The sequence below is a fragment of the Astatotilapia calliptera genome, chromosome 13, assembly GCF_900246225.1.
Source record: "Astatotilapia calliptera chromosome 13, fAstCal1.2, whole genome shotgun sequence".
Taxonomy (NCBI): domain Eukaryota; kingdom Metazoa; phylum Chordata; class Actinopteri; order Cichliformes; family Cichlidae; genus Astatotilapia; species Astatotilapia calliptera.
The window spans coordinates 1,514,326-1,566,572 of NC_039314.1; the positions used below are offsets into that span (position 1 = coordinate 1,514,326).

Consider the following 52,247-nt stretch of genomic DNA (forward strand, 5'->3'; position numbering starts at 1 on the left):
GTTTAAACAATTATTGCACACTTTCTGTAAATCCAGTAAACTTCTTTTCACTTCTCAAATATCACTGTGTCTCTCCTGTATGATATTTAACTGACATTTTTATTGTAACAACCAACGATTTATACAGGAAAATAATGTCTATTAACAAGGTTGCCCAAACCTTTGCATCCCACTGTATTAGTATATTTTGTCATTAGTATAATATGAAATAAATTCTACATGTGTCAAGTCGTGTGTAGTAGGACATACGTGTAGTAGAACTGAGACATTAGTCATTATAAAAATTTATTTGAAATAATATTAAAATTCTCACACAGAAAAACATTAAACATAAAATATAAGAATTTACAGAGAGACAGGAATAAAAAGGACCAGCTGCTCTCAAGAGCAGGAACAAGGCTGAGGAGGAAATGCTCCATTGGAGACTGGTGTGGCCTCTTCAGGGACTCCAGGATGGCCAGCTCCACCGCCGATGGACCGTCCTGGGACCGTTGTTCCAGATCTACTGGCGTTTAGATCTACTGGCGTTTAGATCTACTGGCGTTTAGATCAACTGCCGTTTGCCACACATCTGTTCGACCAACGCCAGTTGATCTAAACGCCAGTAGATCTGGAACAACGTCCCTCATCTGCCTTGGAGCCGTCCTCCTTTGTGGGCCTGTAAAACAGCACAAAACACAAAGAAATGAGAAGACTGCTACTAGATTTTAATTTCAAGATCGAAAAAAACAAAAAAACAGGATATAATCAGATTGGTTGTAGATATTTAGTAAAGGTGATCACAAGGCAATCCCACCGACTAAAAAGCTATCAGTGCTTGCTGTACATCTGATGCTACAATTACATACCTGTGGTGCAGCAGCAGCAGCTCAGGGACTGGGGATGCTCTGCTGCAGAATCAGTTGGTTCTATCAATACAGTATTAAATGTTAACAGGTTGAATATAATAATCATAGAGTAGACAGTGGTCCCTCATTTATTGCAGCAGGGGTTCTCAGAATAACTAGCCCCTGGCCACGCACTTTATACACTTTTTTCCACACACACACATGAACATTGGTCACAGTTCTCACAATTGATTCTCAAAGTGCAAACCTTTGTAGATTGCAAAACGTAAAAGTATTATTATGCCGCGGTTTGTCTTCATCTGCCCGCCACTTTCGTGCGCCTTTTTCCCTCGCGGTGCAGGTGTCTATTTCCGAATGAGGCTCATAGTTATGGGTGTTTTTGTGCTGTTTTTTCTATCGGACGTGATGGTTATCAAAACCAAACGTGATAAATTTGGCAAGCGCAGGAGACACGACACGGAGGAGATTTGTCAATCAGGCTGCAGATTGCAATGCTGTACTGTGCAACAAAAAGAAAATGAAAAAGAAAATCAGCGAAAAAGCGAAGCAGTGACGGATGAACAGCGGGACCACTGTGTGCTGTTTATTAATAAACAAAATATATTCCTAAATGACAACATGCATAAAAGCAGAACGGTATTTGTACGTCAGTGGGAAAATAGCGGTGGCTTGCTAACTTTTGTGCGGCTTCCCCGGGTCAGTGAAAACTTTCAAAAGAGAAATGAATGAACTTACCAGGTTGCCCGTCTCTTCACATATCTTCCTCCAAGCTCGGTCCTTTATATTCCTGTCTCGGTACAGAAAGCAGCTGGTGTCGTACAGCTCCGGGTGGTTTGCTACTGCGTTGATTAGCCTTCCCTCCATTGAAGAATGAAGGGCTTTGGCTGGATCTGCCCCTTTGACCTAGGTCAGAGCACGTCACCAGGCTCCTGATTGGTTGTCGGGGTGCGATTTGACACTGGAGTTCAGATTTTTCCAACTGAGCGGTAGACGCGAAACGCGTGTATGCACAAAATGCAACACAAAAACTCACGCGCGTGGTTTTTTTTCGCGAATCAAACGCGCTACACTGACACGCGTTTCACGCGTTTTGGCGTTTTCGCGATATGGCAAGCCATTAGTATGGCAAGCCATTAGTGCCAAAAATCGCCACTTTTCTAACCCGTTTGGTTAAGAAATGGCGTAAAAAACGCCGTTTAATTATTCAAAACGCCGAATAAAAGGGCGTTCTGTTCCGACAAACGCAGTTTTTTCCGACTCTCACGTGGCACCCTGAACGCACCATCCGAGTGACATAAAAAGCGGCATTCAAAGACAGACGGAAATGCCGTTTTTTCCGCCACTCGGCAGAAAACGCCGTTCAAAGATGCATAAAAACGGCGTTTCTTACGGCGTTCTGTGCCAGCTGTAACGGCGTTTAAAGCTGCGTTTTATTGAAATTATGCAGGGCACTCCCCATGGTTCCCTCATCCAATAACTTTCAACTCATTTCACCCAATCAAAGAAGAGGAAGTGCAGACCACACTAATGCATCACCGATTCACCTTGCTGCTAAGTGATTGCCTATTCGGTACCAGTGCTTGTTACCCACTATGCATTTTGATATGTTTAAAGCATGATCAAACAAGCAAACAACGGCATTCTTTTTGTGAAACAAGACCTTAACTGTGTGGCACATGGGTCCCTTGTTTACTTGAGGGATCAGCTATTAGCGCTGCGCTACCGCAGTGTAGCATCATGATGCTAACGGAGTCCTGGCTAACACCGCAAACTCCGGACATGAGTGTGGAGCTGCCCGGTTTCCAGCTGCTGCGGGCTGACAGGACGAGATAGCGGTGAGAGGAAAGGCAGTGTTTGTGAACGATGAGCTGAGTGGACATAAAGTGATTTGGTGTGTGTTTGGTGTTGTGACAGTACACAGCTGAAAAAAAGTGTTAACATTAGAGAGCAGATCACTTTTCTCCAGACAGACTTTGTACAAACCCAGTTCTGAAAATACTAGTCTCCTGTGTAAAATGTAAAAAAAAAAAGAGAGAGAGAAGAAAGCAGTGATTTGCAAATCTCAAAGCCATTATTTATTCACACTGTAACATAGAAAATATGTCATGTGTTTAAACCTAGACTATGTCGTTAAAAATAACTCCTTTTGAATTTGATGGCAGTAATATGTTTCAAAACAGTTGGTATGGGGTGAGAAAAGGCTGGAAAAATAAGTGGTTCTAAAAAGAAACAGCTGGAGGGACATTTTAAAAGTAATTAGGTTACTTGGCAACAGGTCAGTAACATGATTCGATATTAAAATAACATTTCAGAGAAGCAGAGATGATCTGAAAGAAATGTGGGCAGAGGTTGGTCAATCTGCAAAAAACTCCATTAACAAATTGTGCCAAAATTTCAGAATAATGTTTCTCAGGGTTAAGTTGGGAAGACTTGAAATAGTGCATCCTCTGGAGGTATCAAAATATATTTTATCAAAAGATTCAGTGACTGGAGAAATCTCTTTGCAGAAACAATGAGGCTAAAAGCCATGATGTCAGTGATCTTCAAACGCTCATAGGAAAGTTATCATCATGGAGGATTAAACAGACATGATTCTATCATGGAAATCAGTGCATTTCCTGTATCCTTTTGGGCAACAGACCCGAGTCACACTTTTAGAGAAGTACCTGGTGAAGTGGATTGAGAGGAATATCCATGATGCATGGCAGTTTGTTTGTTTGATTCTTTTGTCCCCATGACAGAACAGAGAAAACCGACTCATAGTGTGTTAAAACATTTATATTTCTTTTTATTCAATCATCTTCCGGAAGAGAGAGACCCCTGCACAGTTCAAACGCCAGTTGCAAGAGCTCTAACATTAGAATCATAAGCTGTGCCTCATATAGGTGTTATTTTGGTACTTTCCATATAAGCAATGTTTCAGACTGTGTGACGTGCAAAGTTCCTCTTTTCTGTATCTTGTCTATTGGGGCGATCGTGGCTCAAGAGTTGGGAGTTCGCCTTGTAATCGGAAGGTTGCCGGTTCGAGCCCCGGCTTGGACAGTCTCGGTCGTTGTGTCCTTGGGCAAGACACTTCACCCGTTGCCTACTGGTGGTGGTCAGAGGGCCCGGTGGCGCCAGTGTCCGGCAGCCTCGCCTCTGTCAGTGCGCCCCAGGGTGGCTGTGGCTACAATGTAGCTTACCATCATCAGTGTGTGAATGGGTGGATGACTGGATATGTAAAGCGCTTTGGGGTCCTTAGGGACTAGTAAGGCGCTATATAAATACAGGCCATTTACCATTTTTACCATATGCCTGTGCACTACAACTTTCTGTTTTTTAGTCTGGCTGAGCACTTAGTTTGTGAGTCAAAAGTGGCCTTGCTCTACAAGCCTTCATTATTAAAGTACATAAAACAATCTAATGAGAAGATACACATTAAAAATATTTCTTTTGTCCTTAACAACAGGTAAACTAGTTATGTTATGTGCAGCGCTGTCATGTGCCACTGTCAAATTCGTGTAAGACATCCAGAGTACTCTGATGACATTGACAAGGACATCTCCAGTTTAAATGGGAAACAATTATTTCATGTTCTTGAGATTACTTATTTACATCACTTTTCAGAAAATGTACAGGGAGTGCAGAATTATTAGGCAAATGAGTATTTTGTCCACATCATCCTCTTCATGCATGTTGTCTTACTCCAAGCTGTATAGGCTCGAAAGCCTACTACCAATTAAGCATATTAGGTGATGTGCATCTCTGTAATGAGAAGGGGTGTGGTCTAATGACATCAACACCCTATATCAGGTGTGCATAATTATTAGGCAACGTCCTTTCCTTTGGCAAAATGGGTCAAAAGAAGGACTTGACAGGCTCAGAAAAGTCAAAAATAGTGAGATATCTTGCAGAGGGATGCAGCAGTCTCAAAATTGCAAAGCTTCTGAAGCGTGATCATCGAACAATCAAGCATTTCATTCAAAATAGTCAACAGGGTCGCAAGAAGCGTGTGGAAAAACCAAGGCGCAAAATAATTGCCCATGAACTGAGAAAAGTCAAGTGTGCAGCTGCCAAGATGCCACTTGCCACCAGTTTGGTCATATTTCAGAGCTGCAACATCACTGGAGTGCCCAAAAGCACAAGGTGTGCAATACTCAGAGACATGGCCAAGGTAAGAAAGGCTGAAAGACGACCACCACTGAACAAGACACACAAGCTGAAACGTCAAGACTGGGCCAAGAAATATCTCAAGACTGGTTTTTCTAAGGTTTTATGGACTGATGAAATGAGAGTGAGTCTTGATGGGCCAGATGGATGGGCCCGTGGCTGGATTGGTAAAGGGCAGAGAGCTCCAGTCCGACTCAGACGCCAGCAAGGTGGAGGTGGAGTACTGGTTTGGGCTGGTATCATCAAAGATGAGCTTGTGGGGCCTTTTCGGGTTGAGGATGGAGTCAAGCTCAACTCCCAGTCCTACTGCCAGTTTCTGGAAGACACCTTCTTCAAGCAGTGGTACAGGAAGAAGTCTGCATCCTTCAAGAAAAACATGATTTTCATGCAGGACAATGCTCCATCACACGCGTCCAAGTACTCCACAGCGTGGCTGGCAAGAAAGGGTATAAAAGAAGAAAAACTAATGACATGGCCTCCTTGTTCACCTGATCTGAACCCCATTGAGAACCTGTGGTCCATCATCAAATGTGAGATTTACAAGGAGGGAAAACAGTACACCTCTCTGAACAGTGTCTGGGAGGCTGTGGTTGCTGCTGCACGCAATGTTGATAGTGAACAGATCAAAACACTGACAGAATCCATGGATGGCAGGCTTTTGAGTGTCCTTGCAAAGAAAGGTGGCTATATTGGTCGCTGATTTGTTTTTGTTTTGTTTTTGAATGTCAGAAATGTATATTTGTGAATGTGGAGATGTTATATTGGTGTCACTGGTAAAAATAAATAATTGAAATGGGTATATATTTGTTTTTTGTTAAGTTGCCTAATAATTATGCACAGTAATAGTCACCTGCACACACAGATATCCCCCTAAAATAGCTAAAACTAAAAACAAACTAAAAACTACTTCCAAAAACATTCAGCTTTGATATTAATGAGTTTTTTGGGTTCATTGAGAACATGGTTGTTGTTCAATAATAAAATTATTCCTCAAAAATACAACTTGCCTAATAATTCTGCACTCCCTGTACATACAGGTCTAATTCAAAACTGCATACCTATTTTTTAATGCATGTTGAAAGGGCAAAAATATCCCTGAGATACTGTTAACATTATTAAATTTGAAGGCTATTATACAGTGGTATTAATTTAAACTGAACACAAAAGGATTTTGATCAAAGTTAATGTCTCCACTTGTTTCAAAAAAATAATTCTGTCATTTATTTGCTTTTATTATTTATTTATATGCCCTCCGCGGACCATCTCTGTAATGTGTGGGTGATTAGTGGCTCCGTGCACACTAAAGGCTGCACACAGGGACAAGGCGCACTAGGTTACGATCAGATCGGAGAGGTGATGAACTGTATGCCACTTTTTCATTGGCATACATTAAGTACAATGTTTTATTGCCTACAGTGGGACAGGTCACATACTGGGTGAAGGTGGGCAGTGTAGAGTCCAGTGAGACATGATTAAAGTCCCCTGATATTATAAGAAGAGCTGTCGGAGATTGCGTTTGGAATCTGCGGACCACAGAGATTCACAGGCTGCCTCCACGGATGCTAACGCTATCAGATGGGATTATTTTAACAAACCATTAACATTTTGGCTGATAACTATTTTTATTCTCCTGTAACTTTACTATATAAAGAGCTAAATCCTCCAAAGTTTCAGGAGTAATGCGTCATAATAAGAGGTGTTTGTGAACTAAAAATCAACAATGTGGGATACTGTTTCCCGTGATTTGGACAGTCCAGCGTGTGCTCCCGACGCAGGGGAAACAAATTCTGTCGGGGATACCTAGTTTGGCACGACACCTGTATACTGCCACTGTGACCGGGTTAGCGTCATTAGCTCCTCAATCATATCAGGGAGCAATCTCACATTTACAGTGATTACAGGAAGGAGAGATGGTGTGTAAGGTGTCCTTCTCGGGAGACATCACCCCCGTCTCTTTCCTCACTGGGGACGTAGGGTCTGTCTGCCGGTAGCGTAGCTGCAGGGCGCAGCGCTAACAGCTGATCCCTAACGTAAACAAAGAAGCCATGCACCGAGTGTCCAAATACGGGTGAAAAAAGTGGAGACAAAAGAAGAGAAAAGTCAACATAACTAGCACGAAGCGGTAATGCATGATGGCAGAATCTGATTGCTAAGACATAAGTTAAAGGTTAAGAAAAGTAAAGAGGAAAATAAGAAAGAAGCTAGCTCTGCTTATTACCTGTTAGCTGCCATAACATGTAACACAGTTAAGGTTTCAGAAAAAGTATTCTGTCGTTTGTTTGCTTGATCATGCCTTAAACACATCAAAATGCATAGTGGGATTATAATACAAGTCAATACTGTGACAAGCACTGGTACTGAATAGGCAATCACTTAGCAGCAAGGTGAATCGGTGATGCATTAGTGTGGTCTGCACTTCCTCTTCTTTGATTGGGTGAAATGAGTTGAAAGTAATTGGATGAGGGAACCATGGGGAGTGCCCTGCATAATTTCAATAAAACGCAGCTTTAAACGCCGTTACAGCTGGCACAGAACGCCGTAAGAAACGCCATTTTTATGCGGTAGCTCCAGCTCCAGAGAAATGAGTGAATATAGACTGCCAAATCATAACCAAAGAAGGAAGTCTCACCTCAGAAGCGATGACTAAAGTGCCAAAAAGTGCGAGCCAAGCAGTCTCCATCTGTGTAAATGCTCTTTTTTTAATATTCCCTGCACATATATGATTGTAACCAATAATAATTAGAAGAATTCGAAATATAGACCTATATAGACAGCAATGATCTGAGTCCGAGCTCAGCCATCCACATTCAGAAGATTTCAGTCTCTTCCTCTTCCTGATAATGTGTCTCTCACTCCCCGTGTATTTCTCACCCATACACACACACTGAAATTCAGACTTTAGCCACAGTTGTTTACTAAGAATCACTAAAAAAATCATATGAAACTGTTATGAAACAGCCTCAAAACCACCAGCATCTGGGCATCAGATACTGCATGCTCAGTGTTGAGCAGGCGACCACATGCCATGTAGCATGTGTAGGGGATTGGGTTTGAGTCTGACCTGCGGTCCGTTGCTGCATCATCTCCCTCTCTTTCTCACCAGCTTTCTGTCTATATTCACTGCTACACTATCCAATAAAGGTTTTAATCCTTTTTAAAATAATCTTAAAAAAGAGAGACCAGATGATGTGTGCTCATTTTGGACTCTTTCTTAGTCAGATCTGAGTTACTTTATTTGTGGGGTCTCAGCTTTGTGTGAGGTGTGTCATTGCTGATCCCAGGGCATCAACCTGCTGGATCCTTTGTCTTTTAGAGATTTAGAAAAGCTCAGAATTTATTAACATGGCTGTGCTTTTTGTTGATGTTTTTTAAGTTTAGTTTATAATCTTGGCCTCCTGTGGTGCACACTTCTAAAAGTTGTGTTTAGTTAAATTGATATCAGTAGAAAAACACAAGCATATTCTGCTTCGTGTGGCTCTTTCATACTTATACTTTATTGATCCCCGTGGGGAAATTCATCTTTGCATTTAACCCATTCACTCAGTGAAGCAGTGGGCAGCCATTGGGCGCCCAGGGAGCAGTGTGTAGGAACGGTACATCTTTGAACACTGTTTTCTGCCGAGTGGCGGAAAAAACAGCGTTTCCGTCTGTCTTTGAATGCCGCTTTTTATGTCACTCGGATGGTGTGTTCAGGGCGCCATGTGAGAGTCGGAAAAAACGGTGTTTGTCGGAACAGAGCGCCGTTTTATTCGGCGTTTTAAACAATTAAACTGCATTTTTTACGCCATTTCTTAACCAAACGGGTTAGAAAAGTGGCGATTTTTGGCACTAATGGCTTGCCATATAGCGACGCAAATCTGCTTCCGAATTTTCGCGGGAGCCGCAATCGCGGGTCATCTCGCTTTTCCATTGACTTTACATGTAAACCTGACGCTGTGTTCGCGTCTATCGCGGTCGGTGTGAACACACCGTTAGGAATATGGGACGTGGTTTGTAAACTGAAACATGCTGAAATTAACAACATTTTCCACATGTAGCTCCAATTTTGCAATATGATTGTTTTTTTTAATTAGTGTGTGCTCAGCAGCTAGTGTATACAGAATGGCTACCCATATGGAAAAGATATATATAAACCTTATAGAGTTTGTATCTGTCTTGCATGAAACTTGTATGAAAAGCATACAAGAGTGAAAACAGATATAAGATCCCTTGAAAAATTATATAAATGAAACTTGTATGTTTTGGATACTTACTAAAACAATATATGAAAGTCATGAGAAAGTGGCCACTTTCATGAGTAAATCATATAAGCCTTATATGATTCACTATATTGAAGTAAGCAAATCTTATGCAAGTCTTTTATAAGTTTTTTTCTATTTCTTTTCCGTATGGGTAAAGTTGGGTTTTGATTTTTTCATTTTTTATACATATTAACATTTATTTTATTCAAATTGGTATGTATTTAAATGGTTACACTAACACATTTCAGTCAATGTGCAAATCTACTGTTTATAAGGTTGGGGAAACCTGCAATCAACTGAGACTGAAGAAGTCTGAAGACTTGGATGAGTGACAAAATGTTTCTCCCACTAAAAACGTTACGTCCAGATGAACAGAATCAAATTTTGGGGAGTTATGAAAATTAAAAAAAAAACATTAAATGAAAAGGTGTGTCCAAACCTTTGACATGTAGTGTATTAGTTCAGAGGTCCTAAATAACATGCTGTTTGGAATCATCACATCATTCCCTAAATCTCAACATGTTGTCATTACAAAAAATGGCAGTAAAAAAACAGTTTAAAAAAATAGCTCTATAATGCATTATTATTACTTTGACATTCAGATTAATCTAATGACTTTAAAGGAGAGGTGAGAAGTCAGACATGATATTTGAAATCTTCTTGCGATACTTTCTTTATGGTGACAACAGACACCACACTTGTAAGAATCCTAGTGTCTACGTTATAAAGTTTTCAGTCAATTTTCAACCAATTTTTCAATAAGTTAACCTTCAAGGCCTTGGTAGATGTGAGCCAAATTTTAACAGATTGTTTACTCGGCTTTTAAAAAGAAATGGTGCTGTCAAATTCAGTGAAACAAGTAACAAAATTCATTTATTTTACGTAACTTTAAACAGAATGGGCAGTAAGAGAAATGAGTGAATATAGACTGCCAAATCATAACCAAAGAAGGAAGTCTCACCTCAGAAGCGATGACTAAAGTGCCAAAAAGTGCGAGCCAAGCAGTCTCCATCTGTGTAAATGCTCTTTTTTTAATATTCCCTGCACATATATGATTGTAACCAATAATAATTAGAAGAATTCGAAATATAGACCTATATAGACAGCAATGATCTGAGTCCGAGCTCAGCCATCCACATTCAGAAGATTTCAGTCTCTTCCTCTTCCTGATAATGTGTCTCTCACTCCCCGTGTATTTCTCACCCATACACACACACTGAAATTCAGACTTTAGCCACAGTTGTTTACTAAGAATCACTAAAAAAATCATATGAAACTGTTATGAAACAGCCTCAAAACCACCAGCATCTGGGCATCAGACACTGCATGCTCAGTGTTGAGCAGGCGACCACATGCCATATAGCATGTGTAGGGGATTGGGTTTGAGTCTGACCTGCGGTCCGTTGCTGCATCATCTCCCTCTCTTTCTCACCAGCTTTCTGTCTATATTCACTGCTACACTATCCAATAAAGGTTTTAATCCTTTTTAAAATAATCTTAAAAAAGAGAGACCAGATGATGTGTGCTCATTTTGGACTCTTTCTTAGTCAGATCTGAGTTACTTTATTTGTGGGGTCTCAGCTTTGTGTGAGGTGTGTCATTGCTGATCCCAGGGCATCAACCTGCTGGATCCTTTGTCTTTTAGAGATTTAGAAAAGCTCAGAATTTATTAACATGGCTGTGCTTTTTGTTGATGTTTTTTAAGTTTAGTTTATAATCTTGGCCTCCTGTGGTGCACACTTCTAAAAGTTGTGTTTAGTTAAATTGATATCAGTAGAAAAACACAAGCATATTCTGCTTCGTGTGGCTCTTTCATACTTATACTTTATTGATCCCCGTGGGGAAATTCATCTTTGCATTTAACCCATTCACTCAGTGAAGCAGTGGGCAGCCATTGGGCGCCCAGGGAGCAGTGTGTAGGAACGGTACCTTGCTCAGGGGTACCTCAGGGTAGCCATTCAGTGGATTTGAGCCCCAACCTTCTGGTCATGGGGCCACCACTCTACCTACTGAGCTATCCCTGCCCCCTCTCATTTCAAAATGTTTTAGTTTTCCACCACTTGAGGATGCTGCAGGGCAGATCAGAAACTTGTACCCCCCTCCTGGACTAATCTTGCCACAAATCATGTATATTGTCTCGATACTGAGTTTAACATATATGGACACCCCAGTTTAAAAAAAATTAAAATGCTCTGGAAATTATTTCATGGTTCTGCCCTTACAGTATGTGACCCACCTGCCGCTGAGACACAAATGTAAGTACAACAGCTGCAAATTTAGGTCCGGGTAATGAGTAATATTATTAAGAAAAAGAAATGTTTCTGCTGTGTGATCTTTTAACTGCAAATAAGGTAATAGTTCGTTGTCTTTGTTTCAGTGTAATCTATCAGAATAGGAAAAACAGCAATGTGACTTGCAGTGTAAATTATTTATTTCATTTTATGCAGGTTAAATGTCGCATCTGTTCTGCATTTCTTACACAAAAAAGCACCTCATCAGTGTTTAGGCATTATAGAGCCAAACATGAAAATGAGGACACAAACATACCGAGAATGAACACAGGTCGGCCTATATTGACACCGAACAGCTTTATCATCTTTTTTTTTTTAGTAATATGCTTTTTATTATTTTTGAAATCAAGCATCTAGGAAGACTGTTCTGGACCAGGCAGCCCTGAATTTTATTATAAAGGACTGCCAACCCCTTAGTATTGTGGAGAGTGTCGGAGAGAAACATTCCAAGATCAGAGGATCCTTTAACGTACTGGGGGAATAGGAAGGCATCTAATCTGAACCTTTTCCACCTGGCTTTACAGTTTTTGTGTACCCCAGCTTCATCTATGCCTGTGAGTTTTCCAAAGCTGGAAAAACATTGGATAAACTTATTTTTCTGAATAGAAATTTATAATAAACTCTGTGTCAGTTACATTTAAATGAGTAATATTACATTCACAATACTTTCATTTTAATTTTCACTTAATGTCATTCACAATATATTTTAAAGATTTCTACAATATTTGAAATGTAAAAGATACAAAATGATTCCATGGAAAATACAATACCTTACAGTGTACAAGTATGACCAGGGGCCCGTTCTTCGTACCTCGCTAAGTAGGTTAGCTGGATTTGATTGTTGACGATTTCGCGTGATCTTGGATCGTTCGGTTCCCCGAAGCTCATCCGGGACTTGCTGCCATAGCAACAGAGCCGTAAGCGTAAACCTGCTCGGGAGCAGGTTCACTTTATGTAAACAGGATCAGATCGCGGCCACGCAGGTATGTCTGCTTCATTTATACGAAAGCAACAGCGATATTTTACCACTGTTTCACCATAAATAAATAACATCAATGTAACTAAAGATAATGCAGCACCTGATCCATTTATTGATGTCACACAGATACATACAGGTCATTTCCTAAAAAAGGGAAATGAACTATTAACATTCTATTACATGTATGTGATTATTACAGATGTAATTCATATTTCAGAGTAGTAATTGGAAATTACTTTGTGTAATCAAGATGGGAGACCACGGCTATAAAAGCGAAGGTGGATTTGGGAAGTCTGTCGCAGTCATATCCTGTCCGTATACGCGAGCAGCCCATTGCGGAAGGTGCAAGATTGATAAGGAGAGTTTCCAGAATTCAGCGTATATTGCGGGATAGACAGGATCCTCTCTATGAGACAGTGTGCTCATAGAGAGATATCGATATTCCCGTGAGGGTATTATTTACTTAACCAACTTGTTGACGAGGGGGTGCAGGACCACCACCTGTCTTTTTTTTTGCTCTGCCCTTTTCTTGGTTGCTGTTATAAACAAACAGATTATTCCAGGGTCTCTTTCCAAGAGACGAAAAGCAATATAAGTGATAAATATTACCATTCTGTAGAATATTCTTATATTTCCCTTTTACTTGTTCCCATGTTCTAGTGGGTCCTGTTGTGGCTCTAATGTGTAAGGGGATATAATATAACATAATATAATATAATGTAATATAATATTGGATAATATAGTGTAATATAATAAATCTACCCTACCGCCTACTGGTGTTGGCCAGAGGGGCCGATGGCGCGATATGGCAGCCTGGCTTCTGTCAGTCTGCCCCAGGGCAGCTGTGGCTACAACTGTAGCTGCCTCCACCAGTGTGTGAATGTGAGAGTGACTGAATAGTGGCATTGTAAAGCGCTCTGGGTGCCTTGGAAAGCGCTATATCAATCCACTCCATTATTATTGTTATTATTAAATTACTTACGAGTTTAATTTGTCAGCAACTTTCTGCCAGCCCTCTCTCCTTCCTTTTGGAGCCTTTGCAGTGTTCCCTTGCGTTCTGATTAAACTCTGAAACTCCCGAAATCCCTCACTCAAGAGTTCTTGCTCTGCTGCCGAAAAATACCGAGCGCTCTCCTTCGACATTTTCGCCGACCAATCAGAGGGTTGCCGATCAATGTTTCTACTATCGATGCGTAGCCCCTTTTACGACACCCAGTGATCTCACATTACTTCATCCAGCTGTACTAATCGTCAACAGCAGGTGTGTTCGGGGAACCGGATTAGCGAGCTCACGGTTAGCGCGATGGTTTGGTCTTGGATGTGTCATTTGATCTTGGATGTAGTAAGCGACGTACGAAGAACGGGCCCCAGGTCATTGAATCAGTCTGTTGTGAGTCTCAAGTAAGTTGTCCACAATTATATTTAAGGTCCAGCAGGTGTCAGTATGGAGCAAAACAGCAACACTGTGTCGACACAGTATCGATACAGTTTGGGGAATGTGCTGAAATGTTTCACGAGGCCTCATCTACCCATCACTAGTAGTTAGTGAGCTGATACAAGACGGTGCTGGTGCGAATGGGGTGAATGTGGCATGTTGAATAGAGAGCTTTCAGTACCCTGGGAGGGTAGAAAAGCGCTATATAAGAATCACTCCACTTAACATTACTCAAAGCTTTGCAACACGGTCATATCTGGTGGCCAAAAATATGAACAGCTTGAATCTACATATCACAGTTTACTGCCTACTGTACAGAGTGGAGTTCACATTTCTGTCTGATATTGGCCCACCCTTGTGTGTGAAAAAAATGTTGTCTTTTTGTTTAATAAATAAATTAGATCAATAAACTTTCCGTATTTAAACATGTACCATGGTGTGGTCTTTCTTTTCTTGTGACTTCTTGATGTTGGTAAATACAATAGAAAAAAGATACATATGATATACCTATAATAATTTACAACAAAATATGGAGTGTGTTGCTCCATTTTTGGATGGCATATTCATCTCTGATAGATGAGCTTCGACTGCATTACATTAGACACAGTCAAAAGCCTTAGTATGTAAAAACAGTCAAACCAGTCAGACCTTTTTTTCTCCACAGACGTCAAGCAAAAATAACTTAGCTTACGAACTTAGTAAAGTAACTTTGAGTTACTTGTAGTTTCACTATTTCCAATTTGTACTAGAATTCTAAACTACTCTTTAGATGCAGGTTCTTTGCCATTTACCTGAATAAATTTGAACATTTCAGATATTAAAAACAAATTGTGGTAAATTTAAAATTAAATCAAACACGCATATGATCACTTCAAATGTATTGATACAATTCAAATTCCCTTTATTTATCCCCAAGGGGCAATTAAAAAGGCACAGAGACCACCACATAAGACATAGAACATAAAAGCATCAGTATAAAATGACCAATCATAGTTCAGATTCAATGATCAGTTCAATTACCAAGGAACTGAATGTGTGGGGAAGGAAGCAAGAAAAGGATGCAATACTGGGGTGGGAAAGGCTTACAGTTCAGATGTTGAAATGCTGTAGGGACATTAGTGACCCTTTTTTTTGTGTCCTACATCCTGGAAGCATAGTCTACATGTACTTCCTGATGGGAGCCACTCAAACATAATATCAAACATAAAATCAAGAAAGAAAACCCCAAAAACTAAGGAATAGTACACATTTGTTTATTTTACGTCTTTATTTGAGATCAAAATGAATACAAGATGTCAGATACATGTATACCTTTTCTAAAACTACAATGCTGTTGGTCCAATGAAATGAAAAAAATTTCTTACTGCTTATTTTCTTACTGCTTATTTTATTGAACATTTAATTAAAAAATAGAACCAAGATGTGATGCCATACCTGAAACGTGGCAGACTTTAATACAGTGCTGAAAACTGTGCAGAATGTGTAAAAGGAACAGACGTCTTGGAAAAGGTTTTTGTTTGCCTGTTTACTGAGGAACACATGAGAACATTTCATTCCACATGAGAATTAATTTGACCGAGCAAACACGCTGTCTGAAGTGGGGGAAAAATACCTGAATTAACTGAGAAAAATCAATCTTAGTTCTAAGTGAGGTAAAGACCACTGTACTAGATACACAAAGACAAAAGTAATACTAATCTTCTTTTAGAGAAAGACCACCAACAAACGTGCTTCCTAACATATCAGTCTATTCCTTCATACATGATGAATCACTCTGAGGTCTACCTTCCTCTTCTAATGACAGTAACAAAAAACAATTGGGTGGAGGAAAAGAAAGTGAGAAAACTATGTTAGAAAATCAGTCCAGAAATAAGCTGCTACCATCATCCCAGAGTTATATGACAAGGACAAAATAACACCTAAGACTTCTCCTTCTGTTTCTTATTCTTATTCTTTTTCTCCTTCTCCTTCTCCTTCTTCTTCTTTTTCTTTTTATTCTTTTTTGTTTTAGGTGATTTTCCGTCATCATCAGTGCTATCACTGTATTGATCATTTTCAATGCTGCCTTTCTTTTCCTTGGATGATTCTAGGTCTTTCGCTTTAACTTTACCATGGCTTCCAGTGGCCTTCTCCTTGTCCACCTCCTCCTTGACCCTGATGTTAGAAGTTGAAGGTGTCAGTCCATCGGAGACTGTTATAAACATTCGCTCCTTTTTCATTTCCTCTTTCAAGAAGATGTTTTTATCTCTATCCTTGTGACTTTTGTGGTCATCATCATGGTATCGGCTTCTGAAATCTTTGCCATCCTTCCAATTCCGTAGATGGTCTGTGCTATTCCGGTGGTTTCCTGAATCCCCGCGGTAACCATAACCCCTGTGATCTCTCCTGTCTGGGGGGTCAGGGTGTCGATTACTGGAGGGACTGTAATGATGTGGGTGTCCTTTGATGTCTTTAGAGTGCCTGTCCGTCTGTTCTTTTGCCTACAAATACACGAGGGGGGATTGAACATAAACAGTTTTGGGATAAGTGTAAAGTTTTTTTCATTGTGAAAACAAAATTTTTAGATTCAAGCTTGTATATGCGGTTAGTTATATAACTGTAGTCAGAGGTTTATATACATTCATCATAGTATATTTTAGGCTTTTAATAATTTCTTAGAACTGCTCCTTTTCCAACTTTGATTCATTTAAACAACAAGAACTGGGTCCACAACTGGATTTTTTTCTTTATTCCAAACAGGGTCAAAATTATACACACCCCTACTAAGTTTTGATTAAATGCCCCGTAGCAAGTTACAACTGACTTTTGGCAACCATCAACTAGTTTAGCGCATAATAACTGGATATCTGACCACTCTTCTTTGCAGATTGGGTTCGACCTACATTTTAAGCACAGTCCACAAATTTTCAGGATCCTTATCCTGTTGGAACACAGAGTTGTGTCCAGATTTTATCTGAGGGTGATGGTTTGGGTGTGCTTCTAGCCCCTTTCAAAGTAGTGACACATCTGGGTACTTGCAAAAAACAATTTGGATCAATGACCTTGGAATCTGTACTTGTTTAAAAATTACTCCAAGACATGTTCCAAGTTGGACATTTCTAATTATCTGTCTTAGATTTTCACTTGGCTGCTTGAACTTTAACCCTTGTTCTGAGCAATGTTCCCTCTAATTCTTTCTGTGTCTGAGCGAACACACAAACTCCCTGAGAGGCCCGTTGGACCACTGTGAGCAACAGCAGACGTGTGCACTGTGGTCACGCCAGCATCAAATCCATCCAAGTCACGTGGTTTATCAAAATAATCAAATTACAGCATTAAGCACAAAATCAATTGAACCTGCTTAGCTATACCATACCGTCACTGCCATTATATTATGCTGCTATTCATACTGTCATTATATTAATGCTGCTATCCTGTATATATCGTACTTACTATTGTTTGAGTACTTGCGATTATTTTATTGTACTTTTTATATTTTACATTTATATTTATTATTTATCTTGCACCAAGGGAGTGGCACTCCAATTTCGTTGTACTCTGTACAATGACAATAAAGGCTATTCTATTCTATTCTATTCTAAGTGCTTTAGCCCACTTACAGTGAAAATTAAAAAAAAATCTTGTTCATGACCTGTGTAGTATGTTAACACTATTGGAAACAATAAAACAAAACCAAAGTTTTACAACTTTGTTTTATTTTGTTTTTATAAAGCTCTGACTTGTATTATGAGTATGAGTCTGTGCTCTGGGAGAGAGTCCTGTCACTCTGTCTGCAAAATACAGTATATAATGGCCAATGTTGTGCAATTAATTATATAGTTACTTCTTCAAAAAAGTAACTGAGTTTTTCAAAAAACAAAGTTTTTTGCAGCGGTTTACCTAAAAATGCAGCCAAGGTGGTTTTTAAAATAAACATTTCAAACTATTTACAGAACAATCAGCTGTTCTGCATCAAATCTGATGCCACACAAATTATTTCTGCCACTCCAAAAAATAATTTCTGTCCACTATGAGATAAAGGAGAACAACAGCCTGATACCTGCAGGCCTAACAACAGGAGATGTATCACTGCTGTAACACCTGTAACATTCAGCAGTCGCTTCATTGTTCTGACACACACAACAAAACTATTGACTACACTACACACTGACTACACAAGATTTGCGCTAAACGTCGCAAATCTCTCACATCTCAAAACACCGCCGTCACTCCTAAAACTTCCTCCCTTCCTAAACAACTAAATGCCTTGTTGCCATATCATTTTTTGATTGGTCCACATCGTACATGTTTCCACCAATAGGAAAGGCGAGGGGCGCGGGGGTGGTTTTGTGTTTTGTTTTTGCTCACAGGGGGAGAGTGCTTTCGAGCGCTTTCCTTATAAAACACCGTTATTACTGTTTCTTTTTCCAGTAAATATAGACAACGATAGGATTCAAGAAAAAAACAAACATTGCATATTTTTATCATAACTCTGGTTTTACGTGTTTTCAGAACAGTTTAAAAACTGGTATAAAGTCCACACTTTTTCCGTCGATTGTTCCGTCTGTCCTGCTCACATCTCCAATGGTTGTTCACGTTGTCATTAACGTGGCTTCACTCCACATCAGCCACGCCGCTTTGCTAGCTAAAACACCGGTGTCGGCACATAAGGATGCTGTCATAGCCTGTCAACGACGTTGACTAGCTGCGTATACAGTGGGGCAAAAAAGTATTTAGTCAGCCACCGATTATGCAAGTTCCCCCACCTAAAATGATGACAGAGGTCAGTAATTTGCACCAGAGGTACACTTCAACTGTGAGAGACAGAATGTGAAAAAAAAATCCATGAATTCACATGGTAGGATTTGTAAAGAATTTATTCGTAAATCAGGGTGGAAAATAAGTATTTGGTCAATAACAAAAATACAACTCAATACTTTGTAACATAACCTTTGTTGGCAATAACAGAGGTCAAATGTTTACTATAGGTCTTTACCAGGTTTGCACACACAGTAGCTGGTATTTTGGCCCATTCCTCCATGCAGATCTTCTCGAGAGCAGTGATGTTTTGGGGCTGTCGCCGAGCAACACGGACTTTCAACTCTCGCCACAGATTTTCTATGGGGTTGAGGTCTGGAGACTGGCTAGGCCACTCCAGGACTTTCAAATGCTTCTTACGGAGCCACTCCTTTGTTGCCCGGGCGGTGTGTTTTAGATCATTGTCATGTTGGAAGACCCAGCCTCGTTTCATCTTCAAAGTTCTCACTGATGGAAGGAGGTTTTGGCTCAAAATCTCACGATACATGGCCCCATTCATTCTGTCCTTAACACGGATCAGTCGTCCTGTCCCCTTGGCAGAAAAACAGCCCCATAGCATGATGTTTCCACCCCCATGCTTCACAGTAGGTATGGTGTTCTTGGGATGCAACTCAGTATTCTTCTTCCTCCAAACACGACGAGTTGAGTTTATACCAAAAAGTTCTACTTTGGTTTCATCTGACCACATGACATTCTCCCAATCCTCTGCTGTATCATCCATGTGCTCTCTGGCAAACTTCAGACGGGCCTGGACATGCACTGGCTTCAGCAGCGGAACACGTCTGGCACTGCGGGATTTGATTCCCTGCCGTTGTAGTGTGTTACTGATGGTGACCTTTGTTACTTCGGTCCCAGCTCTCTGCAGGTCATTCACCAGGTCCCCCCGTGTGGTTCTGGGATCTTTGCTCACCGTTCTCATGATCATTTTGACCCCACGGGATGAGATCTTGCATGGAGCCCCAGATCGAGGGAGATTATCAGTGGTCTTGTATGTCTTCCATTTTCTGATGATTGCTCCCACAGTTCATTTTTTCACACCAAGCTGCTTGCCTATTGTAGATTCACTCTTCCCAGTCTGGTGCAGGTCTACAATACTTTTCCTGGTGTCCTTCGAAAGCTCTTTGGTCTTGGCCATGGCGGAGTTTGGAGTCTGACTGTTTGAGGCTGTGGACAGGTGTCTTTTATACAGATGATGAGTTCAAACAGGTGCCATTCATACAGGTAACGAGTGGGGGACAGAAAAGCTTCTTACAGAAGACGTTACAGGTCTGTGAGAGCCAGAGATTTTCCTTGTTTGAGGTGACCAAATACTTATTTTCCACCCTGATTTACGAATAAATTCTTTACAAATCCTACCATGTGCATTCATGGATTTTTTTTTTTACATTCTGTCTCTCACAGTTGAAGTGTACCTCTGGTGCAAATTACTGACCTCTGTCATCATTTTAAGTGGGGGAACTTGCACAATCAGTGGCTGACTAAATACTTTTTTGCCCCACTGTATATGAATGTGAATCGCATCATTGGCTCGACTATGGGATAAGGTGGCTGCCATACTGGAGCAGCCAGTCATTTACTAACACTAACACTGCAAAACAGAATTGTTAACGTATTTATTTTCATTTCAATTCAGGTTAGATTTCTTTTTGCGCAATGCAGATTTTCTGTGTGCAGAGACCGTGCCAGCAGTGCGCAACTGCGCACGCACGCAACTTAGGGGGAACATTGGTTCTGAGTATTGATCAGTATAATGACTGTTGTAAAACTAATTGTTTTTATGGTAGCAAAGAGAGGCTATCAGTCGTAGTCAATCATGAACAGTAATGAGAAGTCAATAGACTAGATTAGATCCGGCGATGGTATGCATTACAGTGCAGCCAGATCTGAGTTGAAAAGAGGCATCAGAGAGGCCAAGGCAGCGTACAAGAGAAGGATCGAAGACCACTTCAGCAACAACAACTCACGACAGGTATGGCAGGGAGTTCAGCACTACAAGCCCCTGCAATACCACGTTGACTGAGGGTAACGCGGTGCTTGCAGAGGAGCTGAACCACTTCTTCGCACGCTTTAAGTGAAGGGACCAGAGGCAGAAGCAGTAGAAACATTGGACAGCAGAAGCAGCCCAAGCCTCATAGTGCAGGAATATGAGGTGAGGCGCACACTGAGGGCAGTGAACCCCAGGAAGGCCGCCGGACCAGATGGGGTAACCACAAGGGTCCTAAAAGAGTGTGCAGACCAGCTGGCTGGGGTCTTCACTAAGATCTTCAACAGTTCACTGTCCCAGTCCTGCATCCCGCCGTGCCTAAAGTCAGCTACAATTGTCCCACTGCCAAAGCGTACTAACATTAGCAGCCTCAACGACAACTGACCAGTTGCTCTAACACCTGTTATAATGAAGTGCTTCGAGAAACTGGTCCGACGTCACATCATGTCCTGCCTGCCACCCACACTCGACCTGCTCCATTTCACATACAGAGCTAACAGATAAACTGAAGATGCCATTGCTACAACGCTCCACACCACCATCTCTCACCTGGAAGGAGGAAGTCTGAGCTGCAGCCTGTCAGCATCAACGGGGAGTGTGTGGAAAGGGTCTCCAGTTTCAAGTTTCTGGGTGTGCACATAGACACACCTAACACCTATGTGGTTTTAAAGAAGGCCCAACAGCGTCTCCACTTTCTAAGAATCCTTAGAAAAAATGGACCTGAAGGAGGAGCTGTCTCCAGAGGGCACACAGCATCCTACAGGACTGCACACACCCAGGACACCGGGTGTTTAAGCTGCTGCCGTCCGGCAGGAGGTTCAGGCTGCTGAGGTCCCAAACAAATAGACTCAAGGACAGCTTTTACAACAGGGCAATAGCCCTGATCAATGCAAATAGCTGACCTGATTGGCTACCTCCCTGGACTTTTTTGGGAGGGAGGTAACAATGGTAAAAAAAAACTAACAATAATAATATTTATATTTATAACAAGGTGCATTATAATTAATGTGCAATAATAACAGTGTGCAATACACATACACTTCTTTTTTTATTACTAAGTTAATATATACTTTTATTACTAACTAATATACTGTAGAACTTTTGACGCCACTCATTAAAATTTTTGAGTATATGCATATATTTGAGCCTATATGTATACTTTTGACCCTGTGTGGATGATAGAAAATCCTAAATAAATTCAAACTCGTGTATCCAATTCTTGTTTTTTAAAATCACTCAAGATATATGTTGCAGAATCAGTCTAACCTGGAAAAAGAACAGCTCAAAGAAATCACCAAAAAATCCAAAATTATCAAGACATGGTCATGATGAGTGTATGTAATGACGCAACTGTTCTGAGCTGTTTGATTTCTTTAGAAGGAAATTTGAAAGAAAGAAAATCGCAACTGGTGAATTGCACTGGCAAAAATGTTGGTGCAGGGCTACTCCATCTGGGGTTTTTTTCATAGAATTAATAGCTCCAGCAACATGCAAAGATACACACAGTGTGTTTTGGTGAGTAACATGAAACATAAGCACAAGTGGCATTAAAACCTTTAAATATGTAGTCATGAAGTTGAAGGGTTATGATCCTATTTAAATCAAATATAACTGAAAATCATTGAACATTTTTTTTCTGTATATGCAAGGAGCACGTTGACTATGTGAAAAAGATGTCAGCTAAGTTGAAATCGGTTACATACTTATCCTTTTATGTTTTTCAAAAGAATGTAGAGTATCATGTGCCTCATCCATAATGAGTTATGTACAATGGGTACTCACAATAGAGTTACTATGATGGCGGATAGCTGCATGGTTTTCAGCAGACTTCAAATCTCCAATGAACTCCTCACAGTTCTGGCAGTAAAAGCCAGTAACTGGAGTTATAAAACCCAGTCCTGCAAATGGAGAAGAAAAGTATTTAAGTGTAAGGAATATTTTAGACTGTGGGAGACAACAAAATGGAAATAAACAACGAACACTACATTACCATCTTGTTTTAACAGTTCATCCAGTTCTTTGGCCAAAGACTCCATTTTATTTACTTTCTCTTGTTTCTCTCTCTTCCTTTCCTCACTGTCACCCTCCTGTGAAACACATTCGAATTTCAAAATAAGCGGGTGCTTTAGCATTTTTTCCTGTATCTCACTTCATTACACAAATGATGTTTGAAAATTCACCTTATGTTTATCAGATGCTTGAGATGCGCAGTCACTTTTTGTTCGTTTCTCCTTTGTAGCTGAAGGATCAAAGATTAACGGTAATTAATGTATAACTATGCTTTCACTAATAAAAGTATAAAAGAATAATAACAGAGGTCTAAGACATCAGACCAGGTGACATCAGCTGGGTAAATAGCTGTCATACAAGTCTCTTCGTTTCACACAAGCAGACTTTTGTGCTTGTTGCCATCCCTCAGGCAACAATAATGCTGGGCGTTCTATAAGTTTCTTCATGGCTGACCTAATGAAATTTAAAATGTTTTATGACCTCTTTCATTAAAAAAGAAAAAGAAAAAAAAATCACAACCACACCAGCAACACAGTGAAAGAATTTTACCTCGGTAAAAATCTAATGCAAAACGTGTGATAATTAGCAAATCATTATAGTTTAGTTACCCAGAAACTGGATTAAAAGAGAGTGAAGTATATATTTAAGCATGCGTATATATGCTTAAATATATACAAAAAACAATGGTTTACTTAAACCATTATTTTTTTTGGTCTTTCCCAATTCCCTTTCAGGATTTTTTTTAAAAAGGAAGCAAATTTCAGGGAGCCAGAAAATGCAGTTTCATGGATGCCTCCAAAAGCAACTCAATCTCCACAGACTCCCATATCAAAATGCCCAACTTCACTGCTTAAATAAAACTCATTACAGACTGCTACAAGAAAAAGGTCTGATCTTTATAATTTTCTCCCATTTTCCCCTTTCATGTCCACTGCAAAAGTTACCCTTTATGAGTCTATTTTAAAAAACTGATAATTTGGTAAAAATATTCTTGTTTTTACTTGATTTAAAGGGGATAAATTTACATATATATTTCCTATTTCATTCCTATTCATTAAACAAAGTGAAATAGCTTATTTTGTTTTAATATCAATGACTATGGCTAACAGCATGTGAAAATCAGAAATCCAGTACCTCAGACTTATAGAATATTTCCTCATATCAATCAAAAAGCATTTACAATACAGAAATGTCTAACATCTGAAAAGTATGCACATTTACAGTTGTAGTCACAGTAGTCACTTGAGTCTTAACCCTAACCCTTTTCCAATGTGGACTGATTGTACAACACCTTATATTACTTAAAACAAGAATTTGGTTCCTAAGTTTAAATTGATGGATTGTCTCTAATCTACAAAGTGCAAAAACTATATGTATGCTTAAATCTATACATTCACTTCACTATGTTTTAATAAGTGGTGCTGAGGGTTCTACAGAATCTTAACTTGACAAGGCTTTTACCTATTGACTTGTCAAAACTACCAGTTGACTACAATTGGTAGTTTCTCTTTTCCAGCATAAAAAGTTGGTTGCCAGCAGTCATGGTATTGACCGATGTCTAGAACACTGGAAAAGTCTAAGGAACTCTGTGAAGATCTATGATGGATAATTGTAGATTTACACATGCAGGGGATGTTTCACGGAGACATTTCTAAACAACTACACATTCCAGAATCATCAATTCAAACAATTATAAATAAGTACAAGTTATTTGGATATGTCAGCACAGCCAAGAATAAAAAGAACACGCAAACTGTCCCACTCACATGAAACAGTTGTACTGGTACATTGCACAAAGTGGCTGGAATAATGAAGGAGGACTACAACCTCCAAAATCTTTCCTCTTTTACATTTCCTCAGATCAGCAGCTAGAAGAAGACTAGTCAAATATCTAGCTAGGATTATGCCAGAAGCTTGTTAATGGGTACTAAAAGCATCAGGTCAAGGTGCAATTTGCTAAGGGACGGTTAACCAAATATTAGTGGGGACGTATATATTTGAGCCTGTATGTACAATGTTAACACAGTGTGGTTTAAAGAAAATTCAAAATAAATTTAAACTTGTGCACCCAATTCTTGTTTTTTAAAGTAATTAAGGATGTATGCTGTACAGTCATTCCACCCTGGAAAAAGAAGAGTTCAAAGAAAACAGAAAAAAAGAAAACCAAGACTCTTTCACCAAAAGTTAAGCACGTGTTTAGGAGCCTGAGCACCCTTTACCTCGTCTGTATTTTATATAAATATAACAATGGCAGCGGTCCCCAACCCCTGGGCCTCGGACCGGTACAAGTCCATGAGTCGTTTGGTACCGGGCCGCAAGATTTGAGGTTTGGTTGTGAAATGTATGGTTTTCAGGGTTTTTATCGTTAACTCTGTTTCCCTGGGTCTTTTCCCATGTTGTAGTTGTGTGTCTTATTTTGAAAGAAATATTTACGCGAGAGCAAGTGGCACAGAGGACTATGTTACTCTCAAATTTGTTGGAGCATTTCAGGAGGACGCTGCTAATAAAGTTACACAATTACACAGTGAATTAGTGTTTATTACTATATTTACAAAATACCACAGTTTTGTCTTGGCCTTTTCATTTTATTTTGTTGTATTTATCCGCGACACCTTAAAGGCCGGTCCGTGAAAATATTGTCTGATATTAAAACAGTCCGTGGCGCAAAAAAGGTTGGGCACCGCTGCTCTATGGGGTTAGCGTCAGATGAGTTAGCTGACCAATAACATGCTGTTAAATAAAGTAACAGTATGTTATTACTGTTTACTTTATAAACAGATCAGAAAATCATTTTAGTAATTTTGGCACTGTCGTTAGATAGAGGTCCTGTTGGTAAAAGAAACCAGCATCTCCATAACACTTGTGAGATAGTGCTGTACAATCTTCTGTACTGAAAATGGAGTTGATAAAACACAGTGGATCAATCACTACAAACACTGGAAGATGAAGCAGCACCACAAATTATCAGTAACTGTGGATACTGGACTTCAAAAAAACATGGATTCTGGGCATCTCCACTCTTCCTCCAATATAAAATCCAAATCCCTTCTGGTTCAAAAACAAAAGACGAAGTTAGCTAAATGCCAAACTCAAGTCCTGAAAACAGTAGTCCATTAACTAGTGCATCTTTTGAAATTATCTATGTTTATTTTAAATACACTGCATATGGTTTGTATTCACAGACAAGTCAAATAACATACAATTTCAGGTTTAAAATTTAAAAGTATGTTATGTGTAACTCATAATCTGCCATAATGAAGTAAATCAAACAACTGTTATCGTTAATAACACAAAATACTGAAAAAAATAGAACTCAGTAGCATGAGTAAACTATGCTGAATCTTTCATTTAATAGAAATCTCTCACCTTTGATCAGAGATTGCAGAGACTCCAGAGCCTGACGTACATTTGGGTTATTGAGTGCTGGCAATGCTAAAGTTGCTGCTGCTTTGTCTGAATTGACAAGTGTAGGAGATGACTCCTGCTCATTCTGACCCTGCGTCTTCACCTTGATCTCACTTGATGAACCCAGGCTTTTTAATATGGTCTTGATTTTCTCATATTCCATGTTGTCCAGATTGGAGTGGACTAAAGTTGAAGAAGCCAACTGCAGGGACTGATTTGGATCAAGAAGATGTCCACAACGAGTGGAAAGGGAACTACTCTCTTTCTGTAGTTTGGCCTTTTCATTAATCTGGGAAGCTGGTTCATTCCCATACAAGAAAGACTCTTCATCTTCAAGTTCATTAGCTTTCTGGTATGCAGCATCTTCTTGACTTTGTCCTTGAAGCCATGAGAAATCACCACCAACTCTTTCATGCGGAAGCAGCATGCTTTCCTTTTCCAGCATTGATAAACTGTCTTGACTGTCATGTTCCATGTGTGTAGGCTCATTAGATACACACTCAACTTTTTTGCCCTCATCTGGAGCCTGTGTAGAAGAAATCACAATTAGATACACTGAATTTGTGGCTGCTCACAATTATACTGCTCAGTTTAAAGGTTCAGGGCTAAAGCAATCAATTGTTCACCCACGAGCCTTTGTAGGTCAATGTAATTCTCATTTCAGCATAAATAAGTTCAGCATAAACACCAACTAAAAACCTCAAGCTCCAGTGCACTGTTACATGCTTTAACTTAAGACTAACATTCTTTCCTGGATCATATGGCCTATATTGAAACCTCGCCATTATAAACTATAGCTTTTAACATTTACAACTGCCAATGTCCGAGACGTCTATGTGCTGTGTTAAGAAATTTCAATTTAAGCTCCTATTAATTTAAGCTGCTATTATTTAAATATAATAGCAATTTGTAATAGTATTGTCCCAATGTAACATGCAGGGTAGATACAGCACATAATTTGTACAGGTTTCACTGAAAAGTCTTATTTTCCTAAAAACAGCTTCTGCAATTACAAGAATTTTACTTGACTTGACATATGCACTTCTACTTAAAGACATTTTACATAGAATTTGATAATTTCTTTATATTATAAATACATATATATATATATATAAATAATGCTGCTGAAATCTCTATCAATTACTAGTTACTTCCATACACAATGTCATTTTTAGATCAAGTTACATAAAGCATGTCAGAGAATTCTGTTTTGCACTGCAAGATTGTCTTAATTTAAAAACAAACAAAAAAATACACTAATTAATGACTTACAAATGCTAAATCATACTAGTACTTGGCAAACATTACTATAATGTTAGGGTTTGTTGTTGTGAACTCTTAATGTTGATTTTTTTATTACAATGCAGCTGGTTTCAATTTGGTCCAGCAAAACAATGATCTTAGCATAACTTGTGGAATAAGTAATAAGCTCTACCTTAATAGTGAGGATGATATCTTTGAGAGATGGCAGGTGATCTTCCAAATCTTGGCTGCTCATAACCAGCTTCAATCCTTCTAATAGACTATTTCCTGGCAGATTATTACTGCTGTTGACAGTGATGAGTCCGGGGCTCCTGTTTTTCTTTTTGCCTTTGCCTCGGCTCTTTTCACTACTGCTACTTCGTGACTTGGATCGCCTTGCTCGACTCTTGCTCCGTACATGACTTTTTTTCTCACTTCGACTGTTGCTCCGACTCCTACTGCGAGCCCTACTTTTGCTTCTAGCTCGACTCTTCCCACAGGCTTGAGTTTTGCTTCTTCCCCTGCTTCGGCTGCGTACTCTGCTTTTGCTTCGACCGCGACTCTTGGCTCGAGACCTGCCTCGGCTTCTGCTTCGACTACGGCTCTTGCTTCTAGGCACATGCTTCTGGAATTCACGGTCTGATTTGACTGCTTCTTTCAAGATACTAGCTGACTTAAATGCGTCAGCCAGGTTGTATGCCATGTTGCCTTTCAGATAGTTTGGGAGAGGTTTGTTGGCTGCAATGCATCTCAGGAATTCCTCACCAGCACGGTCACTGGAAACAAACATGTGTTACAAACAAAAGAATATTTTAATGCTGAAACTTTGACTTATACACACTATTTCAATGACAGAAACACACACAAACACACACACAGACCTATTATCTAGAGAATGACGTTCCACTGGAGGGGGATTCCACTGTGGTACCGGATGTGTTGATGGTTCAGCAGGAGTAACAATCTGCTGGCTTCCTCCCAAAGCAATTGGTGTACTACGGTCTATGGAGAAGCTGCTACAGTGGGGCTGAGAGCATTAAGATTTCATGTTATAGTGCTGTACAGGTTATAACTGCAGAAGATTATCTATGGCATTTTTTATTTTGTATGGAATAACTTCTAAAGAGATTTTAAATAGACATTTCCCAAATGATAGTATTTATCTAAAAATGGTCAAGCCCATGCAGTTTTGGTTTATCACACTAAATGATTGCACTTAGAAGGTTTTCCATTTACAAACAAAAGATTAGCCATTTAAGTGGTCTGGTCACAACAGGTAATTATTAGCTTATTTTAGAATTTTTTTACAAAATCTTACAACAGCCTATGTTTGACCTGCCTCATCTTGCAACCCATAGTAATTTTGACAGTTTTTATTCTATGTAGAGCACAGAGTATAACTGTCATTATTGCTACAGAGTGGATTAATGCTTTTACTACTTGCGTCAAGTGTCAAGCCTGTCTTTTTTTTTGTAGACTGAAGCTGCATCCATACTGGAAACAATTTACACTGATGTAACAACCAGAGACCATAGAAAGTCGCGTCGAGCAAGTACGGGGAAAATAACAGCTGGTGACTCAAAGCGAGCAGGACCCAAGAAACATCTCTCAACTTCCCGGCATTCTACTAAGTGACCAGTCGTCAGCTTCAAAGTAAATATGCAATGAGGGAATCGTTTCCAGTGTGACGGCAACTTAAGCTGCCAGGGTAAAATAATGTTCCAACTTTTGAGAGTATTTGCTCTAAACTATTCACTGTTTATTCTTGACAATATAAAACTTTAATTTTACATTTCAGTTAGTCTGCATTTGTTCCATAACAACTGTGTCTTTGCTTATATAGTCTTTTACTTATCTTAATGTTAGAATAGCAAAGCTTTTACAGCAGATCTGAATGCAGTGAGTGGCTCCTTTTGGAGCTTTACATAGATGAGTACTAAGTAGTGAGGTTCTTCTTTTTGTGAAGAAGAATCAGTTATAGTTATAGTCAGTTAAAGTTTGTTTAGCTGAGTCAACCCTTGCAGTATTATCACCTATGTAAGTCAAGGCAGGATTCACATCAATGCATTGCTTCCAACGTTTGACATAAGCTTTCCTGATGTTTGGGGGTAACTTTGCTGGCACAAATGTCATAGCAATAGTAACCAATCATCACAAGGCAAGCTAGCCAAGCTTTGATTAGCCTTTAACATCAGCCGAGGTGCCTTCCTCGGAGTAATTTTGTTCAAATACGACAGGGTGATTATTCACTGCAATGAATAACTTATTTCTTACATTTAGATGCCAAACTGCACAAATCACAAGTGAATAATCATGACTGTTGAATGTCTGCACTGGTGCTTCAGATCTTGAATGTCTCTCCACTTATAGTACAGACAAAGCAAAGCAATTGATCTGTAATTTAGATCAGCGATGCATGATGTTACCCAATTCAAGGCAAATAAGAGTGTTGAAGCCAGAAATTCATCCATGTGAATCCTGCCTGTCTCAGCATATCAGAGTTAGGATTTTGCAATTAAGATACAAGGCCCTAGCTAACCACCATGGAAATGTGAAACTTTTGGTCTACTTTAAAAGATTCATGTTTCATTTTAAGATGAGGAAAATTCTTCATGGAGGAAACTCTGTATCACATCTTCTTGTTCAAATGCAAGTTCAGTAACATGCCTATTCATGAATTGCAGAGAAAAATAATCTCACCAGACTAATAATAATAATAATAATAATAATAATAATGATAAATTTTATTTGAAAGCGCCTTTCAAAACACTCAAGGTCACTGTACACGGTAGAATAAAAGCAACATAAAAGGATAAGACATAAACAAATAAAATAGCAGAGTGGAGAGGTTATGTGGGATAAGCTATTTTGTACAAGTGGGTTTTGAGTTTGGACTTAAAGAGTGAGAAGGAAGAGATATTTCTTAAATCAGGATTTAGGGAATTCCAGAGTCGTGGAGCAGAGCAGCTGAAAGTCCTGCTGCCCATGGTTGCAAGATGGGGGGAAGGGACGGAGAGTGAAAGGGAAGAAGAAGATCTGAGACAACGAGATGGGGCGGTGATCTTAACCAGATCAGAGAGATATGGAGGAGAGAGATGATGAATAGCCTTAAATGTGTACAAGAGTATTTTGAAATTGATGCGATATTTGACCGGGAGCCAATGAAGCTGCTGCAAGGCAGGAGTGATGTGGTGGACAGAAGGGGTCCTGGTGATGATACGGGCAGCAGAGTTCTGGACGCGTTGGAGCTTGTGGATGGATTTTTGAGTAAGACCAAAAAGAAGTGAATTACAATAATCAATCCGGGAAGTAACAAGGCTATGGACAAGAATGGCATTAGCATGTGGGGTGAGAAAAGGATGGAGACGATTAATGTTGCGCAATTGAAAATATGCAGACCGAGTAACATTATTAATGTGTGAATTGAAAGATAAAGTCGAGGATGACACCCAAACTTTTCACAGAGGAAGAAATGAAGACCGGTGAGTTATCGATAGTAATAGAGAAACTGTTGGTTCTGGATAATGTTAATTTAGTGCCCACCAAGAGGAGCTCGGATTTATTACTATTGAGTTTGAGAAAATTAGAAGAGAACCATGAATTTAGTTCAGCTAAACAGAGGGTAAGGGAGGATGGGGGAAGAGCAGAATCAGGTTTAGTGGACAGATAAAGCTGGGTGTCATCGGCATAACAGTGAAAATGGATATTGTATTTACGGAAAATATGTCCAAGCGGTAGAAGGTAGATAATGAAAAGAAGGGGCCCCAGGACAGATCCCTGGGGCACACCAGTGGTCAGAGGAAAGGGCTGAGAAGTAAAGGATTTGAGTTGAATGAACTGAGTGCGATCAGACAGGTATGATTTAAACCAGGCTAGTGGAGTATGGGAGAGACCGATAGAGGCTAGCCTACTGAGAAGTATAGAGTGAGAAATAGTGTCGAAAGCAGCACTCAGATCGAGGAGAATAAGAATGGAAAGTAAACCGGAGTCAGCTGCCATAAGAAGATCATTGGTTATTTTTATAAGTGCTGTTTCAGTGCTATGGGAGGGGTGAAAACCAGACTGGAACTGTTCATACAGATTATTATTAGTTAAATGTGAGTGGGGTTGTGTGGCAACCAGAGATGGGCAGTAACGCGTTACTTGTAATGCGTTACTGTAATCTGATTACTTTTTTCAGGTAACAAGTAATGTAAGGGATTACTATTGCAAAAACGGTAATTAGATTACCGTTACTTTCCCGTAGGAACGCTGCCTTACTGCGTTACTAAAACCATGATTTTTTTTGCGAGAATGTCTCACGACAGTGACGTAAGCGAGTGCGCCGTTTGTGACAACAGCTGTGTGCAGATCAACAATGGATCACATATCGAGTGCAGAGAGAGTATGAGCGTGCAGCGTTTAAAGCGTGGAAGTACTGACCTTACTTTGAGTTTGATTCCATAAAAAGTGACAAAAACATTAGTGTCCGCTGTGCGTGGGAAGAAAACTTCTTTTTACAGCAAAAAAAACCCTAAACTTCCAAACAAGCACCGAGTAGCTACGACGTAATGGGAAACTCACAGAGAAACTCGCGGATTCTTCAACTGACCGCGGCACACCTGCACCAGGGTAAACCTCTGCCTGCCCCACTCCTGCTTTACAGGTGAAAATAGAGCAACAGGACCGCTGAGTCTTTGATTTTATTTATTTTCTGCTGTGTTTTACTTGCATCTATTCGAAAGAGTGAGTGTAAACACAAAAGCAAATTTTATTTTATGTGCTGGAATGTGCAGAAAATAGGTTTAAATGTTAAACTAATTTCTTCCAGTCAGAGAATGTTGCATATAATTAAATTTTTGCTTGATGCATAAAATTAAAAGATTAAAACTAATAAAACAAGTTTTAAAAAGAGACTTTTCCATTTGATTACATTTTGTATGATGGATTATGCAGAAAAAGTAGAATTGGGCTGAAAGATCTATCGCTTTATCACCTCTTCAGATTGTAAATTGTGTTTTTAAAAAGTAACTAAGTAACAATTACTTTTGAAAATAAGTAATCAGTAAAGTAACGGGATTACTTTTTTGGGGAAGTAATCGGTAATCAGTTACTGATTACTTTTTTCAAGTAACTTGACCAACACTGGTGGCAACTATTTTCTCAGGAATTTTAATAAAGTAAACAGTGCTAAGCATCAACATCACCTTTCAGGTCATTCTGAACAGAGTACATGCTGTAAAAAGTGACTGAACCACTGTGTGAATGACAACCTGCAGTCAGTGACTTTGAAGGGATGCAAATGGAGTAGCTGAGTCTCAATAAAAGCATAAAAAGCCAGCTCTACTCTAGTAACACTAGCTGATGTTTCTAAAGTAAAAATGAAATTGTTTTAAAAAAAAAAAAAAAAAAAAAACAGCACAGGACACAGGTTTTCTTTACTTTTTGAAAGGTTTTTGTACACATAACATTTGTTATTTTGTCACAACATAATCAAGCAAATGAAGACACTGTGACAGGTTAAAAAAACAGAGCTCCTTAATTACCTAATGTAACATGTGCCACATACAATAAATATATCAAAATGCTATAAAAATCAGCCATGGCCACAATCGTGTGTGCTCACAATGGTAATCAGAATGGTGTTTAAATGCTTCCAAGGCTTCTTGAACTCTGGCTTGTACAATTACCGCATGTGACTATAAAACATGCAACTTCCAAAATGTTTCTTTAGCAAGACTTTTGGCTATTGTAAAACTAAACAAACTAAAATACACAATAGTTTCCTCTGATAAATGTAGGCACACAAACATACAACTTCCACCAAGTCAAACTGAGTAGCAGCCACAGATAGTACTGTTTTTTTCCTGCTGTACAAAGGAAGACAAATCTCTACATGAAGGCTAAAAATGACATGTTATATGTTTCTTAAGAAAAAAGTCATGAATCAGTACAACAACATATTTACTTGTATTTGCCCATTCCTAAAAGCAAATAAGGGACAATTCAAATCCCATCAATTCTTCAGTGCATCTTCAGGATTTAAAAATCCAATTCGATTTCATTTTAAAATGTTATCCTGCAAAATACGGGAAACAATGTAGAGTAAATAAACACTATCAGAAAATATATTATGTTCATAAAAATGTTTCACTGGTAACACAAAACAGAGACATAAACTAATGGTACAATCCTAAGAAGGGGATAACTAACTTCTCCATTACAAGTTTTCAGGTTACATAACAGTTTAACCTTATTACATGACATTTAAAACAGTACAGATGCAGTCCAGGTTCACTGGCTCAGCTGAACTCTTCACAGAGGGAGAATCACACTCCCGGTGAAGAATCTCACACAAACTACTGAAGATAAAGAGCTACTTGGGTTTTTACGCTAGATGCTCTTACTAACACATCCACAAAGGGATCTGTAGTGGCTGCATTTTGTTAAGATGGTTTCTGCTATCTAAAAGGGGATGAATGTCCCAGCATTAGAATGGTTTATTAATTTTATTCCTTAAAGTCAGATGATCTAAGTAGGATATGATGTTTGGCATAATTCCACATTTGATCTAATAATATCTAACAGCAGCAAGCTCATTCAACAGTAGCTTACACTGCTGACCTTATTGGTTGGGTCATGCTATCTAAATACTTCTTTTCCTGAGATCACCAACATTTTTCTACGTCAACTCAGACTTTGTTATTTCAACAGAACAGACTAATCAAAGTGAAGTCCAAACACTGACTTATAGCAACAAGAGACTCCCTGGAGATACACTTCATGATACGGCTCAGTTATTGTCATTAGCATTAGCAATTAACATACAGAGACACTATAAAACACTACAACTCACAAATGATCTAGACTGTCTTTCATCAGAAAAAAAAGTGCCAACTTACCCTTGTTGATGTGAAGCAGTTAGAGCAAATACTGATCCATACGGAACTGACAAATTAACCACAAAGCCAGCCGCTTGTCAGTACTCCACAGCAGACAGAAAACGTTGCGTATGAATTGACCCAAAAGTAGCCCTCTCTAGCTAAGTACCATGTTAATATATACATACATATAAACACAAACAGTTGCTGATTAGATAGGAAGCTAGCAAGTACTAATTACTTTTACAGAAAAAAATGGATCAGCAGAAGACAGCAGCACCATTTCAACCATATCTTAGAAAGAAACAAACAGGTGGACTAGCATTTCTGTACTTTATCCGGGGGTTAAAAACCTTTAACCAATGCAAGACATAATTAAAGAAGATTAATTATGTCTGCAAGTTTGCAAGCATTCCGAGTTATTACGGCTGTTTTAGGGTTGATAACAGTGTATTTCTTATACCTTTTCTAAAATTTCTTTCCTTTCTCGTATGTCTTTCTACCAGCAACCTCTATAAATTTAAGAGGGTCATTTTTAGACAGCAGGTAACAAATGGAATGTTAGTAGTTATTTGCAGCCAGCTTACATTATTAAAAATGTATAAGGAATGTGACTACTTTTCAAAATTGAAACACAAGACGTTAATGTTTAAACATTTTTTTCTTAAGAAGACATTTTGATTTTCTTTACCATTTCAAAAACTACATTTTTTAAATTTCATTCACTCTTTTGTCTAAAATGATGTTTAGTCTAGCAGAAATTTGTAGGCTATATACTGTATCTGTCTACATCATGGTTGTCAAACATAAGGACCAGGGAACAGAATTGGCTCGACAAAGACTCCAATCCAGCCCAGTGTGTCTTTGGACAGCGTAGATGCTAGACCTTTAACTGTATGTCCTTAACCTTTACAACTTACCGGATAAAAGTAATTAAGTAACAGAAACAATTAAATGACAGAAATTTTCCTGTTTTTTTCCACTATGTGCCTTAGGGTGGTAGGGGAAAAATGGCTTTGATTAAAAGAAGTCTTGCGTTTTATAATTAAAAGACAGTCTGGCCAGTGAGCTACCAGAATGTTTTCTGCATGTTTACACACTTATTTCTTGCCCACGCTGACGGATTTCTTTTATCATGTACAAAAACTGATACATACAGTTAAAATTGCACTTATTTGTCTTTTATTAACATATCTAAGGGATTTAATGTGTTTTTAAAGTTCTTTACATTGACAGAAAAGGGAGTGTCGCTGGCCATGCCTTGCAGGACAGTTGTTGTGATTTGGTGCTTTATAACTAGATGGGCGGAGCATGGACTGAATTGCATGTTTCGTATTTATACGTTTTGTTTGGAGGGAATATTTTACTTTCTGTTCTTGTTTGTTTCAGTATTAATATAGCTACTTTTAGGATTATTTCTTTTATATATTTGAGATGCACCAAATAGCACAAAAGACTTAACATTACGCCGAAGACTTTTTTTATGTCCACTGAAAGAGACATTATGATTCTTAACTTGCTTTTTGTTTTATTTTGTATTTGTTATTTGATCGAGTGTGTAAAACAGATAACGGCCTGTAAACACGGTTAGAGTGGAAAAAGAAGCCAGTTTCTCTTTGTTTCCCTCCCAACAATGTGTTTTTTTTTTAATTTAAATAAAATGTTTTTGTTTTTTTCTGAACTACATATGACTTTATGAATTCTCAAAATTGCTTTATGCATCGATCATATACATATATTAAATTTATTTCTAAATATGGTAGACCTAATAAGAAACGGCTACACATATTTGCAGTACAACGTTATGAAGCGTGAAGCCAAACGTTGTGTAGCGTGCTCATGTCAGTCACGTGACTCGCATTTACCCACAAAAAGCTGAGTTAGGATACAGAAACCAACCACTTCTTTCACAATGAGAGGTGCATGCTGTGCACTGAGGCCTCCCGCACATACAGGAGTGTCAGAGCTGTATCTCACAGTGGTCTATGAATTCGTACGCTAGCGTTATGGTTGCCAACTCCCTTTTCCCAATCATGTTACTTCACCACTAAGCTAGTACTACCTAGTCTTGGGTACGTACACGAACGAAATGCCCACTCGGCGGTCTGTTGTGGAGATAATCTCGTGCCGCGACCGGATATGGTCCACAGGGCCTGGGGGGTAAGTGTCCAGGAGGAGGAACAGAGCAGGGCCCTGTGGGTCTAAAAGGAGGGCCGTGAGGCGGTGGAGGTCCGAACGGCAGCGGTGGAGGCACCTGGCGAACAGGTTCACCCGGGCGATACATGTCTGTGTTCAAGAGGACACGTAACGCTGAATAAGAGAAGCTCTTTTCAACCCAGTGTGTGTTTAGGGTTTGCCGCTGCAATTCTCGCCGTCTGCAGCTTCCGCCGGAACGACAACAAGTACACTTCCGGAGTAATCTTTTCAAAATACAGTCCACTATTTTTTGTTTTGGTCAGAGCTTAGACATTCACTAAATGTTTCAGACTATAACGTCATTTCCCAGTTTTCACCATAGGGATATTTAAATTATATACCCTGTATATAAACACAAAAATCCTTGACAATATACAACTCCTTAATTTAATGCAAGTGTTGTCTTGCATTAAATCAATGTCATGATGCAAGTAATTATTTTGTACTGTTATGGACATACTATGAATGTGTGAACCGCTTTGTTAGTAATTTATTTAGTGTACTTACTGCTGTGAACTTGTCTTGACGTGACAAGTATTTACTAGGCTATATAATTGTGAATTGGTGTCGGTCGGGGGGTTAGTGAGAGTATGTATTTCAAGTAGGAACCTCAAAACAGCTCCTTGAAGCTGGCTTCAGAAGCAGGTCAGTGCACAATTTTATGACGTCATTTTTAAAAACCATGGTAAATGGTAAATGGCCTGTATTTATATAGCGCTTTACTAGTCCCTAAGGACCCCAAAGCGCTTTACATATCCAGTCATCCACCCATTCATGCACACATTCACACACTGGTGATGGCAAGCTACATTGTAGCCACAGCCACCCTGGGGCACACTGACAGAGGCGAGGCTGCCGGACACTGGCGCCACCAGGCCCTCTGACCACCACCAGTAGGCAGAGGGCCTACTCCATCAGGAGAGGAAGTGGATTACTCTTTTCAAGTAACGAGTAGAGTAAGGGATTACTATTGCAAAAACGGTAATTAGATTACCGTTACTTTGCCGTAGGAACGCTGCGTTACTGCGTTACTAAAACCGTGATTTTTTTTGCGAGAATGTCTCATGACAGTGACGTAAGCGAGTGCGACGTTCGTGACAACAGCTGTGTGCAGATCAACAGTGGATCATATATCGAGTGCGGGAGAGAGTGTGAGCGTGCAGCGTTTAAAGCGTGGAAGTACTGACCTTACTTTGAGTTTGATTCCATAAAGAGTGACAAAAACATTAGTGTCCGTTGTGTGTGGAAAGAAAACTTCTTTTTACAGCGGAAAAACCCCTCCCTAAACTTCCAAGCAAGCACTGGGAGTGCGCTATGACGTAATGGGAAATTCAGAGAAACTTGCAGATTCTTCAACTGACCGCTGCAGCTCACCTACACCAGGGTAAACCTCCGCCTGCCCCACTCCTGCTTTACAGGTGAAAATAGAGCAACAGGACCGCTGAGTCTTTGATTTTATTTATTTTCTGCTGTGTTTTACTTGCATCTATTCGAAAGAGTGAGTGTAAACACGAAAACAAATTTTATTTTATGTGCTGGAATGTGCAGAAAATAGGTTTAAACGTTAAACAAATTTCTTCCAGTCAGAGAATGGTGCATACAGTTAAATTTTTGCTTGATGCATAAAGTTAAAAGATTAAAACTAATAAAACAAGTTAAAAAAAGAGACTTTTCCATTTGATTCCATTTTGTATGATGGATTATGCAGAAAAAGTAGAATTGGGCTGAAAGATCTATCACTTTATCACCTCTTCAGGTTGTAAATCGTGTTTTTAAAAAGTAACTAAGTAATTAATTACTTTTGAAAATAAGTAATCAGTAAAGTAACGGGATTACTTTTGGGGGGAAGTAATCAGTAATTAGTTACCGATTACTTTTTTCAAGTAACTTGATCAACACTGGTGAGGACCTTAAGCTGACTGTTAACTCTGCTCCAGCTCTCTGCAAAACCGCTAGTCTTTTTACCACTGCTCAATATAAAGCATTCTATCATACTGTACAACAGCTTGGTAGGGAAACTACACAGCTGCTGTCAAACCGCTGGCAACCACCCCTCAGCCTCCTAGTAGATACCTCTATGGTATCAACTTGAAACTCCTACTGCTCCTCATTTTAGGGTTCTTGCACAAAGTTAGGTATCCACACTGTCAGCCCAGCATTACAGCAACATTGTAAAGGACGTTACCAATCCATTTTATCAGCCATCCTCTTTGCTGCCATTTGGAAGACAGCATAGGGCTCAAAAGACCTGCACTTCCAGATTCAGGAACAGGTTCTATTGAACAGCCATAACTGCACTTGGTTCTCATTTTGGCATCCTTCAAGCAAGTCATGAGATGCACTTGGCACAATTCCCTTTAAATTGTGCCTTGTCTTTAAAGCATTCAGGTCAGTTTTTATGGTAGTCTGTATCGTCTTAAAACAATTAAAATTATAATAGCATTTCTCTTAAGCATATTGCATACATAGGACTGCTATGCCATTTTCAACTGTTCAAGAGAGACAACAAATTTAACTGTATGTGTCGCACGAGACAGATTGCTATATTAGAATTAATCATTTCATCAAAGTGTGCCTAATAAAATGCCCAGTGAGTTTATAACTCTGATGTAAATAATTGGCAATGAGGGAATGTCCCCATCTGATGTAGATAATCAAGACCATTGAACCTGTGACACTCGTTTCAGCTTTTATTTCTCATTCACTCATCCATGCAAACCTTTCAACATCCATACCTGTATGCACACAAGCTTCCATTAGGAGTACAAGATAGCATCATTTTGTTTTTTTAAATAAGTAACAAAGGACTCTAGTCAGATTAACCGAAACAAAACTAAGACTGGAAAATGATGCTTTTTTCCCTTCAAGTCATTCTCATATTCACCAAAACTAGAAGAATTTCAAGAATCCTGTAATATCAGTGTGCACCTCTAATTTCAGATACAGCAAATGCACACACACTGAAATTTTAGGGACCTTTAGTTTTCGAAAAAAATGTCCACAATAAGGCTAATTAAGCAGAGTCCAACTTGTCGACTAACCACTTATAGCAGATCTATATGAAAACAACTGAAAACAAAGGGCCACTTTAGAACTGCCCTGAATAGAGACCATAACAGTCTGGTGAAAAATACTACCTGTGTTTCTATAACGTCAGCTTGTAACCATTATAATAGTTGAAGATCAGCTGATAAGGCATTTTAGATGAGTTCATGAACGAGAAGCAGTCGACGTGGACTCTGCTGTGCTGCCCTGCCTTCAGCTAGTATAATGTCTGCCTTGACTAAAGCCAGCCTGGCTATAATGCTGCCCACCATGCTGGAAGAACTGTTCAAACTGTCCTCCTTGGTTAAAATTCTGCCCCCCTCTTCCTCCCCAGCCCCCTCCTTGTCCTCCTCCTCCCCTTCCTCCTCTTCCTCTACCCCCCCGACCTCCTCGACCGCCACCTCTGTCTTGGTAATGACCGCCGTCATGGTATCCGCCGCCTCCTCCTCCATGGTAGTTGGGATCCTGGAAGCCTCCTTGGTGGTTTCCTCCATAACCTCCTCTTCCTCCTCCCCCGTGATGACCTCCTGCATCCTGATAGTAGCCCTGGTTGTAACTGCCTCTCCCTCTTCCACCTCCTCCTCTACTTCCTCTCTCCCCGTGTCCTCCTCCCCCGGCTCCCCTCTCATAGCCCCCACGGCCACCTTGAGAGCCGTGATCGTATCCTCCCCTGCCACCTCCGTGCCCACCGCCGCCATAGTGTCCTCCGATTTGGGGAGCATCTTGACGCTTCTGCCAGGTGGGCATCTCTGGAGGCGGAGGCTCAATCTCACACGGCCGACCTCCCCTGTCTGGTACTCGGCCCATCAGAACCTGAGGAGAGGAAATGTGCTGAAATCAAACAGTTGTGGGACGCTTGACCACAGCGCCACTAGACGTGACGCGTGGATGACCAGGAGAAACATTTCAAACTAAAGTTACTGTGCTGAGCTTTATATGTTTATTACCACCAAACAGTCAGTATTAAATCAACGCATTTTACACTGAAATAAAAACAGAGTAAAAGACATGAAAAGGAAGAAGGACAGGTGTCACTGCACTGATGAGCCCACCTTATTGATGGCACAGGCCGTCTTCTCTCTTATCTTGCCGCTGCTTGTGCGGAGGATCTTGGAGAAGTCTTGGCGAGCGGCAAGAAGATGAGCAACAGAGACTTTACTTTTGTTGGCAAGAGCTGAACGCAGTGGAGGGTAAACTTTACTCAACTTATCAGCATGTGTCTGAAGAGAGATGAGCACAATAAAGCCCATAATCCACAACAGGACAGTAACACATCTATTGTATTAAACAGTATTTTTCAAAGTATATGACTAAACACGAGACTCAGAATCAACAATCAACTGGCAGAATTATTTGAAAAGATGATTACTCTTTTCATCATTTTATAGCAGCTTATATTCCTCTGGATTTCAGGCTGTATCTCTTCAGGAAGCCTCTAGAGGCAGGAATTTCTCACCGTTTTATATTATTTTCAAATAATAATTACTTATGAAAAGTTGTGGTCCGGATGAAGTTATAACTTCAAGTCCACCTATTCTGCCTTTTCATATTTTCTGTCATATCTCCTGTTCAGATACTCATATTAAACATAACCAAAGTTTAAATGATGAGTCCAGCGTATGTACATGTGAGCCAAAAGCTCAGGCACAAACTCCTACTCCTGGCTCTATATGATGTCAGCGAGAGCATGTGGCCGTAATGTCGCACGCAGTTCTGTTTGTCAGCAAAGCAGCCACACCCACCAAATGAATGGTGACCTTACAGGAGAAGAGCCAAAATAGCTATTTTCAGATGCAGGACAAACTGACGGCAGCACAAACACCAGCAAAAGATAAATAAGGACTATTTTGGTTTTGGCCCAACATTTTTATAGTGAGAAGAACAACATTTAAGAGAGCAGAAGATTTTGTAGCTAACCCAATTAAGAACATTTGCTATGAAAGAGAGCAAAGAGCAGTACCTCTGTAACCCACAGTGCTCCTGTTTAAAAAGCTAGACACGTGCTTCATACTTGGTTAGGAGGATGCCACGTTGCTACGTACCTTTGCTCTATCGGACCAACCGAAGGACTGCACCGTCACGTCAAGACGTTTCAACAGCATCTTCCTTCTCACCTCATACTCATTCACTAGCGCTTGGTTTATAGCCTCAATTTTTTCCTAAGGTAAAAAGATTAAGAGAGAAGAAAGAGTCTTCACATACTATTCACTGACTGTTCTGCATTTCTCCACCATTTTTACTTACCATGTGCACAGGTCCAAGGGGCTTCTTTAACAACGGCTCCCCTACATGGTTTGGTGGAACTCGACTAAGGGCTTCTTTCAGCTGAAAGGAAAAAGAGAGCATGTGCAGATGTGTGCAAGTTGAATTGTAAAAGTATCTGCTTTCAAAGAAAAAACACTTTAGGAGGGCAGGAATCCTTTCCCTGACTTCAGATTGTCAGCCTCATGGTTGGTTGTTGCAAAACATTCATTTCTCTCAGTGTTGCTGGCAGGCAGCTCACATCCTTCCTTTGCTTTTAAGCCTACATTTTAAAACTCGTTCACTCATTGTAAGTTTACACACTTTCTAAAATGAACACGAGTACCATGCTTATACACCTGTTTTACACTAAATGTCAAAAAGAGTGAAAACAGTGCTGAGCAGTGCTTTCATGTAATATCAGTTTCTACCACAAGATGGTGCAGCATCCACTCATAATTCAACCTGAAGAGGAGGAGCACGGGGACATGACAAGTATCTATTCCAAATGATAAAAAGTCCACATGACAGCAGCTTTCTACAGCTTTGGAGATGAAAACAATGAGTGATGATGTTGATTGGAAGCCACAAAGCAATGGCTATATTAATAAAGTGCTAATGTTTCCCAAATGGACTTCTTCTTGTTTGTCATTTTAGACTAAATGCCCTGCATGTGATTACCTCAATTAGACTTACTTTGCTGTGGAATCTAAGAGCAAACCATACATTTTATTTTCTTCATGTTAGAGGGTGGGCAACTACACGAAATATTCTGGTAAAACACTGCCCCTTGGTAGTAATAGTTTGGGTACATTTTGCAGAGGTCAACAAAAAAAACCCCAATAACAAGAAGGCTTTGCATTTCTCTGTAACGGTAACGTGCAAAATTCATTATGAAATTCTGCCTCGGCCCTGAAACTTTAGCCATTTTATGTTTATTCACTGCAAAACAGTTATATTTTAATCATTTATCTCATATATGTGAAAACGAATAAATTAGCAGCAGTGGGAAATCTTTGGGTTGGGGCAGGCAAATGTTAAAGTCTGCCTAGAGTGCTGACACAGATGAGATGTTATCAGATAATAAAATATTAAATAATCATCATAAACATTTATAACCTCTCATCTCAATTACTGCAATGCACTTCTCATAGAGATCAGCCAGGCTTCCATTGCTCGCTTACGGCTGGTGCAAAACACGCTGCTCGATTTTTTTCTGGTGCAAGTGAGAGCACATCACTTCAAGTTTAGCATAACTTCAGTGGCTGCTCGTTTATGAATTCAAAATCCTTTTATTTGTCTTCATGTCTCTTAAAGGTTCTGCCCCATTTATCCGTATGAGCTGCTGCACCCTTTTGTCCCAGATGTTTTTGCTTGTTTCAAAGGTCAGAGGTGACCTTTACAGCTGCTGCTCCTTCACTCGTCGTTTTTAACTCTCACCCAGTGCGAGTTATCACAACACGATGTAATATGGTGTCGCTCTTTTTTAGAGACCCTACTTTATAGTGGACACCACCTCTGTGTCTAACTGACCTTCTTCTCTATGCCACTGAAGAACTGGAACATGGTGATGTTGGCTGGAGGCTTGGACATGCCCAGTGCCATGCAGATGCCCTTCAGTTCTTGGAACGCAGGGCTTCCAGACTCCTGGGCTTTCTTCTGAGGCTTGTTAACCAGGATCATCCTCGACGCCTCCAACTCAGAAACCAGAAAAGCTGAAACCCCCCAAAAATGAATTTGAGTAAATTCTTATTGCTTTGACAGTGAGATCAGGTTTCTGAAAGTCACATTTCAAACAAATCAGCTCCACTTGAGATTTACAAGTTGGCACTAATCTGTGTTTTGAGGCCAAGACAGTGAAGCAATACTCCACCTTCATTTACTTCCCTCTGAAAAACCGACTGGGAACTGCCCAAGTTAAAAGACACACAGAGTGTCAGGGTGAAAACTGTGGCGACAGCCATGGCTGCGTTCTGTCCAGACAGGTCAGATCCAGTATCCGCTGCTGATTTTCCTGCCATCATCAAACTATGTTCGTAGTTGTTCAAGCTCAGTTTAGATTTATTGCTCATGTTTGACTCCAGCCCTGCCACAGAATGGTGAAATGTCCACTGTACAGCACCTTTCACCTTATCACAGGTGTGAGAAGCAGTTAAGAAGATGGAAGGATGAACAGATTTTTGTAATTTGTCATTATGTTTTCCTGACCTGATTCTGACCTGAAATACAGCAAAAACATGAAGCCAGTGGACCTCAGTGTTTATAGTATAATTACTCCGTTTATGCGCTGATGAAGTCAGGAAATTCAGAGGATGACAACATGGGTGACTACAGTAATGCTGCATGAACACCAGCGACTGCACAGACAGATTTGCAGATTTATGGATCGTGTATGAGAGTAATCCACAGTGAAAGAAGTAAAACTAGATGAAGGCACCTACCAGAATAAAGACACTTCATTTCTAAATGCAGCATATTACTAGTAAAGCTGCCACACCTTCTCCAACCAACAGGTAAAACTGGACACCTGTTGAATGTATGAGTCCTTAAAACTCAAACACCAGTGGCACACTCACAGTGAATGTTTCACTTGTTTTTCCTGCAGTGAGAGCATAGTGCACAAGACTCACATCTTTCCTCTCCTCTCACTTTTTTTTGCTTTCATCCACATTAGACATTTAAATACAGAAGACATGTTGACATTAGGTGGGCCTTTATCACAGCCTGTGTGTGTCTAAGCAGTTCATAGAAAGTGTCAGGTTTAAGTTGCTCTTTAAAGACAGGCGTGGTTATTAAGAGTGTTTTTCGTACTTATAAGCAGCAGGCAGTCTGTCCTGTTCAGGAACCTCTGGGTAATGTCTCCACTGGTGAGGACAGAGTATGGACAGGTGAGCTCTGACAGCAGGCCGCTCATCTCCAGCTGGAAGCCCTCTGCCTCACTCGGGCCTGGAACAAGAACAAAAAGCACTTTCTAAATGTTGGCTTTTAGATAAACAAGTTGGTTAGATCTCATTTCATTAACTCATGTATGATACCCACAATCATGGACTGGAATTGGAGGCCAGAAAATAACAAACACTGGAATAGATGTTCATTGATAATCTGCTGTACAACTATTCAACAATTATATTTTACATTTGTTAGCATCAGGAAGAGCTTCATGTCCTAGTGAATGAGCAGCGCTTACAGTTGGTAGCATGGACATTTTCCTCCAGCTTGCAGTAGAGTCTGAGTTCTGAGACGATCCAAGCACAGAGCTTGGTAAACTCGGGTGAAGCTGCTCCTCCGCTCACAGCAGATTCCAGAGCTCCTTCTTCCAACAGAGGGCCTTGGTACCTGCACTCAATCAATCCATCCATCACACACACGCACACACAAATAGAGCTCATATTAAAAAACAACAACAACAACAAAAATTAAAAAAACACATAAAACCTCTCTCACTCTTGATGACGAGTAGAAATGAAGCCTGCTAAGAGAGCCAGAGCGTCTCCAAACAGAACCAAAGCACATTTTAAAATGTGGTTATTTAAGGACTCTCTTCTTACTGTCAGGCTTACATGAGGCAACGAAAGTGGCACGAGAGCCCCAGTGACTTGGGAGAACCTACTGGAAATTTCAGCGTATAAGAGATTAATCTGGAACCATCTTCTCTATCTTGTTTAGAAAACTGGTCTGAACTGGTTAATGCAAAATAATGTGTTGGAGCTATCCTCGTATGCATTTTCATGGCAGCAGCTGCTGCTGCTGACGAAGCCTGTAGCTTATCATGTCAAATCACTGTGTAGGCTCGATTTGCATGACTATGTACACACATCAATATGACACTCATAAGCAGCGATTTTAAATTTAAATAAATAAATAAATAAATAAATACACAACACCGCCCGAACGCTAGCTACCACACCAATTTAGCCGTTTAGCTCAAGCTATATTTGTATTGCGCTGGCTAAAATAGAAAAGAATGGGCAGGTCTGCTCCCTGGAGCGTGGCTAGGCACACAGTGTTTCCACAGCGGGATACATAACCGTATTTTCACTTACCCTAAATCTTCCAGAGAGACAAGAATGTCATTCTCCATCCTACTGTTCCCGAGTTATCTACTAAAATCACGAAATACAGATTCCACATCAGCCAGCTCAGCATACACGTTTAACTTCTTCTCCTTCTTCGTTGGATTCATTGGCGGCTGTGACCCCAACTTGGATCGAGCTTTTTTCCGCCACCTGCTGGACTGGAGCGCGATCGGTGACTGCGTTCGTGTTTTTTTCTTCGCTTTTTTACGGCAGCTTGCAGTCTATCAGTGTTGCACTACTGCCATCTCTTGGGTTATACTGCGACACTTCAATTTCCTTAGGAATTTCTTCTGGAATGACAACTGCCGCACTTGTTTAATTTTTGGATTTTTCGATCCATCTGTATAAATCTGCAAATAGTCACTGTACTTGTACCTGAAAAATCCTTTCCTCTTTCCCAACAATTTTCTAACACTTTCTTAACAGGATGACTTTTATTATGACCTTTCAAATGTATCTAATAATTAACTATTAACAGTTTTCTTCTAATATATAGTGGCATTTCACCTGATTCTACCCTTAAAGCACATATTGGCATTGTTTTAACTGACCCTAAGCAAAGTCTCAAAGGTGAGTACTTTTGTTTGCTTTGGACTGTTTAATTTTTGCTCCTTTCTTCTCAGGACCCCGGCTCCAGCTTCCCCTCCACGAAACTGGTTGTACTGGAGATGTATTCCTGTTAAAAGTTAGTTCTTCCTTCCCACTTTTACCAACTGCCCCAACGTTCCCGCTCTAACAACTGTAGAGTCTTTACTGTACGATATGAAAGTGTCGATCCTAGGTAAATACATCTGTACCGAACTGATTTGTTTGCACTCTAAAGTTTTTTTTTCTGTTGTTTTCATTTTTCACACCTTTTGCTTTGTTTTACATACTCACTGCCCAGTTTATTAGATATCATTAGTACCACATTGGACCCTCGTTCACCTTTAGAATTGCTTTCATTATTATAGATTCAGCAAGGTGGTGCTCAGAGATTTTGGTCCACATTGACATTGTTTCATTATGCAGTTTCTGCAGATTTGTAGACTGCACATCCATCATGCCAATCTCTTGTTTCAGTACATTTCAAAGGTGCTACCGGATTAAGATCTGGTGACTGTTGAGTCCATTTGAGTGTTGAACTCTGTTAAAAAAAACCTTTTAGATTATTTGAGCTTTGTGATATGGTGCGTTATCCTGCTGGAAGCAGCCATTAGAGGGCTGGTCCAAATGTTCATAAAGGGATTAACACGATCAGAAACAATACTCAAGCAGACTGTGTTGCGCTGGCTAACAGCTTCAGTGCACCTTAGCATTCCCCAAGTCCTTTGGTGATGGCGATGAAGAGAGCAGCCTAACATCATTAAAATTTCCAGTAGGTGTTCGGATGGGCTGATGTGATGAATGTGCAAGTCATAATATTTCCCTAAATTTGTCACCCATCTGTACCTTCATAATGTTGTCCTTTTTCAGAGCTTGTTTAGCCAACAAGTACACCATCTGATTTTGTTCTTTGTCCCCGTGACTATCATTCTGTTATCCATATTAGTCACTTTAAAATGAGACTCAATGTTCAGATCAACAACAAGAAAAATCAAAATTACAAAGCGCAATGCAGCTCTGTCCAGATATTTATGGATTTATTGTATTTAATCAAATGCTCCAAATGAGCAGTTTTTAGATTTGTGAACAGGTTGCTTTGAATTGGGCGTATGGCAGTGTACTTTTAATACTTTATGATGTTGGTTAACGTTGGTGTTTGCTCTTCATTTTCCATTGTTAGACTGAGGGCTTTTGTGTCAACCACACTGTACATGAACAAAACTGGACTGCAGGTCTCTTGGTTCGGTTCTCAATCCACATGTTGTATTTGATGAAAATGAAGTTTGAAACAGTCGGGCCAACACATCTTGGTTTGTGTGCGTTATCACTGTTTCCAACTATGGACAGCAGGTATACTGCATGCTCATCATTTAAAGCAACACATAAACTACTACAGGATACTGAGGAAGTCCAATGAAGCACAAACACCAGATAATACAATTAAAGCTTGTTGACATAGTGTGGTGGGATTCACTAAGTAAAAATGAGGCTTAATCCATCCAGTATAAAAAAATATAAATATAAAAAATATAAATTGCAGATTGATCCAGCCTGGCCCACGATTTTGCTTTTTCCACACGGTGCAGGACTTTTCCCCATACCTGCCTTTTGGGAAATGTAGTTCTTTTTCCATCCCCAACGTTCTGTCAACATTTTAGTGACGGCTTCGGCATGGAGCTGTCGCCCTCCTCCGCCCACACCTCCAGAGCCACTGCTTTATCCACAGATACAGTACACAGGTACAGTAAGCAGATACAGTACACAGGTCCAGTACACAGATACAGTAAACAGATACAGTACACAGATACTGTACACAGGTACAATACGCAGATACAGTAAGCAGATTCAGTACACAGATACAGTAAGCAGATACAGTACACAGATACAGTACACAGGTACAGTACACAGGTACAGTACACAGATACAGTACACAGGTACAGTACACAGATACAGTACACAGATACAGTACACAGGTACAGTAAGCAGATTCAGTACACAGATACAGTAAGCAGATACAGTACACAGATACAGTACACAGGTACAGTACACAGATACAGTACACAGATACAGTACACAGGTACAGTACACAGGTACAGTACGCAGATTCATTACACAGATACAGTAAGCAGATACAGTACACAGATACAGTACACAGGTACAGTAAGCAGATTCATTACACAGATACAGTAAGCAGATACAGTACACAGATACAGTACACAGGTACAGTACACAGATACAGTAAGCAGATACAGTACACAGATACAGTACACAGGTACAGTACACAGATACAGTACACAGATACAGTAAGCAGATACAGTACACAGATACAGTACACAGGTACAGTACACAGATACAGTAAGCAGATACAGTACACAGATACAGTACACAGGTACAGTACACAGATACAGTAAGCAGATACAGTACACAGATACAGTACACAGGTACAGTACACAGATACAGTACACAGATACAGTACACAGGTACAGTACACAGGTACAGTACGCAGATACAGTACACAGGTACAGTACACAGGTACAGTAAGCAGATTCATTACACAGATACAGTAAGCAGATACAGTACACAGATACAGTACACAGGTACAGTAAGCAGATTCATTACACAGATACAGTAAGCAGATACAGTACACAGATACAGTACACAGGTACAGTAAGCAGATACAGTACACAGATACAGTAAGCAGATACAGTACACAGATACAGTACACAGGTACAGTAAGCAGATTCATTACACAGATACAGTACACAGATACAGTAAGCAGATACAGTACACAGATACAGTACACAGGTACAGTAAGCAGATTCATTACACAGATACAGTAAGCAGATACAGTACACAGATACAGTACACAGATACAGTAAGCAGATACAGTACACAGATACAGTACACAGGTACAGTAAGCAGATTCATTACACAGATACAGTAAGCAGATACAGTACACAGGTACAGTAAGCAGATTCATTACACAGATACAGTAAGCAGATACAGTACACAGATACAGTACACAGGTACAGTACACAGATACAGTACGCAGATACAGTACACAGGTACAGTAAGCAGATTCATTACACAGATACAGTAAGCAGATACAGTACACAGATACAGTACACAGGTACAGTACACAGGTACAGTATGCAGATACAGTAAGCAGATACAGTAAACAGATACAGTACACAGATACAGTACACAGGTACAGTACACAGATTCAGTACATAGGTACAGTAAGCAGATTCATTACACAGGTACAGTACGCAGGTACAGTACACAGGTACAGTACACAGGTACAGTAAGCAGATTCAGTACACAGATACAGTACACAGGTACAGTACGCAGATACAGTAAGCAGATACAGTACACAGATACAGTACACAGATACAGTAAGCAGATTCAGTACACAGATACAGTACACAGGTACAGTACACAGATACAGTAAGCACATTCAGTACACAGGTACAGTAATCAGATTCAGTACACAGGTACAGTACACAGGTACAGTACACAGGTACAGTAATCAGATTCAGTACACAGGTACAGTACACAGGTACAGTACACAGGTACAGTAAGCAGATTCAGTACACAGATACAGTACACAGGTACAGTACACAGATACAGTAAGCACATTCAGTACACAGGTACAGTAATCAGATTCAGTACACAGGTACAGTACACAGGTACAGTACACAGGTACAGTAATCAGATTCAGTACACAGGTACAGTACACAGGTACAGTACGCAGGTACAGTAAGCAGATTCAGTACACAGGTACAGTACACAGATACAGTACAACAGGTACAGTACACAGGTACAGTACACAGGTACAGTACGCACATTCAGTACACAGGTACAGTAAGCACATTCAGTACACAGGTACATAACAGACAGTACAGTACAGTACGATTCCAGGTACAGTACACAGGTACAGTAAAGACAGTAACATACAGTACACAGGTACAGTACACAGTACAGTAGCAACAGTACACAAAAGTAACCATAGTAAGCAGATACAGTACACAGTACAGTACACAGGTACAGTACACAGATACAGTACACAGGTACAGTACACAGGTACAGTACACAGGTACAGTACCAGTACAGTACACATTCAGTACACAGGTACAGTAAGCACATTACCAGTACACAGGTACAGTAACAGATACAGTACACAGTACAGTACACAGGTACAGTACACAGATACAGTAACAGATTCAGTACACAGGTACAGTACACAGTGCACCAGGTAACAGATTCAGTACACAGGTACAGTACACAGCAGTACATGTACAGTACAGCAGTACAGTAACAATCAGTACACAGGTACAGTACACAGTTCAGTACACAGGTACAGTAAGCAATTCAGTACATACAGTAACAGTACACAGGTACAGTACAAGATACAACCAGGTACAGTACACAGATACAGTAAGCAGATTCAGTACACAGGTACAGTAACAGGTACAACAAATACAGTAAGCACATCAGTACACATACAGAACAGATACAGTACACAGGTACAGTAACAGATACATACACAGTTAGTACCAGTACACAGATACAGTAAGCAATACCATTCAGTACACAGTACAGTAATCAGTATTCAGTACACAGGTACAGTACACAGGTACAGTACACAGGTACAGTAAGCAGATTCAGTACACAGGTACAGTACACAGGTACAGTACACAGGTACAGTAAGCAGATTCAGTACACAGGTACAGTACACAGATACAGTACACAGGTACAGTACACAGATACAGTAAGCACATTCAGTACACAGGTACAGTAATCAGATTCGGTACACAGGTACAGTACACAGATACAGTACACAGGTACAGTACACAGATACAGTAAGCACATTCAGTACACAGGTACAGTAATCAGATTGCGTTGGTCTCTGCCCAGGCCTGCCAGCCAGCCCCTTATGAAAGGGGAAAAAACAGAGGAGAGGTGGGTGTTTCCCCGGACCCCCATTCGGGGTGACAGCCGTCACCGGACATGTCTGAATCCTCACGCGTCAACTTTACACGCATTTATCTGCTCACACCTGTGGCACACACTACACGGTAAGCAGACATGACAGACAAAGAAGAGGTCTTACCACAACCAAAAGAAACCACATTCCCATGAAGCACCCAGGCGGGCACCGTGGAACTGAATTGGCTATTGGCAGCAGTAGGCTAACATCAATCAGTTCTTATTCACTCCTGTCAAAGACCGTTTAACCGGTTATGTGCCTTTATTCCTGTTCTAGACCTTCTAAACTCTTAAAAACGTGAAATGTAAACAGTTTGTTGATGTGCACAAAAAGACACTGTGATAGGAAGTGAAAACACAAGAAGAGTCCAAAACTATTGAAGTGTGTTTGAGAGATTTTATTTTATTTTCATTTTTCTACTGGATAAGCACATTTAGCCCATGAAAGTGGAGCACCAGTGAATTCATTTCCCCACTCTGAGCACAGTGAGGAGAGGTGCTGGTTCTCAACTCCGTGTTCCTTGAAAAAGTATTAGGCTGCTCTTGGGATGAAATATGTCATTATAAAGGATGTTGGAGCATGACAAATGACTTCCTGTATTCTTATTTCCTCCCTGTCTTTCTTGCCCCATCATTTAACCTTTTCCATCCTGCCTTAGTCTCTAAATGACTGCAGTGTTTGTTTGGACCAAGTGGGGTAAAAACCGTCTCAATTCTCGCCTCCTGTCTCTGTCAGTTTGTTCCAAACCAACCACGCAGAGCTGAATGAAGAGAATAAGTCTACATGAGTCGTATTAGCCCTTTTCTTTCTTTTTCTTTTTTTTTAAGTGTCTCAAAATTAAAAACTTCCAAAAACAAATACAGTAGCAGCAGG

General features: G+C 39.9%; 2 protein-coding genes across 2 annotated transcripts; both read right to left on the reverse strand.

Moving 5' to 3' along the window:
• Positions 1–15,179: 15,179 nt before the first annotated feature.
• On the reverse strand, positions 15,180–36,648 carry LOC113034913 (uncharacterized protein DDB_G0287625). Its single transcript, XM_026190073.1, has 8 exons — positions 36,322–36,648; positions 28,263–28,408; positions 27,575–28,157; positions 26,101–26,665; positions 22,905–22,963; positions 22,715–22,811; positions 22,507–22,622; positions 15,180–16,423 (listed from the first exon to the last, which is right to left on the reverse strand). The coding sequence occupies exons 1-8, from the start codon at positions 36,523–36,525 to the stop codon at positions 15,863–15,865; spliced, it is 2,331 nt and encodes a 776-aa protein (XP_026045858.1). The 5' UTR covers positions 36,526–36,648; the 3' UTR covers positions 15,180–15,862.
• Positions 36,649–39,109: 2,461 nt separating this feature from the next.
• On the reverse strand, positions 39,110–45,962 carry fam98a (family with sequence similarity 98 member A). The gene is made up of 8 exons (XM_026190920.1): positions 45,767–45,962; positions 44,911–45,059; positions 44,535–44,669; positions 43,257–43,438; positions 41,727–41,807; positions 41,525–41,641; positions 40,535–40,702; positions 39,110–40,295 (listed from the first exon to the last, which is right to left on the reverse strand). The coding sequence occupies exons 1-8, from the start codon at positions 45,802–45,804 to the stop codon at positions 39,696–39,698; spliced, it is 1,470 nt and encodes a 489-aa protein (XP_026046705.1). The 5' UTR covers positions 45,805–45,962; the 3' UTR covers positions 39,110–39,695.
• Positions 45,963–52,247: the final 6,285 nt, after the last annotated feature.

Coding starts and splice junctions, on each gene's coding strand:
- LOC113034913 (XM_026190073.1), bottom strand. CDS start 36,525: ATGTATCGCCCGGGTGAACCTGTTCGCCAGGTGCCTCCACCGCTGCCG. Junction 28,158..28,262: donor CGTCATTCTCTAGATAATAG/GTCTGTGTGTGT, acceptor GTTTGTTTCCAG/TGACCGTGCTGGTGAGGAAT. Junction 16,424..22,506: donor GCCATCATAGTAACTCTATT/GTGAGTACCCAT, acceptor GTGTATTTGTAG/GCAAAAGAACAGACGGACAG.
- fam98a (XM_026190920.1), bottom strand. CDS start 45,804: ATGGAGAATGACATTCTTGTCTCTCTGGAAGATTTAGG. Junction 45,060..45,766: donor GTCTCTCTGGAAGATTTAGG/GTAAGTGAAAAT, acceptor GATTGAGTGCAG/GTACCAAGGCCCTCTGTTGG. Junction 40,296..40,534: donor CGGCCTGTGCCATCAATAAG/GTGGGCTCATCA, acceptor TCCTCTCCTCAG/GTTCTGATGGGCCGAGTACC.